Source organism: Astyanax mexicanus, chromosome 4 (genome assembly GCF_023375975.1).
Source record: "Astyanax mexicanus isolate ESR-SI-001 chromosome 4, AstMex3_surface, whole genome shotgun sequence".
Taxonomy (NCBI): Eukaryota; Metazoa; Chordata; class Actinopteri; order Characiformes; family Acestrorhamphidae; genus Astyanax; species Astyanax mexicanus.
Window position 1 is genome coordinate 43610855 of NC_064411.1, and position 72089 is coordinate 43682943.

Genomic DNA, 72089 nt, shown 5'->3' on the forward strand with positions numbered 1-72089 from the left:
ATCAACAACAATACAAGAAATAAACGCTTAAATAGATCACTATGTGTGTAATACATCTATATATTATATGCGTTTCACATTTGGAACGGAATTACCTTTGAACTGAAGTAACCTTTCAATGATTTTGCAAGACCCGTGGAATAAGGATTCAATGACGTTTAAAGCCAAATTATTAGCTAAATTAATTTGAAAGACTTTTTAAGGATCTGCAGACAGCCTGGGTAAGAAACATCTGGTCTTGTAAACAAACATCCACACAATTTTTTTAATGGTACAAAAAATATTTTTATTATTTCTTTTTTTTATTTCATAAGGCATATACATTTTTGCTTTTCAGCAGTGAATACAAAAAAAAACATGCATTTACAAGTATATTTATTAACATACAGATATCAAATTACTCCTCAAAAATAATTATATAAGAACTAATACTAAATAAGGTATAAACATTATAGGGCTTCATTCATTTTCAGGCTTAGACAAAGACAGTAGGTATTTCTTCTAGTACAGAGCTCCAAATCCAGTAGTTATGCACAATAGTGTGGTAATCAGAATAAAAAAACAATGGCTTATAAAGCTTTATCATGAGTCAAGATTTCAGATATAACTGAAATTTGTTATATTTTATAAATCTGTTTAGCAAATTCAGGTAGATGCAATCCTAATGTACATGAAAAATACTGGATTTTGGCATTGGTGACCCATAATCCCACATCATAGGTGCATCCCTACATTCCAGTCACAGACAACATCCAGATAACCTTAAATAAACTTAGATATAAAGGTTTTGTGCTACTTCTCCTCGTGGAATATTCATTCATAATTCATAATTCATAACTCCTCATAACTCTTAATAAATATTTCAGATCAGTGTCTTGAAAAAGGATTGAGCCTGGTTCGGATGTTATTTTCCTGTAAATTCAAAATGTTGCGTAGTCCAGAATGATTTAGGAAATTTCATACCGTTTTAATGTATTTAATTACATAGTGTGATAAAATATTTCTACAAAATTCTACAAACAAACTGAACAACACAACACTACAACTTGGCACAAAAATACTGAAACATGTAGGTATTTCATTATGACAAGAGTCCCAAACATCATACACATCTAAATGATGGATGTGGGTCATAAATCTATAGTGTTTTTGTTCTATTATATGCTTTAATACCATCAACTCAATTTGAGTTATTTAGCAGTAAACTGGATAAAAGTGAAACTAGGGCTGGGCAAATATGACAACATTTTATAGCAGTTGTTGCAATAAAAGTATTGTGTTATCGTGATACACAGACTTTTCTAAATGTATATTGGGGATATAGTCAATGCCTAAAAAACACAGATCAATTGATCAAACCATTTTAATTCATAGAGTGTAGTTATTGTAATTATTTTTGGATTAGTGTTGTATATTTTAATTTTTAGGAATCTGCTCTTAATCTATAATGTATTCTCCCAGTTTGTCCAAATATTGTAAAAAATATGTTGTATTGTAAAATACAAAATTTCTTTAATTGAATCATGATGCAGTATTTCTATCATATTGCCCACCCCTAATTAAAACAACTGCAATAAAAACTAAATTCATTTCCAGAATGCTTCCTCTTAAGGAAGTACCTGTTTTAGATATTAACAATGTGTGGAAACTATATTATAATGTATCTCTTTATTTAAACATTTTACTCTTAATGTGTTTCAACAAGTGAGCAGTGAACAACTGAATAAATAAAATGAATGAATGAATAAATCTACAAACTGGTAAGCATATTTGATCGAAGTGCTCTTAGTTTGAATCGGCCCACAGAATCAGGCTTAAATTCGGTGGTTCTATGGAGCCGTGTATTTGATCTTGCTGGTGAATTAAGCTGAATCTACAATATCAGTCTTTGTCCGTGGAGACTGGATTACACAGGTGATTCTGGTGATATTGGTGTTAGAAGCACGCTGGTCTTCACTATGGCTTTCTTTCATCTCTTCTCTATGTCGAGTGTCCGACCCTCTTGGTCTCAGAGCGGTGCAGGTCAGCCGGTCAGCACTGCTGTCTGTGCAGCTGATGCTTGTCCATTCCAAGTGCTGTGTAAAAGCTGTGAAATTATTTGCCCAGTTTGAGCCAGTCTTTCCATGGCGAGTGGTTGGGTGCTGAGGTGATCTCTGGTACGCAGGGCGGCGAGACGGATGGTTTTCTGGACTTGCGGAGGAAAGAAATGCGTCCGACTCCGGGCCTCTTCTTTTCAGACTGCTGCTCGGTCTGATGCTGGCTCTTCAGCTGCTGGTTTATGATGATCTGGATGTCATCCTTTAGAAGTGACACACACAAACAAACAAACATTAGATTAGATTTCAAAGAGATTAAAAGACTAGATTAGTATGTGTTTTGTATTTTAGGCTAGAGCTATAAAACAACACAGATAACTAGAGAAGTTAAAAATGAAGGGTTCCCACTGGTTGATATGGTTTTACTAAGTGGTTGCTAGGTGTTAGTTGGGCATGGTGAAAACTGAACGGGAGTGAACAATATTTGTAATGCACAATCGTAAAAAAAAGACTTTCAAAGCACTATGCACACCTTCTACATACAGCTCTGGAAAAAAAAAAATTAAGAGACCACTTCAGTTTCAGAATTTTTTTTTCTGATTTTGCTATTGATAGGTATGTATATGTTTGAGTAAAATGAACATTGCTGTTTTATTCTATAAACTACGGACAACATTTCTCCCAAATTCAAAATAAAAATATTGTAATTTACAGCATTTATTTGCAAAAAAAAAGAAATGGCTGAAATAAAAAAACTTAAATAATACAAAGAAAACAAGTTCATATTCATAAAGTTTTAATAGTTCAGAAATCAATATTTGGTGGAATAACCCTAGTTTTAATCACAGTTTTCATGCATCTTGGCATGTTCTCCTCCACCAGTCTTACACACTGCTTTTGGATAACTTTATGCCTTTACTTATGGTGCAAAAATTCAAGCAGTTCAGTTTGGTTTAATGGCTTGTGGTCATCCATCCTACTTTTGATTATATTCCAGAGGTTTTCAATTTGATAAAATCAAAGAAAATCTTATTTCTTTTCAGAGCTGTATTTATTCATTCTACAATTCTCCTAAGCTTCTCATGGCCTGTGCAGTGATCTGTACTTATATTGTATATATTTTCTTACATCCTCTGTGTTATAGTTTTTCTTTAATTCTTGTTATTCACTGTACGTCTTAAGCACTTGGGATTGCTGCTCAATTTCGTTGTACACTCTACAATGACAAAATTATCTCATCTTAATCATCACAATTAACTGAAGTATTAGCAGCAACAGCTTTGCCTTATACAGTTTTAACTGCATTGTTTACTAACAGGGAGAAGGAATCTGTCCATCACTAATAAACCAATTACTTTCTCAATACAATTTACAAAACAGTCAAAGCTTAATAATATTTAGATTAAAGCATAAAATAAAATTAAATATGTAACAATTTTGAAAATAACCATATAGCAAACAACTACTGTGTATATGTAAGAAACTTTGATGTGGAATCTTTGAGATGTTTGTAATGCAGCCACTTGGGGGAGACAGCAGAGCACATTTTAGTACCTTAATGCCATATTGGAACAATGGAGAGAAAGATCATCAACTATCAACCCATCAAAACTGTTATATAAATAACTACCCAAATATACAAGATAATGAAGGCAGCAGATAAAGCAGTTTGAGGTTTGTAATAATTAATAAAATACAAATTAGATGATAATGATTATGTAGTGATTATGCAGTTTGTGATATATATATATATATATATATATATATTTTTTTTTCAACTGATATATTTAGAAATCAATAATTCAGCACATCATGACGTTAATAATGTCTTAAAAGATTAGATTAAATAAATTATATCGGGCCATAGAATCTTCCTCTGGTAGAAAAAAAACAACATGCAGAATGAGAACAGTGCAAACTTTTTGTTTAAGAGCTTATGAGTTTCTTTGATTTTACCAATTTGAAAACCTCTGGAATATAATCAAGAGGAAGATAAATGATCACAAGCCATCAAACCAAACTGAACTGCTTGAATTTTTACACCAGGAGTGGCATAAAGCAAAAGCAGTGTGTAAGACTGGTGGAGGAGAACATGCTAAGATGCATGAAAACTGTGATTAAACACCAGCAAATTTATTTATTATTCCAGCAAATATTGATTAGTGAACTCTTAAAACTTTATAAATATGAACTTGTTTTCTTTGCACTATTTCAGGTCTGTAAGCTCTGCATCTTGTTTTCTTTTGTTATTTCAGCCATTTCTCATTTTCTACAAATAAATGCTCTAAATGACTATATTTATATTTGGAATTTGGAAGAAATGCTGTCAGTAGTTTATAGAATAAAACAACAATGTTCATTTTACTCAAACACATACCTATAAATAGCAAAATCAGAGAAACTGATACAGAAACTGAAGTGGTCTTAATTTTTTTCCAGAGCTGTATTTGTACATTTGGTAACTGGAAATATCTGAGTTTCAAAACTGACAATATAACATAAAACACAAAGTCTTGCAAGAAAATGATGTCCTAGAAGTAGGTCTGAATGGGTTAAAACTGAAAAGTCTTAAGTTTAGTTCATGATCCTACAGGAAACATGACGTTCTAGTGTGAAATTGACCTTGACCCCACACTTTGAACTTAAGTATGTGAACAAACGTGGAGGGGCTTATTACCCTCCCCCTAAAAGATCCCCCAGTGTGACTCACCTGCCAGGCCTCCAGTTCCTGGGACAGCTCCAGTTTGCGCTGGATGGCCTCCAGCAGCTGGTTGTTCAGACACATTATATCATTTTTACTTCTCACCAATTCTGCCTCCACCGCTGTTTTCCTGTGAAGAACAGAATAAAAACACAAAAATCACAAACAAAGCTCCCTTTACATTTTCAAGTAGAAAAACAATACTTAAGCAGATATCTTAAAATGTGTACCATACTGTGCACAAGTTTTAGGCACCGAATTACATTATACATGCCTAAATTGATCATTCATTGATTAATGATCATAAATCATGTCTCTCAGCAATAAGAGTAGTGTACTGTAAAACACACATTAAAACAGAAGCAATAAAAAGAATCAAGAATTTTAAAAAGAAAGAACTAGCGCATTTCCTTCCAAAAGAACTATGGTTCTTGAACCTGTTCCGTTTGGGCTTATTACAACCGTGGTTCCAGTTTAGTAGCTCTCCAGCCCAGAGGGTTGTTGAACCCAATAGCAGAACAGTTGATCTTAAATCATGTAAACCCAAGCAGAAAGGAAAAATAAAAAATAAATAAACACACCGCTCCTCATGTGGGATCAAACCCGTGTCGTAAGGGTTGCGGTCCAATACACTACCGCTGCCCCGGCTAGTGAATTGGGACACGACTGGGAAAAAAACACCCTTATAACGAGAAAGGGAGGCCAAGAACGGGTGGAAAAACGAGAACAGGCGGAAACCAAGCGCGACAGAGAGACAGGGAAGGTGTGTAAACAAAAGCTCACCAGAGAAGCATTTTATTTTATTTTATTTTTTTTTCAATATGGTTCATTATAGTTCAAACAACCTCACGGGCCAGATGTTTAATGCTTGTGGGCCGCATCTGGACCGCAGGCAGCCTATTGCCGACCCCTGTCATTCGTCATCGACGGAGGACATTTCACAGCAGCGGTGCTCGAGAAAGGGAATGTTGTCACAGTTTGCGCTGAACGACCTAGCCCACCTGATTTAACATCACTGACTAACCAAACCAGGTGTTGGATAGTTACTATTAATAGTATTAGACTTCCATGAGGAGAACTTTGGAGATGTTTCACTCACTAGCAATGCTCTTGACATTAGGAGAGTAAGGACAAGTGTATGCCTCTTCCTATACATGACTTCACTAGGCACTCAGAAGAAAGCTCCAGATCCCCAGTTCTGATACATCAGCTCACAGATCCCTGTGCCTGCCACCATCACTGCCACTGGGAGAGATGGGGGGAGGAGATAGCACCATTGATCCATTGATGACCCTGATAGAACAAGGTCAACTATCCTCTTTCTTGGGCTCTAATGGCTGCTGATGACGAAACAGCACGACCCAGGGTTCCAACTTGTGATCCTCAGGCCGTGGTGTCAGTATCTTAACCCAATAAAGCACTCAGTGCCAAGGAGTTTTAATGTTTTATACAGTAGATCAGGCTTCTATCTGCTTAAATAAACAGACTGCCTTTGGTCTGCCATGTCAGAGTGTGAGTCTGATACGTACTTCGCTATTGCATCGTCTCTGTCCTTTATAGCCCGCTGGACAATCTCTTCATCCAGCCTGCTGTCTGCTTTCAGTCTGAGTTCAGCAATCTCTTCTAGAAGCCGTTCATTCTGAGACAGAAAGGGGAGGAAGGAAATCTGTTATTGTAATTGCACCAACAGCAACACATGGAAAGCAGTTTAATAGATCAGGATGCAGCAGGTTAACTATGTGAACAAATGAGATGTCAACAAACTCAACCCAAGGCTTTTCTGGTGTGTAAAACCTGTGAAATTAAAAGACTTTTATGATTTTTACAGATGTGTCCACAAGGTGGCACCTTATAATGATCAATTTGGTCACAAACTACAGTATTTTTATGTTGTTTTTTTTATAGCTATTGTTACTTTATTAAACTAAGTAGTGAAACCAGATTATCTACAGTATTAGGGTTAGATGTAGGGTAAATTTAAAACAGAAATGTGTCCAGGATAAGCTCAAGACAAAACAAGACAAAATAAAATGCTATTTTCAACTGGTTACTTTTCCCCTTTTTTCTATCAAGTGTTTATCAAGTATATCATAACTGATACATATTTGAGACCTCTGAAATGTGTAATCTGTAAATTGATGACATTAATAACAATAATTAAATGAATAAATAAGAATGAAATACATAAATAAAATTTTCAAATCCACTAGAACTGGAATTTGATGGTTCAGGCTCGAAAGGGTTAATAAATGTAAATATAAGGGACAAAACATTTGTACATGGGGATTAGGGATGCACAGATGTAGGAATTCTAGGCTGATGACTATATTCGATGTAACAAATGTATAATTTACAGAGAGACTAGACAGCCGGCATAGCTTTATAGCTTAAAAACTAATAAAAATAAATACAAACTAGCACAAATGAATAGATTTAACAGTAGCTTGGCCAGTATTATGGGAATTGTAGCAGTGCTGCCAGTGTCACTTGTTTGTTTTTCCGCATACAATAAATATATCAGCAAGAACAAGTTTGAAAATCGCCAAATTGACAGATGCTGCTAAATGATTAAAAAAATTATGAGCCAATATCAATTTAATTCCAATATCATCACGCACCCCTAAATGGGATAAACTATTTTGTTTACAGTGTTTTTGTTTGTTTAAATATCTAATGACATCCATATAAATAAAAAAATACAATGCATTTTAAATTTTTTCATTGAATTTTTCTCTTATTCTTATTCTCTTTTGGATTTTTTTTATGTCTTTGTTTTAATTTTACAGATTTTTCTTTAGGACTGCTTTCATGTGATGTTAAAAAAAACTTGTGCAAAAATTGTGCCAGATACTTCTCAATCTCATTCCTAATCTCAGTCCTGAAATTCACCTGGTTTAAATATAGGGATTCAATTTGTGTTCTTTATTTAAGTTTGTTTAATACAGGGCCTAATGTAATCCATTTTATTTTCTCCCAAATTATGCTTTATTTTTCCTTATTTACAATTTTTTTGCATTTCTTTTAGATTTCGATTTTTTTAAATTCTATTCATTTATACTTTAGAACTGCATAAATTAAATATCTTGTTAAAAACACTGTGCAAACTTTATTTTGCAAATGTGGCTTCTCAATTTTGACTGCAATCTCAGTCCCGGAATTTTTGCAGTGTTCCCATTGCATCTCTGGGATTTTTGTAAAGTAAAAAAAAAAGCCTCTGTCAAAAGCCACCAGCCAAAGTGTCACACAAGCCATCGTCACCTGATCACGCAGCTCCAGTATCCAGCTCGTCTTCTCACACTGCGCGCTCTCTTCTCCTACAATGGGCTTCTTCAGCTCCTGGAGACACAGAGAAACACAGATACCTGCCGTTAGTATCACAGGGACCGGGGCGATGTGAGGTGGACCCTTTGTTTGGGGGCACAGGGAGGGGTCTGATGTGTGCGGGTTTGAGCTCAGGTAACACAGATATGAATGAATGGCTTTCTATCCTCTCTCCCTCCCTCTTTCCCTCACTCGCTCTCATTAAGCTAGTTTTCCAGCCCGCTGCCTGTAAGCCATGCTTTTGGCAAGTGTGTGGAACATGAACAGAGCAAACAGCAACAGAGAATGCTGACGCATGTCCCACTTATTATATGCGCAACATGTCCAAGTGTTCTAATGAATGCATTCAGCTACTTCAGCTAAGTTGCACCCACTGCTGACACAGATGTGCAAATGCATACACTTAACTTGCCTAATCCCTGTACTGAGACAGCGAAGTATTGCCAACAGCATAGGACCCTGTGGAGCAGATGAATATGAACCTATTTGCACCAAGCCTAATACCATGCTCTATCCATATACTTTTGGGTTAGGGATAAGGTGGTGTTCATCCAGGACCCTGACCTAACTAAAGCTTTTGTTGCTGAAGGCAATCAAACCCTCATATAACTGCTAAACATTCTAGCAGAAAGCCTTCTTCCCTGAACAGTAAAAACATGATATAAAATGCTGAACTGGAATGATTAGGTGTCCCAATACTTTTGTCCATATAGTGTACATTAAAGCCCTATCTGGACGGGATTCGTTTCTCAGGGGGACGTCTGTGAAAAATATTTCACACTTCTACCTAGTGATAAAACTTTTGCATCCGGACTGCAATTGAAAAAAACAGGAGGAACAGTAAGTTTTTAGGCTTTCTCGGTCACATGACATCAAGTTCAGTAGCTCCTCCATTTCCACTCGTGTGTGTTTACAAGGATCTCCGTGGAAACGTGCACCAAAAGTGTAATTACGGTGCATAGCAGTGGACAAATAGTTATTTAATTAAACATAAGGTAACAAAACTCAGAGATGTGCTTCTGGACAGGAATAAAATTACCGGAGGACCACAGAGTTCAGAAAAACAAAAAACAAACAAACAAAAAAACAGCAGGTAATTCAGCCTGTAATTTTCTCAGAGGACGTCTAATAATTAAACACATACATCATTGTCCTGGATGGGAATAAAATCACAGAAAAGAGAAAATCACCCCAGGAACCCCTGAGAAACTAATCTTGTCTGGATAGGGCTTATGAAACTGTGAAACTGAAATTACAGACAATTATTTCATAGGAACTTGAGATTGTGATTTAGCCTATTGTTGCTGTCTGACAAAAACTTTAAAGAGAAGAAAAAGAGAATTAAAAAAAATAATAAAATCAATGTAAGAGACTCAGCATAAAGAAAAGAAAGAAATGTAAAGAAAAAACTGTCAGATTAAAATTCGGGAAAATCAGTAAATCAATCAGGATACAATAAAAGCTTTTTCTTTCCGAAAAGTATGAACCAAGACTATCTTTTACTGTCTCTAAAATTTGGGGTCATTCGAGAAAAGCTCATTAAATATCAAAAACAATAATTTAAGAGTTTTTTGTCTGCTGTTAAACATAGTGCTGGGTAATTTTCAACCCACCCATAACAAACAGAGCAAGGATTAAAGACAATACAGAGATGTTTTATGCAGCAAATCCCTGCTGCACTGTATCCATCCAGCTGCAATGTGAGAAGGTGGTACAGTAAATGTCCTGCAGGCGGGGAGTCAGGTTTCCGACATTTAGTGAAAGGGCAGTAGGGAAAAGGGGTCAGTCATTGTTCACGTTGTTGTTTGAATACGTGTGTGCGTATGTGTGTGTGTGTGTGTGTGTGCATGGTTCAGCCACAAAGCCCACCTGTAGTGTCTGCCCCTGCGCTATACTTTCCACCACACTCTTCAGCTGTCCCAGCATGCCTTTCAGACTGTCCTCTTGATTGCAGAGAGAGCCTGAACTGAGGGACCCAGGAAGCAGCATGTCCAGGATGGTGCTCACGTCCTGTGTGACCTGCACACAAGTTTAGATGTCTGACATAAATAGTTGTATATTTATAATTAGGGACGCACTGAAGTGAGAGTTCTGGGCCGATGCTTATATCTGATATCACACGAGTGTAAATGCTGATGCCGATATTAAAACATACAGAGAGACTAGAAGCCCAGATATAACTTTACAATTATACCAATTATACCACAATTAGTTCAGACCCTGCAATATAATTGGCTGAGAGGTGTTCTATGAGTGCCATTATCAGCTGGTAATGCACTGTAACCGAAGCTCTTCATGTATTTCTCCGCAACATAACAGGTAAACTAGCAACGATGCAGCACTTACAAGCCAAACAGCGCAGCTACAAATAGAGCAGCAATGGAACTTTTTAACTCGTTTCTATAACCAAACAGATTTTCTAGTATTTTCTCGTTCTTTTTAACTCAAAATCTTTCAATAAACATCGATAATAGAACTGTGGTATAATCCGTTTAATAAATCTATTGTTTAATAAATCGGTTTGAATACATTTTTAATACTTCTGTTTAATAAATCTATTGTTGTTGTATAGTCAGTTTCATAAATCTATTGTTTTATTCACTCTGTTTATTTAAAAAAAAGAGGGTTTAAAGCTGTGAATCTATGTAAGGACCACTCAGCTAAATAAATGTGAAAGCATATGTGAAACCAAACAAACAAACATTCAATTACAAATAAACATCACATTTAGGCAATAATACGTGACAGGGAGTGCTATAACGTGTAATATTGGCACGGCAGTAGGTTTTACATTTTTTTTCATGTTTGTTTGGTTTTACATTTGCTTTCACATATATTTAGCTGACTGGTACTTACATTGACTGTTCCCAGCTTTAAACACTTTTTTTTTTAATTAACAGATTAAATGAAATAGATTTATTCAAATGAGCTTAAACCAATGCATTTTTAAGTAGTGAGGCTACTTGCAAAAGTAGTGTCAGCCGATTGCAATAACACGGCCAGCACCATTTGGTCCTTTTCCGATATACATTTCCCAAGAACTGTAAAATGTGAACTCTGTGTTCCCCCAAAAGCTTGTGTGACCGCTAGGTTGAGTTGAGATTTTGATTCTATTCTAGTGTTAAGTACTTGTATAAATTCAGGAATGCAATTTTACCACTAAAATATGTTGTTTTTTATGTATTGCTTAGTGTAACTGTGTGTAATGTGTGTAGTCACAGTTATGTACAACAAATAGTAAGTGCATTTCCTCCCAAAAAGAAGAAACTAGCAACTGCTGTCTGTCAACTTCAGCAACACATTTTCTGTGGTAAAAGCCACAACACTATACATAGTTCACGATGACTCACGGCCACATGCAGTTTGAGGTAGGCACGAGTTGCTAAACAGATTGTTGTAAAAGTCCCTCATGACTCAAGTGTTGAGGAAGGACCTTATTTTTTTTTCCATTAAAAGGCTTAAGTACTCCCTGCTTCAGTTAGACATTAATCGAAACGCAACACAAGGCGATAGCCTTATCAAAAAGGGCTCGGCAAAAACAATAAACTCACGTTACTGAAATGCTCCCAGCAACGGAAACATTGCTCAAGCCACTGAATAAATAATAAGGTGAGAATGATTAAGCTGTTGATTGTGGGCGTTTCTGTTTATTATCCATAAGATGAGAACGCTTTTTTTTTGTCATTACAATAAACAGAGCTGTTTTCAAGGCGAGGCATGACATCATCTCTTAGCCCATAGTCATAAGCCATAGCAAGTGTTTTTCCTGAACAACTGTCTGAAAATGAGGACAGATACAGAATGTTCCACAGCAAAAATATATAGATCACAGCCTTTTAAGTCTACGACAGAGATTCTATCAGTTCATTTCACAAATTATTGTCACTTTTTCGATAAATTATGTCTGCTATATGACATTTTATCCTGCTTTTGTTTATTATTAGTATTTACTGTCCAGAGAAGGCGTTCTACTGGACTTTAGGTTTAGAGCAGTTTGGTTTTTTTGCTGTGAGGATTTGATTGCACTTAGCAACCACCCCTCAGGCCTGTCACAATAAGAATTCTTTGTGGACGATATATATTGTCCCAGAAATTATTGCAATACACAATATTTTTAAATTTTTAAGACTATTAAATGTCACTGATAAATGATAACAGAATGGCATAAAAAAGCAATTACACTTTTTAAAGACAGCAAAAATTTTAATAAACATTTATTCTAATTACCTAGGAAATCATATACTTATTTCCTCACCTACTTTAGTCTACACCGTGTGTATGGAGTCACAGTTATTAAAGGATGACTAGCTAAAATACTGTTCACTGTTATATATGTGAACAAACATACAAATAAACACAATATACAATACCACGATTATCAAAAATTATCAAAAAAAGTTCATTTACTGTACAATAAATCGATATTGTAATTATTGTGAGAGGCCTACCACCACTGAAATAATAATACTGACAACAACAATCCTATATACTGATACTGACCAATCATAACTGGGATTGAGGTGAGTTGCAACTGATGGGCAGTGTTTAAATGTATATACCAATAGAGTGGACCTATACACTAACATAGGTTAGTGTATGTTTATAGTTTATTGTAGATTATTTATATATATATATATATATTTTTTTTTTTCCTAAATATTTTTTTTTTATCCCATTTTCTTCCCAATTTACAAGGCCAATTACCCAACCCACCCATTAGGACTCCACCTGTCACTAGTGATGCCCCAACACCAGGAGGGTGAAGACTAGCACATGTAAAGTCAGCCACTGCCTCTTTTTGAACTGCTGCTGATGCAGCATTAGAGAGTAGCATCACAGTGCACTCGGAGGAAAGTACAGGGACTCGGTTTCAATACATCAGGTCACAGATGCCTTGTGCTAAGCGACATCACCCTTTGAGAGAGAGCGCCATCTACCCACCCAGAGAGAGCAAGGCCAATTGTGCTCACTCAGGGCTCCGGCAGTTGATGGCAAGCTACATGAACAGGATTCGAACCAGCGATCTCCCGATCATAGTGGCAGCGTCTTAGACCACATAGATTATTATAGAATATTAGATTATATATTATAGATTATTAACTATTTAACAGGCACTGTAACAATACAGTAAACATTTGACGAAAACTAAGCAAAACCCAAATTCAGCTTTGGAGTATAAAATGAATGCTTTTATGTATGTTTTATCATGCCCCCATCTCATAACTCCTCAACTCATCCCAATAGTACTCAATGGAGCTCCATCATTCCAGAAGACTAGTCTAGGAACCTGTCTAAGAACTAGTCATGTTTCATGTTTCACTTCAAAAAACTGCAAAGTTGAAGGAGAAATCTAAACAATACATTATTTTATTAAATAAAAAGGGTATCTATAGTATTATACCGAAGTCCAGGCAAAGCTAACTGACACAGCCAGTGTGAATAAATAGACTTTAATGCACAACATTCTCTCAGCCTGCTCTTCTCAGGTTACTAAGAGAGAGAGTGATGGGCTGCTGTATCCAGGTCACTCACCTGCTCCTTTTCTTGGCTCCAGCCCATGGCATCCAGACTGTGCTCCATTTCAGACAGCAGTGACGTGTCCCCGTGGTCACTGTGCTGGAGGGACACCTCCTCCTGCAGCTCCTCCATCTGAGCCTGAAGCTCCTGAGATCTACACCGTGCCGTCTCAACCTCCTGCCATGCCTCTGTCAACTACTCACACACATGTACACACAAATGTACATACATGAGCACAGACAACTTAAAAAAAAGTTGTGTACCATTACACTGGATCTCAGTATTTTACAGATATAATTTAACACCTTTGTAATGAGTGCAGCATGTAGTTTTGCATTGCCTCCCAGGAGAATATGTGAAAAAAATTAGAGACCACTTAAAAATTACGATTTTCGTTGATTTTACCAAACTGGATACCTCTGGAATATAATCAAGAGGAAGATGGATGATCACAAGCCATCAAATCAAACTGAACTGCATTAATTTTTGCACCAGGAGTGGGATAAAGTTATCCAAAAGCAATTTGTAAGACTGGTGGAGGAGAAAATGCCAAGATGCATGAAAACTGTAATTAAAAACCGGGGTTTCTAAACTCCTAAGACTTAATTAATATGACAGTGTTTTCTTAGCATTATTTGTGGTCTGAAAGCTCTGTATCTTTTTTGTCATTTTAGTCATTTCTTATTTTATGCAAATAAATGCTCTAAATGACAATATTTTAGTTGGAATTTGGGAGAAATGTTGTTTGTAGTTTATAAAATAAAGGACATTGTTTATTTTCATTTTTTACACATATACCCATAAATCTCTCTCTTTTTTTCCAGAGCTACACATTTCTATCTTAATACTGCCAATAAGGAAGTTTACTGATACAACTGATACAACTTGCTGCTGATAACAGTCTGGATGGTTCTATTTTTCCTTGGTACAGGCACACATCACCTATTTCTTTCAAAAAAAGTCCTGGAACATTGACTTGTCTGACCATAGTACATGTTTCCATTGAGTGATGGTCCATCTCAGATGCCTCCAAGCACAGAGAAGTCAACTCTGGTTCTGGACGTGTTAACTGTTCTGCACAGTAAAGTTTTAAGTTGTGTTTGTAAGTGTAACTCTGTATTGTAGTGCTTGACAAAGGTCAAAAACTTGTTAAAATCCTTTTAAAACATGTTTTTTTCATCATTGAGTTAATTTTGGGTATCACTGAAAGTGTGCAAGGAGCAGAAATCTTGAAGTACCAGATTCCAAACCAACAAAGCACACAGAAACCCTTACATAGCTCCACATGGAGGCATGGAATCCTGCATTTCAAGTCTCAGAGTGCAGAGCACGCAAGTGCGGGAAACTACATCTGTGTTATTTATTCGAAACCAAATAATTGGTAAGTGTAAGCAGCTGAGCCACATTCAAAAACAAACAGTACTACTGTGACTGGAAGGGTGTGTGTGTGTGTGTGTGTGTGTGTGTGTGTGTTGATAAGACCAGAAAACTGTACCTGCTGGGTCTGTGTGCGACTCTGCTGTTCCTGCAGGGCCAGGCGTGTGTGTAGCGAGGACACGCGGTCCCTCAGCTCAGTGTTCTCCTCACACACTGTCTCTAGGCGCTGAGTTAGAGCCTGCTCCCGCTGTGTTAGTCTCGCAACCTGCACACACACACACACACACGTATTAAAGGTACTGAACTCCCTGTAGAGCACACTGTGTTCGAGGCCCAGCAGCTGCTTGAGTTATTAACCCTACCCCTTAGATTAGTTAGTGCAGTGATGCATCAGCTACACTTATTTATTATTATGCTACCATAATACTATCCTTACTGCTAATACTGCAAATTCATCTTATTTTTTCTGTTATTATTGACATTTCACAAAATTATCACTTGTATAACATCTTTCTAGAAGCTAAAAAGCCTTTACACTCTCTTCCACCAGAAGGACTGCAGTGGACAATAGGAGAATACACTCAGGATAGAGTGAGAGCCAAGACATATTGGAGCACACACATATATACACAGATTTATCAATTCATCTGATCTCCAATTTTTTAGTTTGGAGAACATTGAAGCTCCATACAGATTGGGACTTGAACCTAGAACCCTAGTACCTTAGTTTGAGGCTCCCACCTTAAACAATATTGGGAAAAGAACTAAACTGCTCACGATTTAAAGAAATACAAATAACCAAAACCTTAAAAATATTGAAGATTCTAGATTTTTTTGTTTTTATGTTTTATTGTATTTCAATAAATTTATTTTATTCATGGAACATGTCATCGATTTAAAACTAGTGATTCTGCATTGGCTGACTTGTGTTACAGTGTTACAAAGATTTTCTGTGCACTGATTTGTACTTGCGAAAGCAACAGTGCGTGTGTGTGTGTGTGTGTGTGTGTGTGTGGGTTGGTTGTGAGAAGATGTGTGAAGATAAGTTTCTCACCTGTTCTTTAAGAGCACTGAGCAGTTCCTCGTCCTGTGGTCGGGGATGGCCTCGCTCTCTCAGCTCCTGCTTCAGGTTGTGGAGCTCAGCTGTGACCGTCCTCTCCACATCCATAGCCTACACACACACACACACACACACACACACACATAGAAGATTGAAGCAGTTAATTATAAAGAATTATGGCTTTTAATTATTGCTTTCTTTTATTAATCAGTTACGAATTCAATTCAAAGAATCTTATCAAAACTTTGGCTCAATCTCATTTCATCCCTTTGCCCTGCCACTTAGCCCTAGCCCTCTGTTTTGCAAGTGCTGGTTGGAGGGGTAGGGTGTTAGGGCTACATGGCCCATCAAACTAAGATTTGTCAGAGGCATACTCCAAACAGAGGGGTATGAGAATCACTGGCAAGATCACAGAACAAGCGACCAAAGAAAACCAAAGATCTGAGTATTTTTCTTGTTAAAAATTACAATCATCACTATATAACCATAGTTTAATGTGTAGTTTCAACGCTTTATGGCCATTTTCTTCATGGCAAACAAAGTAAAACACTGGTAGCTAGCTAACTTCCCTGTTGCACCTTGAATGTCATTTAAGGTGGAACGGAAAAATAAGATTTTTTAATTTAATGAAAGCTCATTTCAGCTCCCCATCACAGAGAATTTAAAGAATGGACATTAATAATGAATTGCTGCACCACCTACCCAAAAGTTAAAAAACTATTTAACCAGCAGCTACGTTGCTGGACTTCAGCGATCTACTGCTATAGCTCTATCTGTATTGAGTGCATGAAGGGTTGTCCCAATTCTTAGGGGAAGGATTTCACCCCTTTACATTTGAAAACAAGGGGTAGGGGTAGAAAAGGGAAATGGGATTGGGCCTATGTTCACATAAAACATATATTCCAGAAATTGCCTACATTGTTCAAACAGTGGCACCATTGACTGGTGAAGTGAATTATATCTGGCTATATTAGGCAGCAAGTGATCAATCAGGTCTTAAAGTTGATGTGTTGAAAATGGTCAACTGGGTAAGCCTAATTTCTGTATTTAAAACTAGCTATACATTTTAATATTGTATATATTTTAAAAACAATCAATTTAAAAAATATTCCTAAATTGATGCACGTACGTCTCCACTTTTAGATCAATCACCATTTTTTTTTTGGACAAACATTTTTTCTTTCCTTCGCACTGAACAAGCAATGAATGGGAGTTATGCGCGCTCGTCAACACCAAAACAAAAGCACCTCATTAGGACTCTGGTGGTCCGGCGATGGGTCCATGGCCTGATTCAGCAGTTTGCGGGACCTCGCGTCAGGTCCCATCAAACACGCTTGGTGGAGGATCAAAGGCAGGCCCAGCAGATGGAGCGTGGCATCTTGGTCTTGGCAGTGACACATCATCACGCTGCATTAGGCACAGTTTGGGGCGTGGAGGGGTCATGTGGTGGTTGGGGTGGAGGCCAGGGGGTCAGTTTGTGGTAGGGGTGGACAGTGGACCAAACACTCAAACAGTAACCAAGGCTGGTGACTCTCCAGAGCCTCGTCAGTCATTCAGTCAATACGAGTGTTAAAGTAAGCACGCTGTGGGGTCCCAAAGGAGCACGCTACAACTGACACCCCCAGCCACGGACGCCCCCAGGGAGGCAGAGAAAAAATAAAAGGAGGAGATGATGGGGGATTGGATTCGGGGAGGGGGGGGGGGGGCTGGTTTGGTTGCAGACTTTATGAATGAAGCCTGTGCCTCTGATTTACTTGTGCAACTCTCTTAATGGGATTATGGGAGGGTTAATTAAGATATAAGACACCTTATTCTTTCATAAATGTGACCATAATGTGAAAAAAATATTGTTAAATTGATGTTAAATGGGGTTCTTAGTATTAAGTCTGCTGCATAAAGAGTTACAATGTATTCATGTTCACAGGGTTGCGTTCTTGTTGGATGCACTGTGTTTTTTTCCTCCTAAATGTTAACTAATTTAAAGTGCAGTCTGAATTGGTAGGTGTCCATTACTGATTTCTTTTTTATATATACAGCTGGAAACATTAGCTTTCAGACCTCAAATAATGCAAAGAAAACAAGTTAATTTTTTATAAAGTTTTAAGAGTTCAGAAATCTATATTTGGTGGAGTAACCCTGGTTTTTAATAACGGTTTTCATGCATTCTGGCATGTTCTCCTCCACCAGTCTTACACACTGCTTTTGGATAACTTTATGTCACTCCTGGTGGAAAAATTCAAGCAGTTCAGCTCGGTTTAATGGCTTGTGATCATCCGTCTTCCTCTTTATTATAATCCAGAGGTTTTCAATTTGGTAAAATCAAAGAAACTCATAATTTTAAAGTGGTCTATTTTTTTTCCAGAGCTGCATATTTGAGGAAATATAAATATAGTGGGATAGTGGAAACTACAGGTACAGTGGAAAGCTTAAGGCAGATTAAAGTTTTGCAGCAAGTTAAAACATAAAATATTTGTAAAAGCATAAAAGTACAATTTCTGGTCCTTTAGATCAATTATTCTATAAAAAGAAACATTTAAATAAATTAAATGTTAACGTGAGGAACTCAAGTTTATAATGTAATCTGCTGCTTAGTGTAAATGCATCAATATACCAGGTAAAGTTTTTAGATTTCAAAAAAAAAAACAAGGAGTGAGAGAAGGAGGCCATGCCCAATGAAAATTAAACAAACGTACAGAGAGCAATAATAAATGATGATGGAATCTTTGACGAATGGGGAGTATTAGGGAGTTCAGCCATCTTACACAATTTATCATATCAAATATTTTAGTGGATTTCATGAAAAACTGTATTAGGATTCGTTTACATTTGGTTTAAATCACAGTACAGGAGTTCAGCTCTGCTTGTTGCTTATATAAACCAAATGATTGAAAGCTCAACTCTCTATTTAATCCCTAGATATGTGTATGTGGTATTATTTACAGAAATGTTTAGATAAAATGCATTAATAAATGTGGAAAAAGAACTGACATCTTTAAAAGCATATGTAATGTAGATACTGGTATACAATAATAGTGAGCAGTGTTTTAGCTACATACTGGACATGCTGCCACTGCAAGCCTGAAATAATGAATAAGGTTATACTTGTATAGTGCCTTTCTAGACATCCAATACTTTGCTTTGCAATCAAGTTTAACACACAACTCAGGACTCATCTACATATAGTCAATCAGAAACATGACTATATGGACACATCCATTCACCTACTGCTACTGCTGCTGTTGATATGATATCAAACATCTTGGATTCTGAAGTCAAGGTTGATGAGGCGCTCCTGGCGGAAACACTTGTTATAAAACTATGGTAAAACTGTCTCTTGGGCATCAGGCAGCTTATTCGTAACCATTTCAGGAAATAACTGTGAACAATAAAGACTCTACAAGTTTCTCTAGAAAGGACCATTTCACATCAAACCACATAAAATCTTAATGATTCAATTACACCGCAATTCTGAAACCACTGGTTAAATTCCCCCTAAAAATGCACACAGAATCAGCTTCACAGACATCTTTGCTAAACTTTAGTGTGTTCAGTGTTCAATGTTCTTGAACATCCGTTGATGAAAGCGGTACAAAGCGGTACCAAATGATGAGCAGTGCCCCAGAATTAAACAGTCTGGAGACCTCCCGCTGTGGTTTAATCTACAGCAACAGAAGCAGCTTATATGCTTGCTTTAAATCCGCAGTTAGACAGGAGCCCGTCATCATGCAGTCATTTTACGCTTAAGAGCTTTCTTCCCAAAGCTGCATTATTACGCACGCTAGATGAATATTGACAGTTCCCACAGAAAAGCACACACAAGTGTCTCAGTTCAAGCTAACGGTGCACTGGGAGGAAATGAATGAAGAGTTAAAAGTGATCTGACTGCATGGAATAGCTTCTTCATGCAGTATTCATTTACAGACTGACTCAGTTAACGACACACTAGTGAATAATTCACTGTGACTAGCACCAGTTCTCCAATTTAACTCCTCCAGTCTGATTTAATGCAACACATTTTACTCTTAGCTTCCGCACTGAATTCCCTTAAACAACCATTACTGTGCTAAATGCCTGGAAAGCTGTTTGTACAAAAATTTCTTAGAAATTGACGTAGTGAGGAAATGTGCTATTGTAAAATCACTGCCTTCTTCCTTGATAATAAAACTGTAAACACTGTAAAAGTTTTATAGTTCATAATTTAGAATTATTCTAAACAGCATTTTGAATGCCTATAGTTAAATAGCCATGTAATGTACTGTTCTGTAGTATGGCATTGCATCTTTCAGCCTACTTCTACACAAACCCTAATTCAGGTTCTGTCTATAGCCCTATCCGGGTGGGATTAGTTTCTCAGGGGGACGTCTGTGAAAATTTCATACTATTTCACACTTCAGTGATAAAACTCTTGCATCCGGGCTGCAATTGAAAAAACAGGAGGACCAGTGAGTTTTTTGGCTTTCTCTGTCTTGTGACATCGCTTTCAGTAGCTCCTCCATTTCCACTCACTTTTGTGTTTACATGGATCTTTGTGGAAAGGCTTGCCTGAAGTGTAACTACGGTGCGTGGCAGTGGACAAATAGCTATTTTATTCAAAATGAGGAGACGAAATTCAGAGAATTGTGTCCGGACGGGAATAAAATTACTGGATGGTCAAGGAGTTCAAAGAAAAAAACAACAGGTAATTCAACCTGTAATTTTCTCAGAGGACGTCTGAGAAAAACACATACATGGTTGTTCCAAACAGGAATAAAATCATAAAGGACCCCCATAAAAGAGTAAAATTACCCCAGGAACGCCTGGGAAACTAATCCCATCCAGATAGGGCTTAATACTGATTGAAAATATCTCAGTTTTCTGTCTAAATTTAACAGAAAGTATTTCCCAAATCTCTCTATTCCTAAGTTCAAATTTTCAAATACAGTGTACATAAGAGTGTGGATCCTTTCAATCCTTACAATAGCGACAATATTCTAACATCTCTTGTTTTGACATGCAAATATGTTCCATCAAATCAGCCAATTGTGGCCATGTTGACCTGCTATCAAGCATGCATATTGACACAAGCTGCCAATAACACCTTTCATTTCCTTTCCCACAAAATCAAAACAGCCTGACCCCAACAGTGCGACAGAAAAGCTCCGGCATGCAAACGTCCTGACATGAGCTGGACCAGAGGCCAACGAAAGCACCAACAGATCCTCTGGGGCCTGAGCTTGCTGGTACAGGCCAGCACGGCTTTCCTGGCACTGCGGCTGCTTGTTTTCAGGGCTCTTCTCTCTCCCACGCTCCCTGACTCCACGCACCCTCATCCTCCCTCACACTGCTGCCCCAGATAAGGAGTACGGCCGCTGCTGCCAAGCCTCTGTTGAACCATACATGAATACATGCCAAAACCAAACACTGAGGAACATCCTAACTCACCGTCTGAGGCACGGTGGGCTTAGAAACCGAGGAGCTGTCGTTCACCACATCTGGTAAAGGCACGTCTGCGACCCAGTGCATCTCAAAACCTGCTTTGTCTGTAGTGTCTGTAGCTTCCTTTACTCCGCCCAAGCTCAAGAGCAGCGACTCATCCATGGTGAAGGGAAGAAGCTGATTGAGGCACTTCCTTCTCCTCGCAAGTAGAGATGGACTGATATCTCTTGTAAACACGTGTTTTTTTTCTCTTTTCTTTCTTCCTTGAACTTTGATTTCTGGAAAAAGCTGGTCATAGGGCCGGTAGCCACCGCCGCCTCTACTGTTGCTGCAGTCCACGGCCGGACGGTGGGGAGTTAGAGGGTGGGGGCTGAGTTAGATATTACACCAGACCAGGAGCACAACAATGCGAGGCTGCTGCCAGAGCGGAAAGCACAGCCTTGACACTCGTCACGTTTGACATTGCATATCTAATCCGGGTGCGCATAATAAAACTGATAAGAGGAGAAGTTCTCCTCAGCTTGAGCAGTTCGAGAAGTTTTTGGTCGCTAACTCCGTGTTCAGAAGAACTGACCTTGTGAAGGAGCAAACTTTATAGAGAGATTAGATTAGAGGCAGACAGAGAGAACAGCATGACTGGCAATGCAGTTTTCACAGTGTCTGCTTTAAAATCTGTGGCGTTCAGTTCTGACCTGAATGTTCTCTACTGTAACACATCAACAAAGAGGTTCCAGATTTGGGCTGTGTGCTGGCAAGAAACTAGTGATATGATATCATATCACATATCATGACATCAGGGTTTTGATTCAGTTTATTATTGTGATACATTATGATTTTATATTGTGTTTTTAAAGCAAATTTAAAGAAAACTCAAAATACAAAAACAGGGATGCACTGAATATCTAGAAACCCCATTAATTTGGCCAAAAAAAAAAAAAACACAAAGTTTAATGCTCGTCCCACATCATGAATTTTCTAAAGCAGACAAAAAAATAAAATAATATTTCAATAGTGGAAATTGAAAGAAAACCTCAGTTTTGGCCATTTTTTCCCTAAAAACAAACATCATATCTAGCAGTCTGGGTTTAAACAGCACAAAATGAACCACTGTCTTTACATGAATCCTATTTTAAAAAAACTATTCTGAATAATAGTTCTATACTTTAAACACTGATATGGTATGGCAATGGCAAAGGTACTAGTGATCAAAACTGACTTAGATGCAGAGGTCCATATTTCCATATTTGTCATTTGACAGTTTAACTCTGTACCACATAAAACCCACATACATCCTATCAGATGAATTGTGCAACATTTCTATTTTGATCCAAGTTATTGTTGTCATTCCAAGCAAGTATGTGGGCTGGAAGGAAGTATTAAAATGTGGGTCATCTGTGAGTCATTTGATATCTGGTTAAATGATTTGCTAAAAATATATTATTGCTGTCGGACAAAAACTTCGCATCTTCAAAATAGCAACTTTGCAGGATACAACCTTAAATGGAAGTCAATGATTTAATTATTTATAAAGGTACTCACTAACAGTAAAGAAAATAAAAGATTTCTCCCAAAAGGGAAATATGGTCAGCCTCACACTAATAAACAGACATTAATTGACTATAGAACGTGATTTTAATGAGTCTATCAAAATATAGATGTTAATTTAGACACTAGAGAACATTTTCATACTGCCCCCAATTCCCCCACTCTCATTTTTCACTGTTTTTGCTAATTGTTTTCATTGTTGTTAATGTTTTTTCTATCCTCAGGCACTGATTAACCTAAATGACCATTCAATTCAGATTATATTTAATTGAAATTCATATCCTGTACAGTGGCTCTAAAGTATGCAGGGAAACAATCTTCAGGAAGTCTCTTCCTTCCCCTAAGGCACAAGCTTGTATGTTTTATGTCTGGAGTCATTTACGGTACGCGCTAAAATGTAAGACGATATCAACAGGTAATAGATAGTGCTGAGAAAGTGTTTGACTTGTAACAGTAGCAGAACACTACAGGTAACCAATCTTCAAAACTATTGTTGCAAAAAACATATACAACATGTTTTCAATCACAAAGTAAAGTAACATATGCTCACATACTTACATTACACACAGGGCATTTTACTCAATGTTCTGAATTTACAATTACTATTTTTATCTCCTGATCTTCATGCACATCATCAAGTTTGCACATTTTGCACAACAACTGCTTATTTCTGCAGTATTTCCTTCTATATTATGTATATTTTAAGTGTATTTACTGATATTAATATTGGAATGATATGGCCCTAAAAGTATATCACAATGTTTTAGTGTTTAATGTATTTTTGCTGTAACAATATTCTTGAAAATATGAAATTTCATTTTTATTTGATATTTTGATTTTTGATTTGATATTTGATTACTTTTATATAATCTAATTTAATTAACAAAATAAATGTTATTTTTTATTTAAACATAAGTTTTAAACACACAAAGTCCACAAAATGTAAACTTTTGTTTATTTTGTATTTTGTTAGCAACAGCCAACACTCATTTTGTACAAAAGAATAACAGTATAACAAAACAAATAATGTAATAAATGCAATGTAATGTAAAAAAAAAACTACCACAATACTTGCATATAAGCTTTAAACATTTAAATAAATCAATTATACAAAAAAAAATACCCTTAAAGCTTCAGTATATAGTAAATACAAAATAGACTGCTTTTAAGACTGTTATCGTAAGAAGGAAGTATGAGGATATTATTGAATATGATATGATGTGGCACACTCTTATCTTATAATTTCTGAATATGGTTCCTGTTGTGATTGATAGATCAATTATTTTTTATATATTTAAATTTGATATATATCCTTATTATCCTGATCTTTTCCTATTGTTTCATCAGACCAGACAGACATCAAAGCATTTCACCTAGGCCTGGACAATAATTCGATATCGGTATTTATCGCGATAAGAAATGTTTCAATAACGGTGATATCAGTTTTGTGGTATGTCGATATGTATTAGAATCACGGACAGGCGTTTTTTACTGGCGTCAGCTCGCCCCAGAGCTCAACACATTCAGCCCCCGTAGCTGGGCTACGTCAGTGCGTGATGACGTAACCACACAGGCACGTAGCCAAATAGGCTAGGCAAGGCTAGGTTAAAATGGCTAGGCTCGGGTCCGCTTCGCTACTCAGCACATATGTCTCGCGCTGGAGCCAAACAGAGCCGGGACGAGCGGATCCAAGGCTAAGGTAGACTCGATTCGGTCGGCCCCGGATCCTCGAAGCCGGCCGCGGGTCCGCTCGCTCGGCCGCGGGTCCTCGAGGCCGGCCGCGGGTCCGCTCCCTTGCCGCTTTGCTGCAAATTGTGCCGGAGAGTGCAGCCGACCAGCAGCGGTAATGTTAATACATCTAATCTGTTCCACCACTTCAAGCAACTCCACTACATACAATATTTTTCTTATACTGACTGAAGCACTTTTATAGCTTATGTTGTAACTAAGTTATTCATAGTTGATAGAGCCTGTAGGTTTGTTTATTTGACGGGAAAATCTTGTTGCTTTTACGTATATAAAGGCTTATTGTATTCTATATCCTAGTTGAAACACTTTTGTTTTAATCTGTTAAATTTGTTCACAAAGAATAAGAAGCTCTGCCTCTGTTGTAATTTTAAGTTATTTTTATTGGTAATAGTTATATAGGCTTATGTTTGACAGGGATGTCATGTTATTATTTTGCTATATGCAAATAATATTGAGTATTCATTTATTTTGACTACTTTTATTTCAAAAGTATTAAAGTTTTTGTGAAAGGAGGTTTCAAAGTCTTAAATTAAATTTTCAGACAGTAGTAGGTACAGATTTCCATTAGATAGATAGATAGATAGATAGATAGATACATAGATAGATAGATGTGCATATAATGAGGGTATCTGATGCCAGCAATACAAAAAGTGCAAATACACAGTTATATAATAATTTAAATTCGCAGTGCTGCAGGGATTGCAGGGCTTCTTAGCAGTTTTCTGAGGCCTTCAAAGTATTTATATCAATATCGAAATTATATCGTATCGACCGAAATTTAAGGAATATATCGTGATATAAATTTTGGCCATATCGTCCAGCACTAATTTCACCCATGTTTGACTGTGTATGAACATGTATGAATATCGGTGAATATGTACGAGCCAATTCAGCACTTTTTAATGTTGAATCAACTTTGATGTAATGAATCAATGTTACACTTGGTATTGATTTTAAAAAGTAAATCAATGTTGATATGGCAACATTGTTTTAAAGTCATACAATCAACTTTTAATAAACCATAGCTCACATTCGGGATGCCCACAATTAAAAATAAACGTACATCTACTTTACTGTAGTAAAGCTGAGTATAAAGAATGTTAACCATTACTACCAACCTGATTCAAAATCTGATCTCACAACAGTGAAACAAACAGAACATGAACACACCCCCAGATATGGTTTAAGAATTGGTGCCAGATTAAAAAGCAATAATTGCTAATGGAAGTAAAAACACTTTTTCATCCCTCCATCCAAATGTTTTTTGCATTTGTATGATTATGAAATGTAAAATCCAAATTAAAAAGGCAGAGGGTTGAGGACATTCTGTTGATTCAATGATAACATTTCAGTGTTTGCACTAGGGGTGTATCGTACATGATAATATCGTCAAAATTATATATTGTGAACGATATTATACCCTAAATTATCGTTCCATATCACCCATCCCATTTCCCATTATCTATCTACTAGAGACAGATTATATCTGTCCAGTATCATTTATTTTACTTTAATCCTGGATTTGTGGATATATTTGGGGTGCATTATTATTATTATCATGACTAATAATTCTGGATCATTGACTTCTGTTACAAATCTGATAAAATTCTTGTATTTTGTTTTAATATCTCACTTAGGGCTGTGCAGTATTATATTGTATGTCATAATAAAATATATTTTTTGAATTTTCTTGCAGTGTATAGTGTATCTTTGAAATAATTTTTTTTTTTAAATGTTTTGTCATATCGCCAAGAGAATCGTTATCGCGAAAATACCATGAAATATCGTGATATTATTTTAGGGCCATATCGCCCAGCCCTAGTTTGCACAACCATTTAACATTAACCCTTGTGTGGTGTGTGACCCGTTTTCATTTTTCATCAAATGATACTAAAAAAATATTTTTTCTAAATCAAACTCATTGGCATTGGCTCATTTTTTGTAAAAAACATATGTCAAAACATGTGTCAAAGTAACAAAGTAAACGAGTAACAAAAATATGAACACCACACATGGTTAAATGTTGTTTCAACACTCAACATTGTTTTAACTTTGAAACCACAGCAGATCAACCATATTTCAACCACATGTTAAAGGTTGGGTAGGAAATAAACATACTTTTTTTCACTCTGTATGTTGTTGCTCGTGCTGAACTGCTCTACTTCTGTTTAATCAAAGTGAGCTCCACCTATTCAGTATTTAGGTGTTGTTTTCCTGTGTGGGTCACGTGCTGCTCTCGCTCTGCTAATGCTTTCTCACTCAGGAAGGAAGAAGGAAAAAAGAGGAGCGACAGTACTGACAGTAACGTGACCCACACTGCCAGCCAATTCAGGCTTGTTTTTTTTTTAATAATACACTAGCTGTGTATTCAGAAACGCATGACATTTTCTACAATTGTATCCATAATAATCGTCTGTGGGCTCTAAATAAAAGTAATAAAAACACTGCTGATGTGGATATGGGGGGATTCAACAGCCACTGTCAATTATTACTCTACAGCAGTTAAAAGAGAGTACAGCTAGTATCACTGTTGTGTAACGCCACTCCTTCTGTATTATCTGCTTCAGTTTTGGTGCAATTGAAAAAAAAAAGGCTGGGTGTAAGCTAGGGGTGTGCCATGGGACTTATATGTGGTTATAAACACTCCACGAGGTAAAATAGTTCCATTGCTGCTCTGTTTGTAGCTGTGCTGTTTGGTTTGTAAGCGCTGCATCGTTGCTAGGGTACCTGTATGTGGCGGAGTAATACATGGAGCGCTTCGGTTACAGTGCATTACCGGCTGATAACGGCACTCATAGAAGGTCTCTTAGCCAATCACATTGTAGGGTCGGAACTAACTGTGGTATAATCTGCATTTTAGTATTTTGTTATTTTTCTTTACATTAATTATTCATTAATTATTAATTTTGTGACATTATTATTATTTACTATTATTTAATACAAAATCAGAACCATGTTAAGTTTACAAAATAAACAAACATATTTTTTGTTTCAAGTAAATGTTTAAAATGTTATATTTACACAAAATAACTTCCGACTTAATGTTTTTGTAACGTTTTTGTTTCAATAGTTATTACAATATTTTTTAGTGTTTTAAAAATATATATATTGTTACTACAAAAACACCCTAAAAAGCATGGTATTATATTAGGCCATATTGCCCACCCCTGGTGTAAGCTAGGAGTTAAGCTGGAAGTAAGTCTGGGAGTAAAGCTCCAGTAATCAGACCAGAAGTTTTGCTTATTCTGAAATGCCTAATCAGCAAAAGACTGAGAACACCTGTGTTGTTATCCAGTCCTGAATGTACACACACATCACTGTTTGCACAGCATGCCAACACTTCTGCTGAATTTCTGCATGGTGTAATTTCACAGGAAGAGAGAGAGAGAGAGAGAGAGTAAGATAGCGAGAGAGAAATTACAAATTACGGGAAAGCCAAGAGAAAGAGAGAAAAACACACATTTCTACCAACAAAATAACGAACCCAAAAATCCTGCAAAACTTGGATTGCAATTATATCTCAGGCAGATATTAAGATAATTATACGATTATATGGTCTGATGGGTGTAAAAGTGCTTTTTCTAAGAAGCTTTTTCTTAGATGCTACTTTAGGTAGTGTACCTCTTGGTGAGAGATAAATGACCCTAGGTGTGCAAGAAAATATAGATATATTGTAGCACAATATTTTATTTTGCAATACTGTTTCGATTTTCAAATCACAGTATTGATATTTAATTATTAGTTTAGAGGTAAAGATTGGTATCAGGCAGTGGCTCATTTTGTGTTGTGATTAATTCCTGCCCTCTAGATAGCAGTATTATACTGTCATTAGATTCCATTGTTGTGATTACATACAAACTTAGATTAAAATTTCATAAATATATGTTTTTTATTCAATAAAAGTTTCTTTGTTTATTCTGATTAAAATTGAAACATTTACAATGTATTGTGTTGACTCTCATTGTAAAGCTTTCAACTGGCATTTTTCAGTTTCCCAGGAATGTTTATATATGTTTCTTATAAAGATGCAACATGCATGAAAACTGAGATTAAACCAGAGTTATTCCACCAAATATTGATTTCTGAACTCTTAAAACTTTATAAATATGAATTTGTTTTCTCTGCATTTTTTGAGGTCTAAAAGCTCTTCTTCTCGTCTTTTTTGTTATTTCAGCCATTTCTCATTTTCTGCAAATAAATGCTCTAAATTACAATAATTTTTGTATATGTGATATACACTGATAATTTGTATAGTTTTTGCTTGAAAGAGAGAGTATAATAGACACCACTGATCACTTACTGCTTGCAGTTGTTCTCTGAGCTGTTGGCTGATCTCTGCATGTTGTTGTTTATCACGGCTCTTCTCTTTCTCCGTCTCGCTCAAGGCCCTCGTCAGACCCTCCACCTGACCCCTCAGCTCTCGCACGTCTCGCTCCAGCTCTGCCACCTGGCTCTCCCACTGAGCCTGGCAATCCTGCAGCTTCAGCCGCAGCTCGTGCCTGCCCTGCTCCAGCTCCTGCATCAGAGAACCCACAGTCATGACATGCCTCAGTGTCTTATTTCAGAGACACAGGGTTGAATTATAACTGACTGCTGTGGATAATTCATCAAACTGTCTTAAAAAACAAAGGCTTTTATACAACACTCACCCAGCAGAGGCAGAAATTCAGTTTTTTATCTTTTATTAAACAGTCTGTAAAAATATATATATATTTAGTTTTCAATTTGTAGAGATATTCTCCTGTAGTTTAGCACACCTAAAGTGGTTCCCACATCCTGGCAGTTGCAAGGCTGCAATGGTATCCCAGGTGATTGCTTTGGTGTTTCAGATGGTTGATATGGTGTTAAGAAGTAATTGCTATAAAGGTTCTATAAAGCTGCCTGGTGGTTGCTATGATATTGCTTAGCGGTTGCTAAGGTGTTGCTTAGAAGTTGCATTCTATTAATTTATATGAGATTTTTTTAAATCATATATATATAAAGAGATATATATATATATATATATATATATATATATATATATATATATATATATATATATATTTTTTTTTTTTTTTTTTTGCAATAAAATGTGCTCTTAATTGTAGTTTGCACACCTCTTAAACTTCACATTTTAAGATTACTGATGTAATATTTTAAGGTTAATTAACTATTTTCTAACTTATTTCTACTTCTTATTGTAAAAGAGTTTATCTGTTATTCTGTTGCAATTACAGAGTAAAACCATGTGCCTACAAGACAATAAATAGTAAAAATATGATTTATAATGTTCTAAAAACAATAAAAATGTAAATGATTGTGTACTCAGACAACATTTTACTTTACTTTTATGATTTTCTTTTTCCAGTGGTAATTCTCTACTCATTAACAGTTCATAGGCTTGCAGCCATGTGACCTCACAGACATAATGACGTGAAGCACTGCAGTGAAGCCCATGAAAGCTGTGTCCAAAGTCCCTGAGACTGGAGGCCATGAATCTGGAGTGCTAGACTGGGAGTCATGTCTTGTGTAATGTGTCTCTAAAGCATGCCTGGTATTTGTTTAAAAGAAAGAATTTGTTTTAAAGAATTTAGTGAGATTTTTAAAAACATCCATTCTTTCACCAATATCTGTTAAGGCAGACTGCATGTTTCGATACTTGATTTTATACACCTGTTGCAATGGGACTGAATAACATATACCTGAATTCAATGATTAAATTGGTGCATCCCAATACTTTTTGTTTTGACACAAATCAATTAACAAAAATCACAAAATACAGGATTGTGATATTCCTTGTCCCATTATACCGCTCTGGAAAAAAGAGACCACTTCAGTTTCTGAATCAGTTTCTCTGATTTAGCTATTTATAGGAATAAGTTAAAGTAAAATGAACACTGTTGTTTAATTATATAAACTACAGACAACATTTATCCCAAATTCCAAATAAAAATAGTTATTTAGGGCATTTATTTGCAGAAATGGCAATATATGAGAAATGGCTGAAATAACAAAAAAGATGCAGAGCTTTCAGACCTCAAATAATGCAAAGAAAACAGGTTCAAAAATATTTGTTGGAATAATCCTGGTTTTTAATCACAGTTTTCATGTATCTTGGTATGTTCTCCTCCACCAGTCTTACACACTGTTTTTGGATACATTTATGCCACTCCTGGTCCAAAAATTCAAGCACTTCAGTTTGGTTTGATGGCTTTTGATCATCCATCTTCCTCTTGATTATATTCCAGAGGTTTTTCTTATTTTTTTCAATAACTGTATATAACCATGTACTCCCTAAAACGAGGCAAATATAAACTGGTTTTAAATTGAGGTATCAATAGAACACCATATAATAAATGTGAACAGATCTTTTCTAAGGCTGCTTCAAAATATGTAAAATGGCCAAAACTAAATGTGATGAAATGCCAACAGTATCAGATATGCTTAGGCAACCACTTCCCTGCACACTGCAGCCTTAATTATTATATATTTTATATTGTTAATTTGGGTCTTGCTGACACCAGACTTGCTTCAGCATAATGATAATTATGTAACTCTGACGTCTTCAAGATCGTCAACCTAAGATAATCACATCATATAAAATATAAATGACAGAACAAAAGCAGCACTACTCAAGCAAATTAAGATATTAAGATATGATGGTATGATCTGGTTATAGATTGACAAGCAGTGCGTTGATAGATATTGATAAAACAGGTCGATTTAACCTTTGTTCAGTGAGCCGTGTTAATTATTTCTTGTTCTTAAAGCCAATAAACCACTACTTAAACTGCTTAACAGTATCAGTATCTTAACATTTGTCTTAAATTTGTTTTTTTATAGGCTTGCTTATGGTTAACTACTCTACTTGGTAATGTAAATTAGACATTAGCTAGGTTAAGAAACAGTGAAAATATATTTGTTGGTTATATTGGTTGACAACCAATGAGAAGACAAATTAACCTCTCATAATCTGAGTGGGAGGGTCTAACCGCTTTTGACATCACAACACCAATGAAATCAAAACAGGTTCTTTTGTAGCTTTGCTTCAATAAATGACATTCTGAGAGGAGAAATATCATATTTAACCATTTTTACACAGTACACCATATAGCTATTTAAAAAAAATACAAAAGACATTGTTTTTACCTGATACAGGTCTTTGTCAATGTCAGAATTAATGGTGTAAAATAGTGATTCCTTGGCGTGCTAAATGCTATGCCCCATTTACTAGCATTATAAGCCTGTTGGGCGCATGAGCTAAAAGCGATGTACTTCGGAATTCTGGGGGTGAATGGAGGTGGGCTATTTGACAAAAGTTCGTACTCATTATCATGTTTCACTAATACCCAAGTCCATTTCCTACCAGAGTTCTCCTTTAATTTGTTAATTAATTGTTAGCTAGGGTTGGCAAGATGTTGCATATTTAGCTGTTGATTGTGAAAATATGGTCCAATTAGAAGAAAAGACTAAGAGAAAGTTAACCAACAGCAACCAAACAACAATCATTAACATCAACAAATAATTTAGGTTAGCTAATAATATTGAGTAATGAGCATGTGTATAAATATAACCTATTGTTATAAAAAAATAAGAGACCACTTAAAAATGATGTGTTTCTTTGATTTTTGCACCAGGAGTGGCATAAAGTTATCCAAAAGCAGTGTGTAAGACTGGTGGAGGAGAACATGTCAAAATGCATGAAAACTGTGATTAAAAACCAGGGTTATTCTACACAATATATTAATTTCTGAACTCTTAAAACTTTATGGATTTGAACTTGTTTTCTTTGCATTATTTGAGAAAGTCTGAAAGCTCTGCATCTTTTTTGTTATTTTAGCCTATTTACTGTAAATAAACGCTCTAAATAACAATATTTTATTTTGAATTTGGGAGAAATGTTGTCTGTAGTTTATAGAATAAAACAACAATGAACAATGTTCATTTTACTCAAACATATACCTATAAATAGCAAAATCAGAGAAACTAATTCAGAAACTGAAGTGGTCTCAGAGCTGTATATTAATGAACTCTGCTGTTGTACCGCTGTGTTACTGAACCCCTCCCCCCGCCTCACCTCCACCTTGTCCGCGTACTGTTCATGGAGTTTTCCCCGCTCCTCTTTCAGCTGTCGGTTCTCCAGCAGCAGAGCTTTTCCGAGCTGAGCGGCCAGAAGAACCTCTTCTTCTTTCTGCCGGAGAGCGGCCAGAAGATCCTCTCCGTCCCCGTAAGCGGGCAGCTCTTCCTCAGGGTCGAACTCGTACGGGTAGAAGTCCTCCTCCTCCTCCAGCTCCTTTCTGTGAGCCTCAAAACAAAGTTCCTCCACTCGGTTCATGGTTTACCCTGCTCAGACCTGTGTTAGTGTACGTGAGTGTGTGTTCAGTCAATGAGTTTTATGAAGTGTGGAGCTGCTCCTGTGTCTCGGGCTACATGTTCCTCTGATAGCTCTGCGGGGAATGAACCTGCTGCTCGGCGGAACTCTCCATCAGTCACAGAAACAGAGGGAGGGAGGGAAGGGCTGTCACCTGCAGCCTGCTGTACCCAACAGCAGGAGGAGGAGGAGGAGGAGGAGGGCCTGTAACCACAGCCAGAGAGTCTACAGAGATACTTGAAGGCAGGTAGATAAGACTCAATTAAATACACAGGGATACATGTAGGTTGGTGGGTATATAGATTGATAACTAAATAGATACACAGAGAGACAGACAGAGAAACAGACAGACAGACAAGGCTTTGCCCAATTAAATAGAAAGGGATATCTGTAAGTTGGTGGGTATATAGATTGATAACTAAATAGACAGACAGACAGGCAGGCAGACAGAAAAGGTTTTGCCCAATTAAATAGACACGGATACCTATAGATTGGTGGGTATATAGATTGATAACTAAATAGACATGGATACATGTAGGTTTGTGGGTATATATATTGATAACTAAATACATACACAGAGAGACAGACAGATAAACAGACAGACAGACAAGGCTTAGCCCAATTAAATAGACAGGGATACCTTTAAGTTGGTGGGTATATAGATTGATAACTAAATAGACACACAGAGAGACAGACAGAGAAACAGACAGACAGACAGAAAAGGCTTTGCCCAATTAAATAGAGAGGGATAACTGTACGTTGGTGGGTATATAGATTGATAACTAAATAGACATGGATACATGTAGCTTGGTGGGTATTTAGATTGATAACTAAATAGATACACATAGAGACAGACAGAGAAACAGACAGACAGACAAGGCTTTGCCCAGTTAAATTAGACAGGGATATTTGTAAGTTGGTGGGTATATAGGTTGATAACTAAACAGACAGACAGGCAGGCAGGCAGACAGAAAAGGCTTTGCCCAAATAAATAGACAGGGATACCTGTAGGTTGGTGGGTAAATGTTGATAACTTAATAGACAGGCAGTCAGATGAGGATTTGTCCAATTAAATATACAGGGATACCTGTAGGCTGGTGGGTATATAGGTTAATAATAGACAGATAGACAAGGCGTGCCCAATTTGCCCAAAAATACACTTGTAGCTAGGTGCCTAGACAGACAGATAGATAAATAGATCTGTGTAGGTTGGTAGGTTGTTGCATAGACAGAGAAAGAGAGATAGAAGGCACATATATACATTTACAGACAGACAGACAGACAGATATAAGACTTAGCTTAAATAGCTTCGATAGATTCATAGCTAAATTAACAGACAGAGCAGGCTTAGCCCATTTAAATAGACACCCATGTAGGGTAGGTGCACAGACAGCCAGATTTGTTGGTAGATAGTTTAATAGATAAATAGGTGGGCAGCCAGGTTAACAAACAGTTAAACAGAAAGACAGACCAGGCTTTGCCCAATTAAATAAACAGAGACACCTGTAGGATAGTAGGGATGTGCATAGATAGATAAATATGCAGGATGCGGTTTGTGCTCCACTGAATGTTAATGTGGTTTCTGCCAGAACAACCAATTCCATAATTCAGCCTGATATTGATGCAAAATTTCATGCACTCTGTAATATATACATGATATATTTGTATACATATCAAAATATGTATAAATTTTAAAATGCCATTGTATCATATTGACTCAAATTATGAATGTTGTGAATTGTTACAATAAGAAGCCCATAAATGGATATTAGAACAGCTTTTATTGCTTGTTCAATCCTGTCCAATCTGATGCTCATTTAATTGCCTTGAGGATAAAAAAAAAAACGGGTAAAGAAAATAAGAGGATTTGCCAATTCTAATCATTAGATCAAGAAAAGAGGCTTAAATCTTTATTTTGAGGATCAATTAGTCTCTCCCCCTCTTTAATTAAACCTGCATCTGGTTCTGGTTGTCTTTTAAGTGACAATGGCCCGGCCTGGCTCAGCCTGATCCTCTTCTGTGAGCGGTTTGGGACTTGTTTAGGGGGGTATGTAAATGTGCTGTGGGTGTTTTGAACAGGTCAGGGGTCAGTGCATAAAAAGCTGTTTAGGAGAAGAAGCATTGGCGTGTGAATAAAGGAGGCGGCATCCCGACGCATGGTACTCTCATTGTTTCCAGACGACCCACGCGTCTGGAAACGTCTGCATATGGCACGGGGTAAGAAAACCCAGAGTGAAAGCGTGTACATCAAGAGCTGTCCACCCAGCCGCGAGGGGCCTATTGTAGTGGGACAGTTTACAACCTTCTAATGAAAGGATGAAGTCTGAGTGAGGGAGGAGAGGAAAGGACCCTTATTGAATTAGTTGATTGGGCTGAACAGAACAAGGGGGGACAAAATTAAGAGTAATTTGGCAAAAAAATTCAAAAGTAAACTTTTTCCCCCCACCTCATTTCAAACATGTTTTATTGTCTTAAATGTGCTTGTTCAATTTTGCACCGGTGCTAAGAGGCTAGGAACTAAGCAAAATATTTAGCCTATATTTTCCTTTTAATAAAAAATCTCAAAAATTCCAGGTGCCATGTATTCTATGACTCTGTCTGGGAAACTTTACATTTATATAGATGCAATGAATGTAATCAAATCCTCACAGCAATGCTCCTACACCTTCCCTGGATGTAAGAAGCAGTTATTCCAACAAAACAATGAATAAACTATTTTCTAAATATCTTTAATTTTATTAGAAACAGTTAAGTTAAGTTTGTTTATTAATTTTGTTTTGGAATAATGAGGCTAACATAGCTAATTGGTTAACTGAGCATCATACACACCATCCATATGCAGATTTTATTTTGGCCAATATACTGGAATTGTAGGCCGATGTTGGTATATTTCAAGTACATCTCTATCAACGTCTATGGTAATGCCGAAATTGAGACTCAGTTAACCAAAATTAGCATTATAAAGGAATAGAATATTTATTTGTAGAGAGTACACATGCACTAAAATGAAGAGAGACAAATTGGTTTAAACTGTCATTTTTATTGCTTGTAAACAGTAGGACTATAGTCATGGTGTTATAATGACAGTTGGCATAATGCACACTCAAATTCTGCATTTATTATTTTCTATGCCTTTTTATTCTCCAAGACTTCCACCCTGTTTCACTGCTGTTGAATATGACCAGTGACTAAAGAAAGCCACAGGTTCAGAGTTATTAGAGGAGTTCTAGCCACCCTCTTGTGGATAAATTCAGACAGTGCATAGTTTCAGCTCACAGTTGGTGTTAACACCTTTAGACTGCCTGTACCGGTGTTATCTAATCTTATTTATTCTTAACTTTTATTTTTTAATTCTTTATTTTCTTTTTATTTCTTTTTTTAATAGTTGTGTACTATTGTTTAACTTATTTAGATTTTCTTTTATTATTACTATTACTTTTATTATTTTTATTTTTTATTTATTTATTGTATTTTTCAATGTATTATGTAAAAGTTAGTTTTAGCTTAATTTTAACAGTTTTTTGTTGTATTAATCTTATCATCTTTTGACCTTCATTTTCAATTAAAACAAGTTTTATTATTATTTTTTAATTCTATTTTTATTTTTAATCTATTTTTATATTTTGTTTACTGTTATTTTAAGATTACATTTTGTTATTATTTTCTTTGTCATGTCAATCCCTGCTTTTGTAAATGCTCGGCTACATAGAAGTTGGGTGTTGCCTTTCATGTACTTCTGAGTCAAATAAAGGTTGGTTGATTGATTATTGAAAAAGTTATTTGCAAAAGTTTAAAAACCCCTCATTAATATAAATGCTATTCTTATTTTTAATATGGAGTTTTCAGCTCTACCAGCACTAAGTAGTTATTGAGTCAGCAGAGCATTAGACACTCTGTTCCTGTGCACAGTCTGCCATCTTGTGGCTGAATTACCCAAACGCTTCCACTTTTTAATAATTCAATAATACTCAGTTGATGGTGGAATAAATAAAAAAGGAGAAAAATTGCAACAGTGGCATCCCATCACAGTATCACACCAGGCTTTTTAGAAGCATACCTTTTTTAAACATTCGACTGCATGGGTACTAGTTTGATTTTATACAACTGTGGCAATGGCACTGATTGAAACACTTGAAATTCAATGATCAACAGCGTTAAAAGTATTTACAGTCATTACTCGGGTAGATGTATATATACACTAATGTTTAAAATACTTCTGTAGAAGTTGAAATATCAACTCAAGCTTTTCACTCAAGTAAAATAATAATTACTGCTTTCAAAACTACTTCGTATAAAAGTATAAGTATAAAGGTAAAAGTAATGTAAGAGGAAAAAATGCAATTAAATGCAATTATTACTACAGTAAAGTACAGTACAAGGTAACAAAGTATTTGTACTTAATTACTTGACACTTATGTCAATGATTAGGAGGGGTTTTCTAACACTAAGGCCATATACACAAATGTGAAAAGAGGGAATTCAATCCTAATTTCTATACCAATTTCCTTCCACTGCAACATTTATTTTGGAAAATTACAAAAAAAGGTTGTAAATAAAAAAATATATATATGTAAAAAATGCCTTTAAAGTTATTTTGCCCTCTCTTCTTTAGCTCTTAAAAAAAAAAAAAAAAAAAAACAATACCGTGCAGAACTGAACTGGATTTTTTTTTATTCAATAACTTTTTTTTTTCCAAACATGTACACAGGGATTTTTTTTAATGTTACAGTATATACTGTATATACATACACAATTGTGTATAACATTTTCTAAAAAGTCAAGGGCATGGGGGGTATGGCTGCTGTGCGTTTTTAAGAGAGAGGAAAATGGGTTTCTGAACATCTGCCATGATCTGTCACAAATCCACACATGGGGGAGGGTACGGGGAGCTAAACGAATTAACGAAGGAACGAATGTACAGTGGGGACCACAGACATCTCCAGTGCATTTCAGTCAAGCGAGTTGGGAGAGAAACATGTGCGTGGGAGCTGGAATTTCAACGGAATGGAGTGCGATTGACACTTACTGAGCTTTACAATACTGATCTGTCCCCATGTTTAAAAAAACGTAGGAGGGGAAGAGCTGAAGAGCTGAAACGGTGATGTAAGTGTAAGTGCTGGGAATAGAGTAGAAGTTACAGTGGCATGTAATCTGTACAGTTGTCTGGTGAGTTTTTCTTTCTTTTTTTTCTTTTTTTTTTGTAATCACACATATGACGGACAACAGTCTGGCTACTAGACGTTAAGAGTGAAGTCTCCCGAGACGGTTCCAGAACCTCACTCAATGTGACTCTGCTATCTAAGACGGATGACGTACGGAGTACAGATCGAGGTGACTAGTTACGAAACTAAGCAGCACAGGATGATTTCACTGCTACAGTATCACAGGAACACACTGTTGTCCCTCCCAACAAAGCTTTTTTTAAGGGGGCAGGGATTGGGGCAGGGGTATGGTTTGACAAATGCAAATTGGTTTTGGAGGAAGGGTGGGGCAGGGGGTGGACATTTCTAAATCGGTTCAATTTCAGGACCTTTTATGCATCAACCAACCAAGAGTCATTCATTCTAACAGGTAGACCAAAGAAAAGAAAAAAAAGCGTGGTCAGTCAGGAATCTAACCCACTCGCCTCCCACCCAAGTCGTTTGATACACAGGGTCCCAGGTCTTTGGTACAATCCAGCTCCTCGTGTCCCGCAGCTGAAAAAAAATCAACCACTTCTATTTAATTAAAAACCTAGCAGCTCTACAGACATGAGAAAGAAAAGAAAAAAAAAGAAAAGAAAAAACAAAGGAAGAAGAGACACGTCTGTTTTTAACCCATGACTATCACACTTGGGGGAAACTGGATTACGAACAGGAAATTCCCCACTTTGCTTTTGTATTTTTTTCGTAGCTTTTGATTCTAGTTCTCTCCCGCTACACCTTGCGAACTCCGAATACTGTGAGCGCCTGCCTGTGAGAGACTAATCGCTTGTGCGGAACAGGAATGAGACGAGTGTGTGACGTGTCTGGAGGGATTGGTGTGGACTTGAGATAGGAACAGCTGCTGAGAGACGGATGGACAACCCAGTGCCTCTACATCATTCCCAACTGCAACAGAGAGTTGGCATAAGCCATGGGCTTAACATTCGGATGAGGCTGTGGAGAGAGAGAAACAGAGAGAGAAAGAGCATTTAGTTTTACTCATTTAATTGGTCATTCAAAATAAATGAACTGAAATGCCAGTTATTTAATTGTTTTATGGTTTATTTTTTATTACCAGAATATTATTAGTATATTATTGGCCAGATCATATCTGCATTTCATAGGATGACAATTATGCCAAACTCTACCTCACCCATCAACAGAAAAAGATCACAGTGATTTGCCCCAGCTAGGCCTGTCACAATAATTACATTATCGTCATTATCGTCCAATAAACGAACACTACCTCAATAATATTTGATCATCGTGATATACTTGTTTATTGTGTTTATTTGACTGTGTGTAACATATATAACAGAGAAAGGTATATTAGCATGTGATACCAGATGAATGCTTTAATAACTGCAACTCCATATACACAGTGTGCAGTGACTGCAGTAGGTAAAGAAGAGTATACATTTTACAAAATATATTTAGGATTTTATTGTATTTAAATGAGTATAACTGATTTGTTATGCTTTTCTATTATAATTAAGTCAGTGACATTTAAATGGTGTTAAGATGACAATACTATCATTTATCGCAATAATTTCTGAGATGATATATCATCCACAAAAAAAATGCTATCGTGACAGGCCTAGCCCCAGCTCTACCAAATATACAGAAATTCTTAAGCCAAAACAACTGATAATTATCACCATATTGTGAGCAATAGAGTTCTAAACCTTAAAAACAAATACATTTTATGGATTAATTAGAATGCTTTACACTGTCTCAAACAGATATTTTACATTGCTTTATACAGTGTAGTTAAAATAAAATGATAAATTGCTTTCAGCAAGGCACATAATGGCTCTTAAACCCCATTAGAGTTCAATAGAAATTGTGCAGCAGAGGGCGCTGTGGCAACTTGACACAGCTGCTGATTACAATCATTCCACTGGAATTTATTCATTAATTGGGCGATGCTCTTAGATCAGCAATGACACTGAGGTGTTAGAGACAGTACTGCTGTGTCCAAAACTGCCTGGTACTGCCTATACCCCCATCAAATTGTAAAAAATAGCTATTTCAGTGTGATTATACTGACCACAGCAGTGAACTGGTGGAATTCAGGCTTGAGGTCAGATCCCCTGAGGTGAATGTAGGCTCCTTTGTTACCCATCTGGTCACTGCAGGCAAAAGAGAGAAAACAGATCATGCTCAGATCACATTCAGTGCAATAAATGATAAATGCAGGGTTCATACACTTTTTAACCAATGAATTTCCATGATTTTTAAAACTATATTAGTTATATAAAAGGCATAATTATAAAGTTATATACTGATTATAGTAGACCTAAAATGAATGACAATTTTTAATATTGTGCTTCAGATCAGAGAGAACCATTGTGTAGGGCTAAATTACTGTATTAATTATTATAATTATAAATAATTATTTTCTTCATAGATAAATAGAAACACAATGATTTCCAAACACCTTTTGGAAACCTGACTTTTCCAAAACTTATCCAAGCCTGGAAATTTTCAGGTTTTTCATTACTGTACAAACCCTGTAAATCCCTTTTATTAAAGCTAAAGTAAATATTTATTGATAAAGTAAAATTAAGACATTATTTTCAATAATGATATGTTAATTGCAAATACATTCATTCACTGATTTGTTATAGGGAACAGAAAAAGAAAAATCATTTGGAATAAAATGTCTTCACAATAAAGAACATTACATTAAGAAGCCCTCATTTTTCATTTCAGAGATACAAAGTTTTATGTAGGGATGCACCGAATATTCAGCAATTGCGGAGAAGACTTTAAAACGGCTTATTTAGAGTATTTAAGGTATTTAGAGTGAGGATTGATGTGATTTTTTTTTTTGTGTGTCATTAAGTCAGCAGAATGAGTGAACAGCAGGACGTACCAGTAATTGGGCGCTGAGAACACTGTGATGCACTTCCCTGAGTGAGTGACCTCATAGCCCTCGGCCTTCACCTCATGGCTGCGCACGATGTACTGCAGCTTGTTCTGTTCCAGGAAGCGCTGGGTGACATCGGGCCCAAACTGACAGCTCACACCACGCTTACTGATGGACCGCCCGTTCTGAGAGAAACAGATCAGACAGTTTTTACCGAAATACAGTTTTAGCGATTTGCATGAATATATTAGTACAGAAATCTAGAAAGACTGACCTGAGGTTGAGGATCTGACCACAAGAGATCGCACATAGGACCTGAGAGACAGATAGGGAGTCACAGCAGGAGGAAATGAAGAGGAATGAACTCAGATTTAGTTAGCGATACATTTAAAGTCACAACAGGTTTGCAGATATCTTACTCACTGGAGAAAGCCTCAAACAAATCAAGATTTCTTATTCTACTGCAAGTTCATGACCTTCTTTTACATGATTGCGAAAGCAGCTGTGTCTAATTAATGATGGATGATTTCCTACCCGAGTCTGGAGGCTGTCTGTTTCTGTCAATCTTTCTGAGGTCATCTAAGGTCACGCCATCTTCACTGAACAGTCCACCGTGCATCACCTGAAAAAAAAAAGATCATATAACAAACACACTATTTAACTATGAATAACTTTACCTTTAACATTATTGATCAGACTGAATAAATAAACCAACAGTAATATATACAATGTACTGTACATGTACAGTAAGCTCAGTACCAGTCAAAGACCTTCTCATTCAATGTTTTTCTTTATTTGTTTTCTACATTGTACATGAATATTATATACGCTAAAACAATTAAGAGAAGGGTTTGGCCTCCACAATCCCCTAATCTAAACTTGATCAGCTAAGATGGTGGTTTGGGATAAGCTGAAGCTTCACAGCATAAAGGAAAGGCAGCAAGTATTGTTCAGCACCTTCAGGAACTCCTTTAAGATGCTGAGAAACACTTTTAGTTTGAAGAGTAATTCTGCATGTATTCCTGTATAGCTTTAATGTCCTCATTGATAAAGTTCATAAAAAAAATATGAAAAAATATTTTGTCTTTCAGTATTTTACAGTTTGTTTGACATCACTAAGTCACATTGAGAAATTTTAACATTTGTTCTCATTTCTTGTTTTATCAGGTATGACTGACCGTGTTGCTATGTTAACAGTAGGGGGGGCTGTGTTGACAGTATACACAAAGTATGTATATTAGTGATTATATTTTCTATAATCATATTAAAGCTAAATTGAGAAAAATACTGCGGTTTGTCGTTTTTCACCGCTTGAAAATTTGGACTGTTGACTAAACTTGCTTCTTAGTCATGTATTTACATGTCAGAAATTGACCGGTATCCCTCTTTTTTGCCAACCATTAGAACTAACGTCCTCAATCCCCGAAAACTTCAGTCATCCTATTGTTAACAGCTTGAGCAGCAAAATTGCTGTTTCTTTTTTCTGCAGGGAAATTACGTCAAAAGCCCATAAATAAAAGTGATTGCATCGTACTTGCATCATGGGAAGGTCATGAAAAGTTTGATGATGCATGCTTACGAAAAAAAATTAAACCGCATTTTCGGATTGCAAAACATGCCTAGAGGATCAGTCTGAAACCTGGACTGGAAACTGTTGCTCACCAGCACTTTGCTGTTGATGCACTGAGCGAGTGGAAGCCACTGGAAGACCTCGCTGAACAGCTGGAACATCTGCGCCGTGTACTTGGCCTTGGCCTCGCCCTCAAAGCCATACATTTGATTCATGTTGTCTGTCTCGTGGTTACCTGGGGAATACAGTGAGATTACTCTCAGTTAGGCAAGTCAATCAGGGTTAACAAGTACATAAATTATATGGACAAAAGTATTGGGACATCCATTTATTCATTGTTTCTTCCAAAATCAAGGGTATTAAAGAAAGAGTTTATCCTGCTTGTGTTGAATAACTGTCTCTTCTGTGCAGGAAAGCCTTTCTACTAAATTTTGGAACATTGCTGTCTCAATGCTCCACAGGTCAATACTAAGGGGCAAGACCGGCAACACTTCTCTACACAGACTAGACAAGATGTGTGAGTGCATTTGTACATATTTGTGTATATTTGTCAGCAATGGATGCAACTTAAAAGTAGCTAAATAAATTAATTAACAGGGGTGTCCACAACATTTGGACAAATTATAATTTTTATGTAATAATTGGTATAACTTTTACGTCTAATGTCAGTTCAGTTTTAAAAGTTAGTATTCTAATCCTTAGTCTACAACTTTTTTAGACATTTAAAGAATAATTTAAAGCCCTTTTACCTCTCCACCCACCACTGACTGTGGTGTCTATAGGACAGTGGCACAGTATTGTCACACACCTAAAGTAGTAAAGCAGCACTATGCATGAATCGCACATTGTAGCTACTGGGCTCCCCTACAGTAAAGAAGTGTAATCTGTGATTTGAGACACTCCAAATAGACATGATTTACACATGCATTTCTGGACAAGCTGACTGAAACAGGACAGTCACTGACAGTAAAAGAAGCATGTGGAAGCATTTTAAACATATATGTCACTTAATGTTTAACCCTTAATGATGGTTAATCAGCGTTTTACAGTTCTGGAAAACACTTTACTGCCTCTATCACCAAAGTAACAGAGCAGTTAACAGCATTCTGAGCCTGGAGTAACAATAACAGTTATTTAAAGTGGCAGTCAGTATTATTTTGTTTCTAAACTGAAAGGAGAAGCATTTTTGAGTGGAGAAGGGATAAAATATTTTGTTTAATGGTACCAGTGTGCTGGAGCAACCATTCCTGCTAAGCCTAATATATTAATTCTAAAAACTGGGATGTCGGGTCGCTTTTCTTGGAGTTCTTCTGGCCACGTCACACGTCTTTACGTACTTACAACACATGTACAGCCTCTAAAAAAGGATTCGGCTCAGTTTTACTGAATGCGAGCGGCTGGTGGAGCAATGGAGACTTCAGAAGGCTAAACTCAGATCTCAGTAGCTCATTTACTCATAGTAACATAGTTCACTCAAGGGTATGGTTGAAGTGAAGGTTCTGACTGAGTGTGACTGTCTGACTGAACATAACCTGGAATCGGATTCATCCTCTCTGAAAGGAGGCCGCATCACACCCATTCAGTTTAAAATGATTCTGCCGCATGCTCAGTGAAATTACCCACTTTTCCCAGAGAGGGCCCTAAATTTAAAAACTTACGGACATCAGCTTTAATGGAGCTAATGGAGCATTAATATGATTCTAAAACTGATATTCTAAGGTAAAAAGTTGCTTTATATATATATATATATATATATATATATAATATTTTTCTAATATAGTCATAACAAGGATACAAGTGTTTTCAGTAGCTGCTCATAGATAATGCTGAAGACATGACTTACCCCTCAGTAGATGGAAATGATCTGGGTAAAGCAGCTTGAAACCGAACAGTGTGAGAATAACTTCCATTGAGAAAGAGCCGCGGTCCACAAAGTCACCGTTGAACAGCTGCAAACTGGGGTCAAGGATAATGTACAACTCACCAAGGAGGCTATAAATCAACACCATACAGGATGGGAATGAATAGACAAAGATGTGATTAATAGCTAAGTACATCTGTGAGATCATGATTCTAAATGTCAGGTTTCATGATTTGATTAGCTTAGTATTTTACAAAACTGATTTAAAACATACAATGTACAAAATAATTTACAAAATATAGGAATATAGGGAATAAATATAAAAACTATATTTCTTTAGGGCTACAATTTACCACTATTTTTAGGAAAACACCTTACCAGTGCTACAATGTATCACTCTTTTTAGGAAAACACCTTTTCAGGGCTAAAATATACCACTCTTTTTAGGAACACACATTTTCAAGGCTACAATATACCACTCTTTTTTTAGAAAAACACCTTTTCAGGGCTACAATATACCACTCTTTTTAGGAACACACATTTTCAGGGCTACAATATACCACTCTTTTCAGGAAAAAAACAAACATCTTTTCAGGGCTAAAATATACCACTCTTTTTAGGAACACACATTTTCAAGGCTACAATATACCATTCTTTTTAGGAAAAAACCTTTTTAGGGCTACAATTTTCTACTTCTTTTCTGGACATTTTACAGTTCTATACATATGTGACAACATATATACAATATGAATCAGCAGCTAGAATTTACAATCACAGTGGTTCACTAATCCAAAAACTTAAGATTATATAAAATATACTATATTATTAAATAGCATTATTTACATTATATTATTATATCATATTTTAGTTTATTCATTTTTTTAAGGATTTGAGCCACAACACTATTTTCAACATTAAACAGTAAAATCTTCAGTTTCACAGAATCTGCCACAGACTTTGCCTGTTAGTCTTGATTTTGAACTTCCATGTTTCAACTTGCCGATCGTATAAGTACTGCATACAGATTAACTGACAAACATTCCACAGAAGCGTCTGAATCAAGCAGGTTTTCCAAAGCCACAAAAATTCCCTTTAAAGGGAAGGCTTTTTATTTATTTTCTCTACAATGTATATATGATTATACAAGTTCACCTAGACAGGGCTGGTCTTCAGGTGTCACAACTATTCTGTACCAGAGTTTAAACCTTACCTTTATCCTCATATCCTCATACACCCAAACTGCTATAATCAAATGTGAAAAGGATACATAAGGATTTGTCGGAGATGGTAAACCATTCAACTCGAAGATGTTTAGAAGATCGTAGTACTGGCCATGCGTGTCCCCACAAATAGTTATTTTCTCTGTCTAAAAAGCGAGTACAAAAGAAGGAGAGAGAAAAGAACAGAGTTTCTATAATCAAGAGGAAATTGTAAGTCTGGGAAAAAGAAACAGGACAACGATTCAAATTTGATCAAACTGTAGAAAAGAAATCTTAATATAAAATGTGGCCATGTGGTCTCAGGCTGGTGCCTTACCTCTTTTAATGTGATTTCAACAAGGCTTGGGAGTTTGGATAAAACTTCTTTTACTTGAACCAGCATCTGAAAAACAGAGTTTAAAAATTATCTAAAAAGGAACAATAATATAAATACTGGGGTTAATACAGTTTAAAGAGCACAGCTAATTCCAAACCCAAAATTGTGTTAATTTTGATCTTACCTGGTAAGCACACTTTCTGTGTAGTTTCTTCTGATCTTTGAACCAGTCCATCATCTCCTTCATGAACTTCAACGTAACTTTCCCATCTTCGAGTTTAGGACCCGCATACTCGTCCTCAATCGCTAATGAATGGTGAAGACATTCCATGAATACATTTATCAACACCCATATTGTTGTTATTTCTTTCATAAGATTTTTTTTTATTCACTATGTAACAATGAGGATGATGGGATGTGAACAGTGAACATGCATTTCAGTAATATTGTTGGAATTTGTTTATATTAATGTGTTTGGAAGAAAAAAACCCAACACTGTTTTCACAAGAGTGTGGGGATTCTTTTGAATCTTTTAATTCATACAGACAAACTGCATGCTTTGAATTGCACTCACTCATGTTCTCAATGTCTAAGGAGTCCACCACTGATCTCTTGAGCTCATCACTGGCAATGGCTCGCTCAAAGGCCTTCTGCTTTACAATCTTGTTACACTCCTGGTATTTCATCTTGGCATCTTTGTCGTTGGGACGCACCCTCACTACCTGTTCACAGCAAGAGAGCAGGGAAAAGTTCAAAGCATTTTATTGGACACGCACAATTTAAAGTTAAGCAATTTCACAATTGTTGCAGGGCTGTGCATTCATAAGAACCAGGTGATACAATACTTATCAGGATACAGAAGTTAATATTTAATTGGGATACATTGGGATAATTGGGATACATTACAATAATGTAAGCAAGGTGATGTGATGTGACCTTTAAAATGGAATTTTAGGAAAACTCAACATAAAAAAATGTAAAATTAAGTAAAAAGGAAGACTTTTCCCCCCCAATCAGAACAGTGAGATCTAAAAGATCTGACTACATCACTAAAAACATGTGGTCAGGGTTTAAATGCAACACAAAATGAACCACTGTCTGCCACATATATGTATATGTAAACATTTAATTTAAAATCTTAACAGTTTATAAGAATCAAGAAATTGAAACATTTAAAATTTATATCCAAATGGACATTAATGAGCATTTTAACAGTTTTTTATTTTAATTACTTTAAACTAAATAACAGATCCAGCTGAGCTCAAAATAGAAATTCACCATTTCTATGAGCCACAAGTCTGTGAAAAGAAAAAAGGGAGAACATTATGTCCTCCTCCACACCAGAGCATTTACTATCCCCAGGGAAAGAACGACTAAATTAGCTCTGGAACGCCCTCACGGTGAATCCAAGTGGCATTATCAACAGCTTACTCGCTAATCCATGTTCTGATCTTTTGAATGAAGCACTAATGGAACACTCTTCCAGTTGAGAAAAACTGAATGCTTGCACAAACGATAGAAAATTCATCATAAACTTGAAGTCTTGAAGTGAAGACCATTGACAACCAAAACTAGTTTGGTGACATCAAATCAGTCATGGACTCAATGCAACATTACACATCCACCATCTACCAGTCATTAAAACTATGATAGATTTCTGAGTGCATTCCATATACAAACAGTGAATACTTTATTGGAAACCCCTTTTCTCTTAGAACAGACAACATTTTTCACACCATGGATTCAACAGGATGTCTAAACATTCCTTTGAGATTTTGGTCCAGACAGATTCACAGAACTTCATGCTGTGAGGATCACGTACTACCACTTCCCAAAAGCAGAAATCTGGTTTCAGATCCGGCGACAGGAAAGAACCAGCACTGAAGAACACTGAACTCACTGGGATGCTCATGAAACCCGTTTAAGACTATGTTTGTTTTGTAAAATATGGATACTGCAATATATTGTATAGTTATGATCGTATTGTCTTGATTTATAGCGTCAACTATCGATACTTGTTTTGAAACATAGGCTCTCTAAATTCCTTAAGACTAACGCTATTTTGTTGTCAAATGCTGTGAATCTGACACCAATAAATCCATAATTCCTGGTATTTACTTATTTAGGAGTATTTTACCCTTTTCAGTAACATAGTGACATCACCATAATCATGGCCATTGTATTGTATGATGCCCTGTGATTCCCACCCCTAGGCAATCACAATGAAAGTAACTGTTAGTAGATGGTTTACTGGGGTCATGAAGGGATACACATGGTCAGCAATAATAATCAAAATGTCTGTGGCATTAGAGCAATAGTTAAAGGGTATTAAAGGCCCAAAGTATGCCGGGAAGACATCCCCCATCCCATTACACCACCTCCATCAGCCTAAACTGCTGACCCAATGCAAGTTAGGTTCATTGATTCATCTTGCTAGTGCCAAAATCTGACCACACCTTCTGTGAGCTTAGATAAAAATCCATATTACTAAGGCCAGAATGTTGGAAAATTCCTTTGACATTCAGGTCCATGCTGATGTGACTGTTTTTCAAATATCCATGCTGTGAAGATCACCTTCTACCACATCCCAAAAGCACTGTATTGATTTCAGATCCACTGACAGGACAGTACCAGCAAAGAACACTGAACTCACTGCAATCATTAAAACAGCTTCTTCAGGTTTAGCTGTCCACTGTTGGTGAGCCTGTGCCTCAGCTTTCTGTTCTCAGCTGAGAAAAATGGAACCTAATGTTCCCCCTCCTCCAGGCTGGATGAGTTGTTAATTTTAAATTGAGATGTTTTTCAGAATTTTACCACAGTTATATGAAGTACCTGTAGCCTTTTTGTCAGCTCCAACCAATCTGACCATTTTCTGTTGACATAGCTAATCAACAAAGTGTTCTGAAACTCAGTTCTAGAAATATTTTAAAGTACAATCAGACCACTCTCAAAATCAATTAGATCACAAAAATCTGATTGTGATTGTGAAAGAATGGTCATTAAACCTACCGTCTCATAATCTTTAAGGGCAGCTTTGAACTTGCCCAGGGCCATGTTAGATGTGGCCCGCCGGTAGTATCCCTTGATATAGTTCTTGTCGATCTCAAGGGCGCGAGTGGCATCTGCCAAAGCGTAGCCATAGCACTCAGTGCGCAGGTATGCCAGGCTCCGGTTACTGTAGTAGATGGCATTGGATGGGTTTAGCTCGAGAGCCTCCGTGTAATACTTGATTGCGTTCTCATAGTCTTTCTCTGAAATGAAAGCATACAACCATTAATATAGGATTAGGATTTCAACAGACTTGTGTTCTCAAATCTAGTCAAAATATACGAAAAACTCTTATTACATACTTAAATACTCTATATAAATTAACAAACTGTATCATGATACAGGGGTACAGTTCATTATACTGTGATGATTAATTTATTTAAAAAAAAAAAACTTAGATAAAGAACATAAACCCACAAAACATAATATCACAAAACTCAAGTTCATCAATATTGTCTTAAATCCCTGGAAAACTCATGACCTTGATGATCACAAATTCATCACAATAAACAAAAATCACTGTTCTGACTTACTATTTTATCCACTGTCTCTCTTATTTTTGTTCTTTAATTGACATTTTCAAATTTAATTCAATCGGCCAGTCACCTGCTCCACAAAATGATTTTGCTGCTAATGCAAATGAACATTCAGCACAGACAAAAAAAAAAAAAAAGCAAACAGCTAGGACCAGTGGGACATTTCTGATTCTCTAAACACATTTGATGTTGCTTGTCAGCAAATCCGTTGTAAATGGCAGCAACAGCAACATGACTAGAACAGCGAGTCTAAAGCAAACTGCTGCCTTATCAAATTCCTCTTCAGACAGATGACTTGTACTTTAGTGTTTAAGAAGTAAAAGTTTTAAAAGTACACTTTTGCTCTTGTAAAACTGACAAAAAAATAAACATAACCGTCTCCTAATTAAAATAATCTACCCTTCCAATTGTTTTTTTTGTTTGTTTGTTTCTATTTATTTTTGCAAATGCACACAAACACAGCTTGTATATTTCTTGTAAGACATAGTACCAATAGAAAACGTATCTCTGGAGCAGATAAACAATACTGGCATCATGCCAAATGCCAGGTGAGGTTTAGAAGGGAACAAAGCCTTCCAGTTTGGGGCCGTGGAGCAGTAAAACTGTGTTCTCTGTAATGATGGTGGGTTAACAATTCAAAAAAAAAATTAGCACAAGTTTTGCAGTTGGAAATGAGGTGGGGTGGTTATCATCCAGCATCCTGACTCACTAATGCCTAAGTCGCCAAATGCAATCAAATCCAAAAACTAGTAAAAAGACTTGCCTTAACAGTAGAGATAGCTACTTAAAAGAATAGCAGGACAAACTCTTTGTGATAGCTTTTTATAAAATGAATACAATAACCAGGCTAAAAGAGTGCAAAATAGATTAATGAGGCCATCTTCTTATATTTTTCAGTATTTTCAAGTGTCCATGTAAACCTGTTATAAATAATTTAAATAGCTATTCATGCTACAAATATACTTTGGGCTATTATGCTTTGATTTCCATTATAATATTAAGCAACTTTTCTTTTTTTTTTTTTTTTTTTTACATTTTTACATTAGACGTGTATATTATTCTTGGCACCAATTCAACTCAAAACCAAATAGTTCTAACCTAAGTATATATATCAACACTTACCTATAATTAGCTTACTTAACTACTCCAAAACCAAACAGTATTACTCAACAGTGTGTCTCTCTAATTAATAAATGTGAAAAATAAATGATAAATTCAAATTTTAAAAGCATTCAATTCATTTTGTATCGTAAAAGCTTTAAATTCTGTCCTCAGATTCTCTATACATGACTCTATAACCCACACTGCTGACAAAACACCAGCTAATCCCCACCACATAGCTACACATGCCAAAAGCTATCAATGACTTCATTTAATACAGTTAAAAACTTTATTTGACCCATTAAAACATGTTTCTACAGTCCTAAAGGCCAAAACCCACCGGGCTTTGTTATAACCTACAACTGAACACAGCAGAGAAGCGTGGGATCACAGAGAGTGAGCTCATTTCCTCATGTGCTGAATGAATGACAGGCACTCGCTGCTCACGCCGCCGGCTAAGCTAACCTAGCTCAACTCGCTAACCTAGCTAATTAGCTTCATTACGACTCCTTCAAAATGATCCACAGGATCGTTACAAGTAATCCCTAACAGCACAACCAGTATCGTTATGTTTATAAACACATTTCCAATCTCGACCTCTCACTGAAACTACTTAGCTAGCCGGCTAAACTGTAGTTAGCGACAGCGATTCAGTCAGCTGAACCGATTCTTCGAAATGAATCATCCGCACCGACTCGCACAAGACCAACGGAATCGTTACACAAGGTTTTATTTAAAAGAAAACACTATAACACATAGCTAGCTGGAGAAGTACTAGTGTACTCGTGTTATTGATTCATACTGTCTATTAGAGTTATTTCAAGGGGACATAAGTCAAGGAATATGAGCTAAGTAGGGACTTGGTAAAATGCTGAATTCGGTTTTCTGACAAGTTGTGATAACGTACCTTGTCACACCGTGCTTCAACGGTCAGTGTAACGTTTATTCGTTCAATTTTCTGAGCGTTTGAGGTTAAATGCAAAACTAGAAAATTCATATAACTTATTTACATCTAGTGTTGTTTAGAAGAAATTAGTTTACGACCCTTTTTCTAGTTTTTCACAATCACGATTATTTAACTGAAGGAAGATTTATTAAACTGAGGGAATAATTTATTAAACTGAACCAATTTTTAAAATAAGGAAACAAATTACTAAACTGAGTGAACAGATTTATAAACCAAGGGAAAAACTTTATTGAACTGAGTGAGCCTTGGAAACGTATTAAATCAATGTATTAAATCACAGAGAACCATTTAATAAACTGAAGAAAAAAATATTAAATATCACAAGAGTACAGGTGTAAGTTACAGATGAGTGAAAAATATTTGTTCCCACTTGCTCACAAGTTTTTTTTTGTAATTAAACTGATTTAATGAATCAGGGGATTAGTGAATCATTTATAACACTGAGGGAACGCATTATTAAACCAAAAGCGTCACCAATTTGTTGATTAGTTTTACTGGTCAATACAAACACGAGTTTTCGTTTGATTTAACAGATTGTATGATATTTAATGATATCCAAGCAAAAACATAACTCGTCCCACACCGGTTAGATTGAACGTTTGCTTCGCTAAACAGGACCGTTCTAAAGAATCGGTTCAGTGAACTGAATCAAACTTCCAGGTGCTTCTAGCTGGCTAAGCTAGCTAGCTAGCTAACCCACGGACCAGCATGACGTAGTTAGCCTATTAGCTAACACCACCACAGAGTAAAATACTGAATTATCCACCGACAGTACAGACCGGTCAGTGGGTTAAACTGTCCGCTGCGGGTCTGACCGCGGTGATTAGGAAGCTCTGGCCGCTGAACAGAGTCAGCGCTGCGGGCGGATCAGTGCAGGAGCTCCTCTGCGCTGCCGGCTGTGCTGCTACAGCTAGCTAACCACTCCGCCGCCTAACAGACCCTCCACAGCCGCCGCGCTGCACTACACCGCCACTCCCCGCCCGCAGAGCACAGGACGAGGGTTAACCTGCTGCCCAGCTCGGTGTAAGCCCCAGCTCCGCTTTACCTTTAAAGTAATTGTTGGCTTTCTCCTTCAGTTCCTCAGCCCTGCCGCTCCTCTCCTCCTCCGCCATCTTCTCGCTGCCGTAATCCGCTCCGCCGGTCATCACACCTCAGTCAGCCGTCGCAAAGATTCCCCCAACAGCCCCACAGCTCTACTCTGAGAATTTACCAGAATAAACCCAGTCAATAACCTGAGTACCATATATCATGCTTTTTTTTAAAGTTTTAAACACCTATACATTTTTTTATATTCTCTCAAAGAGTCTAATTCAATACACTAAACCTATAAAAACAATTTAAATTATATAACATTAAATAAAAAAAGTAACATGAAAGCCAACTCTAACAAAAACAGCACTTTATACAATACCAGTCAAAGGTATGTACACACCTTCTCATCCAATGTTTGTATTCATTTTTTTCTACATTGTAAATGAATATTGAAGTCAACTCTTGGTATTCCTTTCCTGGAGTGGTCCTGATAAGAGCCAGTTTCATCCCAACGTTTTTGACTGTTGTTCTCACCGTAATGTGGATTAAAATAATACTCAACTCGAGCTACCGCTTCACAACACAACTAATGCTCTCAAACAAGAAGTTTGAATAATTAATTCTCAACAAGACACAGCTGTTACCACAGCTGACATAAATAAAAAGTAGGAGTTGGCGTTATGCCATTGCAGACTGTGCTCCTGTACTTTGCCACATTTCCAAATGCCACTCAACTGAGTGTCAGCTCTGAGTCACACAGTAAGTACCTGTTATGTATTTATCTTTATGTTCTCATATTTATCTGTTTCAGTTAATTTATATAATTTTTAAATCACACAATATTTGAGTAGTGAAGGCCTCTGAACAAGTCTGTTCATAACCTTTATTATTTTAAATTTTAGTGGTTTATTAACATAAAAACATAATGAATGACCTTTTATTTGCACAGTGGTTGTAATGTTTTGCTTTGGCCTCTAGAGGGCAATCTCAGCTTAATGCATGGGATGTTTTCATGGGCCTGAGTGGAGATTCTTTGAATTAACCAATCTTAAACTAGGAAAGTGACTAGGACTAGGTTGGCCTGTGTTATGTCTGGTCAACTGACCATCTATTACCATTTGGCTTATAATTACTTTATATTGCACTTTTAACGATTTGTTTTTAGTTTCTATCTTATTAACACTACATGTATCAAACTATGCAGACACGACCATTATTGTTTATAGACAATTTGCCTACTTTTCAGAGCAGTATGAGCTTAATGCAATAATTTTCCACACCAACAGGGGTATAAACCCCCCATCTCCTCTCTTTAGGGCGTACAGAGCAGTGGAACTGTGTTCTCAAAACGAATCATCCAACATCGCTATCAGGCCTAACTATTGTTCTTATGACTGCTTGCAATCAAACCTTCACAGCAATGATTTAACATCTGGTGTAAAACCTTCCCAGAAGTCTACAGGTTGTTGCTGCAGCAAAAGGGGAACAACCTCCCTAATAAAGCCCTTGTTTCAATACTAGTTTTAACAAGCCCTTGTCCACTTGGCCTTGCCGTTTCCCCTCAGGGAATCCCAGACTCCACAAGGGCTGTTATTAGCCAAAGTGAAGTTTACATCAGCTTGCTTAGAGGTGAGAGGTCGAGTGAACACAAGAATCAACTTCTTCAGAAAGTCTTTATTTATAAAAGCCTAAAAACATGGCAGAGAAAATTTTAATTGGCAGAGAAAATTGCATGTTTATTAGCCATAAAAGCAAGCTACTTCAAAATGCTTTGATTGTTTCTTTTGAAATCTTTTGCTGAAGTCACCATTTCTACTGTACTAGAAAATAATTCTACTAGAGGTTGGATCATTGCTGTGAGGAGGTGATTGCATTAAGCCACGAAAAGCACTAGTAAGGTCAGGATCATTCCCAACTCCCCAACTCATCCCCTCTATCATTCCAGACAACACAGTTCTGCTGCTCCACAGTCTAATGCTTGGGAGCTTTATACTCCTCTCTAGCTCGCACCTGGCTTTAGGCATGGTGCCAGTACTACTCCAGAGTATCCTATTCTATTGGCAATACTTCTCTACAGAAACTACTCAGCTGTGTTTTTGTGCATTTGAACATATGTATCTACAATGGGTGCTTTAGAACTTAAAGAAGCTGAATGCTACATTCTTTAGAAGGGGTGTCCACAAACATTTGGGCACATGGTGTGTTTTAGATCAATTGTTGTTACTCACTACACCAATTACTGGATCGAACATATAGTCAAAATAGCATTGAAATGTGGTTTTAAAAAACAAGCAAGGGACATACTGTTCTGTGAATGAGCATATGCTCTCACGGAGAAAAAAACACAGCGCATCCAACAAGAACCAACAAGAGCATTGAACATCGTTAGTGGAAACAGAAAGATCTTACACATCATTACACATCTATGCTCGCTTTACCTGAGTTACATAGTGCAGTAAGCAGTGTTCTGAGCCCAGAGAATCAGTGATAGAGATGATATCTCTTTTACAATCAGTGAAACTGTTATTTTAAGGTAAAATGCTACATATACTCCACTTTAAGTGTATCCTAGTTGGAACTTAGTGGTAATACTACAGTATTTTATGTGAATATGACTACACAGCATTACACAGCTCTGGAGAGCATTGCCATGCTGCTTCACCAGAGTTACTTAGTGCAGTTAGCAGTGTTTTAAGCACAGAGTATCAGTGATAGAGATGATATTATCTCTATTTCAGTGAAGCATCAAAATGCTTCTAAAACTGTTATTTTAAAGTAACATCCTACATATACTCCAATTTAAGCGTACCCTAGTTAGTACCATACTGTGTAGAATGCTACTCTAACTGGTTAACCTGTATTAAAATGGGGTCTTATTTTAAGAAGGAACAGTGGGTCTCAACAAATATTGTTTAGCATGTAGCTTGACTTTCAAAACATTTCCAGTGAGACAACAAACACAAGCTAATAGCCTTCTCACATATTTTCTTTCAAAAGTAATGCTGATTTATTTACTCATGCGCTAAGCAGCCTCTTCATGTGGTCTGGGGTCTGTTTGTGCTGCGTGTAGAACTCCTCTCAGCATGTGGACTTCTTGGAAACAAGAAAGCAATACGGGATCCAGGGGAGTTAAGAGTAACGCAGGTGTGCGTAACGTTACTCACACAGGCCGGCCATCTGACGCACACACCCTGCCCTCACCTAGCGTTTGGCAAAAACAACAGACAACCTTAAATTAGAACCATGCCAGCTCACAATGGTTCAGTGAAGCCATCTTTCCTGAAGGCCAGAGTGTGTGTGTGTGTAAGTGTGTAAAACATCTGACAACAGCACAGCTCACACTGCAGAAAATAATATGTCAACTGTATCTGGACACCTACAGGAGTTTTTAATGACGTCTGATTCTAAATTCATAGGCATTTGCAGCTCTAATAGCAGGTTTGGAACTAGGCAGTTTCTGAATCAGCAGAATGTTGGTGACTTTTATAAACTATGCTTCTCTGCACTCTGTGACTTCCTGAATTCTTCCTGTCTGAGTTTTATGGAATTTTTATGGGATTTTATCTATTTTTATGATCACTCGTTGGAAGGGATTATTTGATTTTGGTGATTCTTGCGGGAGGAGGTTTTACAGTTTATTCACTTCAGGCCCTAACTTACTTTTTCTAGCCTGCATCCTGGATGTTAACTTATTTTTTTTTGTAATAAAACAGGAATAGTATCATAGTAATTGAGATCATATTTAGATTAATTCTAACGAGTTGCCTCATCGTACATTAACACTCAGAGGGTAGAGGGTAGTGTATGAGGGTATGTATCTATCATAAAAAAAATCAAGAAAAGCGAAAGAAAATTAATTTGCCAATATCTGCCAATAGATTAAGACACTTTAAAAGTATAAATCCCTTAAAAGTAGTTTATTAATAGTTTATTAATATAATATTATTACAATAATCCTAAAATGATAAATATTAGATACATTGTTCTACATGTAAAAGGTTTTATGGACATAAAAAATTTCAAAATGGGAAATTACCTTATTGTTTACCCTAGACGCCATCGCAACAAACTTTCAAGGCAAATGAAACACAAAATAAATATCTAATATTGCAAATATTTTTACAGGATTACTTAACTTGTTTAATTTTTTTACAGGATTACTCAACTTATTGTAGGTATTCAAAAAAGACTTATTCTATTATGCCAGTTACTTTTACTTAATTAAAGAATTGAAAACAAAGAAATCAGCTGCATATATCTGCCAATATAAATAAGATACTTTAAGGAGATAAAATGCCTTGAGAAAAGTCAAAATAAGTTAGATATTTGTTAATATTTTTGACACATTTTTGTTGGATTTGCCATAAAATACTAGTAAAGGATGGTCAAACCACTCATTGCAAAGTCATTTAACATTTTTTGTTATATTTTAAAATAATAGTGAAAAATAAGCTGAATGTTTAAGTGAAGACCCATCAAGTCAGATGTGACCTCATTTCTAGCTCTTAACATCCGAGGCAAATTGAATGTGACATTCTCTGACATCTGCGATTATTTATTTCTTACTTAATTTCACATTTTTAAAGGGATTTCATCTTTTAAAATGACTTGCTTCAATTACTTGATTTAATAAATAATTTAAAAATCAGCTGCCAGTCTCTGCCAATAGAATAAGACACTTTTTTATATAAAATTATTTAATCTTATAATATTACTAAATGATATAAGTCTTTTCTGTAGTACTGGATTCACTAACCACTGTGTTGACCTATTTTTAAATCCTTTTCCCAAGGTCTGACTAAATGAGACATTCCACACAGTGCTTGGAGTTCTTGGGCAGATGCTGTCAGACAGAGAAGCCCCTGGATGAAGTGGACTGATATCATGACTCAAAAGCACAACCAGTTTGAGACAGTCATCCAAACAGAGCGGCTGCTGGGGTGTGTGTGTGTATGTGTATATGGGGGGGTCGTGTCTGGTGGTCTGACTCACTCGGGATGTCCCGGCTCAGGCCAGGCAGCAGAATTGAATCACAGGCCTCATCAAACAGCTCCAGAAGCAAGCATTCGAATGAGAGTGAACTTTCACTCAGCGGCCAGCGTTTCAGCAGTGAGTCTCACTACTCTGGTGACATCACATCTCGGCTTTCACTCCCCTTGGCAGGGCAGAGAGCGAGGAGGCCTCGGTGAGGCGCAGGTGAAAAACAGGAAGAGAGAAATGAGTGGAAACAGTTCCTCACAGGAAGGTATGATGCCGACTTGATGTAAAACAGCAGAGAGGAAGGGAGTGAGTGGGACAGACAGAGTGGGTGGATGACAGTTACAGAAATAAAGAGACGGAGAGCAGGCCAGATTACTACTACTAAATATTTACCACCCCAGCTCACAATTTCTGTTAGTGTGAATAGTGTGAATAGTCAGGTGAGTAAAGGATGAACTCAAAAAAATAGAGATGAGTTAGAGACAATTCTTTTTTAATATTTTAAATAAGAATATTGTTTTATTCTTGTTTTGTACAAATTTGTACAGTGTGCTAAGGTTTAGGGACCCCAAGTTTATTATAATGTTACTGTAAATAGTTAATAAATTGAATAAAAACTGATCTACATAAAAAATGTACATACGGCTCTGAAAAAAATAAGAGACCACTTCAGTTTCTGAGTCAGTTTCTCTGATTTTGCTATTTATAGGTATATGTTTGAGTAAAATAAACATGGTTTCTTTTTATAAACTACTGACAACATTTTCCCCAAATTCCAAATAAAAACATTGTCATTTAGAGCATTTATTTTCAGAACAAGATAAATGGCTGAAATAGCAAAAAAAGATGCAGAGATTTCAGACCTCAAATAATGCAAAAGATAAAAAATAAAACAAGTTCATATTCATAAAGATTTAAGAGATCAGAATCAGAGATCAATATTTGGTGGAATAACCCTGATTTTAATCACAGTTTTCATGCATCTTGGCATCCTGTTCTCCTTCACCAGTCTTACACACTGCTTTTGAATAACTTTATGCCACTCCTGGTGCAAACATTCAAGCAGCTCAGCTTGGTTTGCTGCTTGGGCTAACACGAGAACACCAACATTTACAAATGGAAAAACTGGAAAATTCTCATGATACTCTTTTTCTTTCCCCATTATAAGTTTGCTAAGAATAGTGAGTATCTGAGGGCTGTGAAGGATACATCAGTTGCATCTTTAAATTCTGATGAATAGACCAATAAAAAATGCTCCAAAATAACTTAAAATAAAATATTTGTATGACCCCAATTCCAAAAAAGTTTGGATGCTATAAGTAATGTAAATAAAAAACAGAATTTAAAATATGCAGTCATAAACTTTGGCCGATGAGAATTTTAAATAATTGAATTCTGTTTGTATTTACATTCATTCACATTGAAAGTTAGGTTGTACATTGAACCTTCTGTAAGTTTGCTGCTTTTGAGAAATGGTTTTGTGTAACAGCGACAAAACCAAAAAAGGTCACTGTAAGATACCATCTGTTGTTCTTCATATTGGGATGTAACTGATAACCCAAAATATCTTAATCTTGGTTCCGCTGTAGATTTCTTGAGTCACCTTTGGCTGAAAACTGAAATGAGACTCCTGAGGCCCTTGATATCAGTGAGGTCAGGTACTAATGTTTTATGATTATTTATTCCCACTCACCTCGAAGGTATTTGAGCTCCATGACTACAGAGAACACAGTTCTGCGGTGTCACAGTGGGAGCTTTTACTTTTTCTGGTTCAGTTTTGAGTGAAAATGAGAGTGTTTAACTGGTGCTCTCTTCATGAAGGAAGAAAGTAGTTAATCACGCCTGCTGGTGCCTCTGTGGTTAATTGATTCACTGTGAAACAGTAGCTTTCTTTCTCCAGATGGAAAGGCTTACCTTGTATAAATAATGAAGCAGCGTTATTTATTTATTAAATGCTGGCAACAGTTTTGTCGAGCTGCTCAATGTCAGAACTGTTAACAATGGTGGAATGACCAAAAATGTTAGTTTTTATATTTTACTCTCATTTAAATATGATAAATAAGAAAGAATATCTACAAAATTACCTTATGTACATGATTATCCCCTTAAAATGCCTTGTACTGTATACAAGCTACAGGTGTAGGTGATACAATACCCTATTTTTATGCAATAAAATTAGTTATTTACACTCTGAACATTTGAGGGCTTTAAAATCTACAGGACACTTGGAGAAGCTGACTGTTTTCTCTCTACTCCACTTAATAATTTCAGATCAGTAACAGGAATCAACCCAAATTCTGCATGTTTAAAAATAGACGAAAAATTTGACAAACATAACAAAACTAAAGGTTTGGAGCACATGAACTGTTTGATTTTTTGATTTTTTATTCATTATATTTTGCCATGTGCAGATTTTGCCATGTGCAAATTACAGTTATGCTTTTTTGTAATTTTCCTTATTAAACATGAAATACTTTTATGCAGACAAAAAGACAAAAAAAATCAGGCCTGTTAAAACTAGATTTGCAAAATGTGACATACCGTAATGTCTCAGGCAGATACAATATGTAAATGATAACAGGTGTTCCTCTGAATACACTGAGTCTTACCACAAGAAGGCATAAAAAGGCTCTCAGTGGCTGCTTTTCTGTAGTGTTCCTCTTAGTGATCGATCATTGACTGCTAGATGCACTTAAAAAGATTTTGCAAAGTTGACATCTTTGGACATGATGCTCATTTCAATGTACTGGTTGATATCTATGCTGTATGTCCACCAGCAACCATTGCTTTTTATTTACAGTGGTATTGTGAATGAAAAACCTAAAATGCTACAGACTTTGCTGTGGAAAAACACACTGCCCTAACTGTTGGTATGATGATCTGGGAGCCATTGCAGAGAAGAGTCAGTCGCCCCTAGTAGTGATACGAGGGACCATAACAGCTCAGCGATTTTGTATGTGCAGGACATCCTGTTTTGCCTCTTTTGGAATGGGGTCCCACTGATATTTTTTAGTAGGATAATGCTTTTCCACCAGATTGTAACCCTTTTTTGGTCTGCCCAGTCGCCAGATTGTGCATGAGTGTGCAGGATCTACAGGTCTGGCTGCAAGATGCCATACATAAGCTGCGTACCCAACCATATCTTATCTTGTATTCATACATCTAAATACATCATTGTTATATTAACGCATAAAAACTCCTTCTAGGTACAGTATTTTTTGTCTATAGCAATAGCAGCTCATCCCTATCTATTCACATTGAAGTTATAACATGTGTTTCAGCCCATATCATTCCTATAATCACTGGTCATAACCTTCCAAACTTGAATGTATGTTTAAAAACCAAAACTTTCTCTTAGAATATCATGAAACAGTATTATAGGCATTATGTAACACATTCATAAGCACATTTAGTTTCTGTTATTTAGCTTTTAGAGGTATAGGGTGTCTGTTTCTTTTCACCACTGCTGTAAACTATACTCCCGTATCTGAACAGTGTTTAGGCCACCACATCAAAACACTTCACATTTGAGCAAGCTGTTTGTGGACATACTTATGTACTGGTTATTTTGGGCCCTTGTAAACACATTATCATCGCAGTGTGTGCTTTAGAATAACCGATGGAGCTTTGTAGTGGTGTGTGAAAGCAGGGGCGTGGTACTTCAGTTAGTTTCTTCCACATCTCTCTCACAGTTTCACTACCCTTTGTTCAGCTGAGGTTTAGCAGTAGGTGCTCTCAGAATGTTGGAAGTTTTATCAGAAAGACTAAAACATCTACTTTTATACTGAGTTAACAACATTGTTTTGGTCCTTTTCACGGAACACTGGGTTGTATGAATAACCTAACATGCAAGATCATAGTACTTACTTTGACCCACTTTGTTTACTTTTGATGTGTTGTTTTTTATTGTTTAGTATATAGGAGTTGTTGTAACTGAATAAAACTTTGTGTGTGAATGTAATTATAATATGTGTAAGTAATTACAATATTAGAGTTATCGGATATAATTGGGTTTATTGGGGTAAATTGTACAAAATTAAAAATGGCCACATAAATCATTGAATGCTGCTTAATCTGGCAATCGGGCAGGCCAAAGAAGTGTTGCAATCTGGGGGATTCCAGTTGGAGGCAACATATGTGGCTGCAGGATGTCCTGCACATTTTGCTGAGTGTCCCTTGTATTACATTGCTGTATGCACTCCCTCTCAATGTCTGACAACTGGGCAAAATGTTGATTGTATCATTCAGGCATGCCTAGTAGTCAACAGCCTCTCACAAAGAGGTACACTACCCAAATGTAGCCTTTCGACAGCTTTTATATAGGAGAGTGTTCATTTTGTTTAAATTACATTATTAACTAAATTGACCAATGCATGGCCAATATATAAACAAAAAGATGTGTACTTTCCTTATTATTAAGTCACACTTTTTGCTAAAAGATGTATAAAGTCAAATCATTGGCTGTATTGAAAAGCCATGAAGTGGTTAACCATGCAAACTCAGAAAGTGGGGTTCTGAACTGTCACTAAAAGGAACCTTAGCACTAGTGCTGTGTGTCAGGAGCCTAATGAAATGGATTTCAGTGGCTGAGCAGCTTCACACAAGATTAAGATTACGATTTGCAATGACAAGTGCTTGTGATGTGGTGTAAAACATGCCTTCACTGGCCTCTAAAGCTGTAGAAACTCATAGGTGAGGGATCACAGTTCACCTACTGTTCACCAGAATGCTACCTACTGTATAGTAGCAAGAAGAAAGTTTGGTGGAGGAGGCATTATAGTATAGAGCTTTGGAATCAGCCTCTTAATTTGAATGAGGGGTAAAATTAGTGCTCACAAAGACATTTTACACAAATATATGCTTCCAAACGTGTGGCAGTAGTTGGGAAAGGCCTTTTCCTGATCCAGCATGTGCACAAAGCAACATGATTTGCTGAGTTTGTTGTGGAGGAACTACAGTGGTCTGCACAGACCCCTGATCTCAGCCTCAAGGTCTTCTTGTCCAATATTAGGGCCTGACCTCACAAATGCTCTTTTAAGTGAAGAAGCACAAAGTCCCACATGACGCACTTCAAAATCTTGTGGAAAACCTTGCCAGAGGCTTTTCTCCAGTGGAAACATTTTAAAAATTGCAAAGAGAATGCGGTTCATGAGACTTGGTACATCTGGACTTGTATAAAATGTATTGTTTATTTTGTTTAAAGCAGCAAATAGTATTCAGGGGAGGCATATTACACTTAATGGTATCGGTTTCATGGCTTGTAAAATGTGTAAAATGTTGTTGGACTTGTGGTTAATTTAATAAACTTATATTATCTCGCTTTTATTAAGGGTGCCAATAATTCTAGAATTAACTGTATATTACTTTAAAATAAACATAGACTAACAAAAAAATATATAAACAGTATAAACATATTGTTGCTTTTATGCAAAAAATATTCTAATAAATATTTTTTTGCTGCTTTTCAATCTTTGACATAATGTTCATGTAACGAGGAGAGCAGACGGGAGGCAGACGTGAAAGCAGGTAAGACAGATTTTAATATGTAAATAAACAAATAAACAAGAAACAACCAGAGATAATAATAACATAGACAGGGAGGCTAATAAAACAAACTAGGAGAACAACAATGAGCTAAACTCAACAGATAATAAACTAAACTGGACTAAGGAAATTATACAAGAAAGTATAAGGAAATATATACAAGAAATAAACAAGACAAACAAACTAGAGATAGAAACACGGAATAAACAGAGAATACCTGATAAACAAAGAACTATGGAACGTGGAATAAACTATAATAAACGTAGCAAGACAAACGATTGAGAAAGGTGCAAAGACCAACGAATAAACATAGACAAAGGGGACTATTTATACTAACAGGAAACAATGAACACCTGGGGAGACAGGTAACAAGGGGCGGAGCTACAAATTACAGAAACATGACGGAAAATAACTGGGGAAACACACTGGGAAACGCAGAAAACATAGGGAAACAGAGCAGGGCATGACAGCTCCTTATGTTCTTTATACTTTGTCAGAATTTTATGATGAAAGGACCAATATAAATGCTCCAAAATTACTTTGAATAACACTATAATACTTTTAAACTGACTTACATTAAAGGTTAATAATGTTGCCATTTTGGAGCTATGAAGTTTTTGTGTGACAGCAATGATATACTGTATGTTATTATATACTGACATATTGCATTTTGTGGCTGAGAACATGCAACACCCTGCTCCTTCCTCTTCCCTGCTAATGAGAAGCTGACCACAGGGGGTCCACTGGAGATCTGGCAACGCAGCACAGAGGGCATTTATTACAACCACATGTGTTTTTGGACCGCTGGAGGGGGTAGGCAGGAATGGGCACTTCAAAAAGAATTGAGATAAGTCATTGTTTGAGTAAATACATGCCGATTCGTCCGGTCACACCCTTCCTCTCCTTTCATGCCCGCCACCCCCACCCCACCCCTCTCACTTTCTCTCTCTCTCTCCATTTCCTTTCCAAAAAAAGATCTGTAACAGAATGAACATCTTCTCAACAAACTGGATCTAGGCTGTTATCAAAATCTAATCTGAGTAGAATTTTTTTAAATGCTTCTTAACTCACTTTAAACAAAAATCTAAATATTTTTTTGTTATTTGTTTATCTTATAATTAAAATTTAATCCAATACAGTATATTAAATTAAAGTGAATGCATTACTGTTTTATAAGATTTCATATACACTGTTTAAAAGTATAAGTTAAAGAAAACACTTCAGTTTCTGAATCAGTTTCTATGATTTTGCTATTTCCTGTAGGTATGTGTTTGATTAAAATGAACTTTGTTGTTTTATTTTATAAACTATGGACAAAATTTCTCCCAAAATCCAAATAAATAAATAAATATTGTCATTTAGAGCATTTATTTGCAGAAAATGAGAAATGGCTGAAATAACAAAAAAGATGCAGAGATTTCAGACCTCAAATAATGAAAAGAAAACAAGTTCATATTCATAAAGTTTTAAGAGTTCAGAAATCAACATTTGGTGGAATAACCCTGTTTTTTTATTCACAGTTTTCATGCATCTTGGCATGTTCTCCTCCACCAGTCTTATACACTGCTTTTGGATAACTTTATGCCACTTTTAAGCAGTTCAGTTTGGTTTGATGCCTCGTGATCATCCATCTTCCTCTTGATTATATTCCAGAGGTTTTTAATTTGGTAAAATCAAAGAAACTCATCATATTTAAGTGGTCTCTAATTTTTTTTTCAGAGCTGTATATAAATTTAACATGGATGGAATGTGGGCTTGGTAAACTCCAGGTGGGTTCTGAATGTGTGTGTATATGTGTATTTACTGGGACACATTTGGGCTGATTTAACATTAGCTACATTTAGGCCCTGATTTTAGTGTTCAATCTAGATGGTGCTCCATCACTGACTACAAAAAAAAAGAAAAAGTAAAACATCAAACTCTAGAGTACTCAAGGCTCAATGTTAGGGGGGATTGTGATTTCTCTAGTCACTTTCCATGTCCTCATTTTATTTATAGGTGGCAAGGGTGGCATAAACGTGTAATCGGTGTAAACAAACATTCAGAATGGCTACTTTTACAAGTTCACTGAGGTTGTTTAGAGGGATGGGGAGGGGAATGGAAATTTCATGTCGTGGAAAAAACTACAGAATGCATACCTGACTGAAAACACACAGCCGCTTTACCTTTCCTTATATATGGGCCTTATTACACATACACACACACACAATAGGCTCATACACCACACACACACAATATTCAAAAAGACAGAGAGACAGAGGAAGACAGAAGACGAGAGAGGGCGAGAGAGAAAGAGAGTGTTTATAGTTTCTCGAGCGTCTGTTTACATTTCTCATGGAGCTGTTTAAGACGTAGAACAGGGTATTTACCCTCTCTGAATGCTCTGAAATCCCCTAAACCCTCTAACTCCTCATGTCCAGTGGGGTTTACACACCGATTAGGCCATTCTGGCAAATGGGCAGTGATTCGAGAGGCAGATTTGGAAGATAGACTAGCGATTAAGATATACAGGGACTAGAAACTGCTTTTTCAGTCTAATTTCGGCTCCACTGCCTCTGCTTAAACCACAGCATTTGCTGGAATTACTTGGGCATATTTGTTGCAGGCTAAAGACTGAGTTAACCTTTTAATTATATTGTGAGATAACTTAGTGAGCTTAATTTTGAAAAGAAAAAAAATCCACTTCTCTGCCTGATCAGGGAGGATTACATTCCCAGAAGTCCTGGTGTCATGGCATGGGTTACACTGTTTCAGCAGGACAACTGCTGCCATCTCATGAGCTTGCCCTGAAGACACAGATGCTATGCTATGGACAGCTGCATCACCAGAACTATCCCTGATTGACAATGTGTGAAAGCTATTGGACACACTATCAACACTCCGCAGCTTCCTCTACTAAAATCTGCAGGAACTGTGTGAATATTTAAGGAGCATGGGATGGGTTATAGCAGGACACCATTAGGAACCTCTACAATTCCATGACAAGACGACTAGAAAGTTGTTTTACCTTCATCACACACTACTTTCTGTATGTGTTGCTCAATTCACGTTGCCCATATCAGTCTAAATGTTAAATGCTTTATTGTTCCTGATTTCCTTTATCTTTGATAAGTGGATCCAGAACTAAGAGATACATAGTTAGATATTTAGAGTTAAAGGGAGGTGACAGAGTCATGGTAAGAAGGAAAACTTCAAATGTCATGGTAAAAAGGTAAAAAATAGGTACGGGATGTTATATTAAGAAGGGTATGGGTTTCAGGCACAATGAGGTATACAATAATTTAGTTATTTTATACCTTCACCTTACAACTCGTGTAGCATGAAACATATTTTCGGCATATAATGATGTGAGAAGGAGGAAACTGGGAATGAGTTTAGGTTGCTACTACTTTGAGCTAGAAGTTCACTGCCCCAAAGTTCTGGACTGAAACATCAGCAGAATAAAATCTGTCCTGTAAAAAAAGTTTGCCGATATAACAGAATGAAATAGAGGAGCCACACATTAGTCAAAAGTCATCATGCCCACTGCCATTTGATAAATAGAAGGGTATAAAATAGAGCAGTGGAACTGACTCATATACAGGCCTGTAGGTCCTTCACACTCATAGCTTCCCAGCTGGCCCCATAAATGCTTCAATGTTGATTAATATGGTGACCAAGCAGGACTAAGAAGGCATTATTCTGTTGAAAAATGCCAGTTAGAAGCGCTGCCATGAGAGGCAACATGAGGCAACATGTCTTGCACATATGACTGAGCTGTTAGTTTCCCTCAAATCACTACTAGGGGTGACCAACTATCATATGTGATCGCTCCCCGAATCATTAGGCAGCAGTTGGGGCAGTGTGTGACTTCAAAGCTCCAAAAGTGAGACTGAAGTGCAAACCACAAGGCCTCCATACTCAATGTTGGATCCCAAACAAAAGAAAATCTTAGTCGCTAAAGATATTTGCTAAGTGCGGACCACGCCTTATAGAAGTAGAAAAGGAAGAAAAAGGGGAGGGAACTCGGGGAAATTTGGGCTGGAGTTCTGAACTGCGTGCTGAAGAAGCGTGCAGTTATATCCCCCCCTTTTTATTTAAGGAGAAGTGGAAAAGTAGAAAAAAGGGGGTTGTTGGGGAGGAGGTGGGTTGCGAAGTTTTCGTCACGAGAGATAGTTAGTTAGGGGAGGTATTTATAGGACGGTTGATTGATACGGGGTGGAGTTAGAACGTAGAGTTCGGGCGTGGTCCTTCTCCCAAACTTTTGTTATTACATAACATCATATACGGTTCCAGTTAATGTAACAGTCCAGTTTTTTTGTTCACAAAAACACTGCACATGGAGGCAATGGTGGCTGGCTCTTACATGGCCTAGGTGGCAGGCAATTTGTGGTTGAGGCATGTCTCGAAGCCAAAAATCTCTCACCAAGATGTCTACAAGCTAAGAGTAGCCTCTTAATTTTTTTAATTTTTTTAGCAATACTCAGTGTCTAATCACACCACACCTGTAATTATTTACATATATGCCTGAGACTTAACTGCATGCAGAGTTTTACAGTAATCTGGGTTACATGAGGAAACTGTGGCAAAGGTTCATTATCAGTGCATCATTTCCCATGAATCTCTCTGCACAATGATATGAAGGTCCCTTCTGAACTGTAAAAAACATTTTTTTCCACCAGTAACACAGAAAAAATGCTCCCAAAGCTCTATTACTTCTGGTTCTGCAAGTCTTTCTATTCCCAACAGATGTGTAAGCTGTTCTGAATGGACTCCTGGGATGAGTGCACAACTCAACTTTTTGACCCTACAAAGTCTTCCTCTCCCTTGGGCGCACTTCTGGACTTAACATTAATTTAACCCATCATGTGAATTCAGAAAGTAATGAGCATAGTAATTCAGTAATTCAGCATTATTGGATTATGCTAGGATAGACCCCTGCCTGTCAGGTCGTCTGGCACCAGAGCCTCATTAAAGTGGATTAAGAAAATGACCGGCTAAATGTATAATAGGCGTAAATAAAACAAACAGAGTGGAAGAGAAAGTAGGGGCTGCTTCTCGACAAGACTCAGCGTGAAGGTGAGCGGGAAATAGAGCATTATTTGGGATTTGGAACTGTTTTTAAATGGTTCATCAGACTCACTGTCTAGGAATTAAGAGTTCACATGGAGAAAAGATGGGAAAATTCAGCTTTTTTCTGATCCTTGCCCCTGCTTTCTTCTCCTCTCTGTCTGTCTGTCCTCCTCCACTTGTTTCTCATCGCTCCCTCATGCATGCTTCAGTAGTTGCTGTCTGCACTGACTTTCTTCATCTCCCACCTTCCTCCAGTTTGTGACACTATCAGTGTTGGGTTGGACGCCCCCCTTTCCACGCTGTGCTCCCCTTCTTTGTAAGCTTCCTGTACTCCCTGTAATTGTAATTTCTTTCCCAAACTCCCACTTAAAACTAGGAGAAACCAATAACACCCATACTGGTGTTGGATTTAAATAACAACTGGTGTATACAACCACAAATCAGGCAAAGTTTGAGACAATAACTAAAAAAGAATCTCCAGTTTGTCAACAGCCTCTCCATTTTGTCAACTTTGCAAAAAAGAGGCATTATATGAACCATGTCCAGAAGAACTGGTGACATCTCTGGGTTGGGTAACATCTGGAACAGACCATCACACAGTGGAAATGTGAACTGTGGTCAGGCAAATCTGTATCCCAGATCTATTATCGAGAAAGTAGACAACTTTGTGTGCTTTGGACCAAAGACAAAAAAGTACCATCTAGAGTGTTACCAGCAACAAGTCCAAGTCAAGTTGTGTCATGGTGAGATATTAGCATTCTTTCCACCATTTTCCAACAAGACAATGCAAAACCCCATGTTCCACACACTAAAACATTCAAGAACACATTTTTTTAATTCTTAAACAGGTTTTACCTAACACCGACATGCCTTCAAAAGTTTGGATGTTTGGATGTGTTTCTGCAGTGTGTCCCAAGTGCAATACTCTTTTGGAACTGTAGAAAAATCCTAACATTTTGGACAGATGTACGCCAAGTTGTTATAAAAATGTTGGATAAATATGTTCGTATGTCACCATATTTGTATCTTCTGAACTATAGCCCTGATATGGTTTTAAATTAGAATAAAGCGTATCTGTTGGGAGTCTTACCATATCTAGCCAAAGAAAACATTTTACTGATGTGGATATCTCCAAATGTTCCTGCACTTAATATGTGGTTGACACAGGTATTAAACCTTCTTCCATTGGAGAAACTCACTTTTGAAATCCACAACAGACAGGAATAATTCTGTAAAATTTGGTTATCTGGTAAATACTGGACGATCTGTATTTCTTTTTATTTGTATTATATCTGTATTTCATTTTATTTTGCCCTGTCTTACTCTTATTGTTTATCTAATTATTTTTTATCTATTTCAGTTTAAGCATTATGTTAACCTTCTCTGATACTGATGTGGCAAGGGATATTAAATCTCTTCTGAGACAACTGTAATGTTTGTAAGATTCAATAAACTTATAATTACAAAAAAAAACTTTGAATTGAATTATGAAGATGCAGAACTGTGTTGTCTTTAATGAGAGTGCTCCATCCAATGCTTTTGGAAGTTGGGAATGATGAGGTGATGTAATGATCAACCAGCATTCAACCAACATTCAACATCCTCACAAACAATTTTATTACTTAAATCAATCAAATCCTCACAGCAAAGCTCACAAAAAAATAGTAGAAAGCCGTCTCACATGGACAGCAGAGACAGTTATTCCAACAAAAGCAGGATGAACTATTTTTAATAATCTTTTTATTTCAGAGAAAACAATGACATATATTACATTGTGACTTCAAATTAGATCAGAACTGCTCATCCCATCTTTCACCACTCACTTCCTCCAGCTGCCACTCATCTCTCTCTGGGTTCAACGTCCTCAATGTCGTTTCTCTCTCTAGCCAGGCATCTTTGATGTGTGTTGGGCAAAAGAACAAGGGATAGGATACACACCCCAAACAGGAAATGAGAAATTCAAGCGAATTGGCCGATGCTTGGAAGAGTGTGTGTGCTGCTTAGGGAGGGAAAGTGAAGTACAGTGCAGCACACAATAACAGCGGAAGGTCAGACTATGGACTGTGAAAAGGTCAGTGAACCAAATCTTGGCGAGTCTTGTAGAGTTTACTGTCACATTATGGTAGAATCTAAAATAACACACTTTTTGATGGTGGCCCTGAATACGAGTGGCCTTTCTAACTACCGCCTTAGATTTCCCGTTGACGTTAGCCATTGACTAGCATCCGCCGCCACACAGAGACCGCATCTGTCCACAGAAGCAGAGCGCCACACCCAGCCACCTCTCGCTTACCTTCTCCGAGACAGAGACGCTGCCATTCCAAACACGGCAGACGCTGCACTGTTTGTTTATCGTCTTTGCCGCTGGACAGTGCCTGTTTTTGTGCCGGCTCCAGTGCTACCCATATGAAAAATATACTGTATATATATGGATATGTATTTTTATACATTTAAAAAAAAATACACAAATACATGCATTTCATCCCAAGAACATTTAGCACACAAATATAGCTTAAATATATTGCCCATATAGCAAATGAACTCATTTTGAAGGAGTTGTTGGAATAGAATGAAATGGTGATACTGTATATATGTAAATGATTACAGTGTTAGAGCAAAAAATATTACAAGCCTAGACCATTTAGATCTAAATCTATTTTCCAGACTAAATAAACTAGATTAAATATGACCTAATGTGACTAAATGTAAAGTATGTGTTATTTGAAAGAATCATAGAAATAGAATGATTTTGAATATAAAAAATGAGTATAATTTTTTAAAATTAAAATGTTGAGTCCGTCTGATGTTATTTGTCAAAGCCAGAGCTATAAAAAAAATAAAATATAAAAATATATTTAAAATATATTTAATTGTTCATGTGTTTGTCAAACTCAGCTGACTTGGTACAAAAAGCAAACAAATGTATCTTACTCGTAGCACCTCCCTAGAAATGTAACTATGCGTCACGCAGACAGCAGCAGCTGTGATTGGTCCACACCTTCCTGCCATCATGGTTTAAACTGTAGAGGTGGGCACATGCAATGCAAATGTATAAATACAGAGGGCATAGTGCACTCACGCAAGCTACGTATTATGCAACGTGTTGACTTGAAACAGTACCATGCTGCTAGCAATGCAGGTAGCATAACTGTTAGCATAGCTCCTGTTCCATTAGCATAATTACCACACAGGCACTGATATTGTTACTTAGATATTAGCATCACTTTTTCACTCTTAGCCTCGACTAGTATTACACGCATCAATTTACAAGCCGTGTTTATCAGGGCCTTTTACATCTAAACACTAGTAAATACAGTCTCTGAGAGTCCTTTTTTTTAAACAGGGTCATATACAATATAGATATATAAAATAAATATTATATTTTATGCCACAGCACATTTTTCAAAAAGAGAGTATGCTGTATATATTGTTAGAAATGCAATTGATGGCTTAGAGTGGTCCAGCGGGCTAAGCCCGTTCATGTAGCTTGCCATCAGCTGCCGGAGCCCTGAGAGAGCATAATTGGCCTTGTTCTCTCTGTGGTTGGGTGAATGGTGCTCTCTTTCCCCTCATTACTCCAAAAGGGTGATGCCGATCAGCACAAGGCTGTGAGCTGATGTATTGGAACCGAGTCTCTGTGCTTTCCTCTAAGCGCTGTGATGCTACTCAGCAATGCTGCAACAACAGCAGTTTGAAAAGAAGAGTGGTGTATTGGAGGAGGCATGTGCTAGTCTTC

At 36.8% G+C, this 72089-nt stretch overlaps 2 protein-coding genes across 2 annotated transcripts; both read right to left on the bottom strand.

Moving 5' to 3' along the window:
• Positions 1–260: 260 nt before the first annotated feature.
• si:ch211-235m3.5 (BICD family-like cargo adapter 1) lies at positions 261–33191 on the bottom strand. The gene is made up of 10 exons (XM_022679075.2): positions 32778–33191; positions 29022–29237; positions 16007–16123; positions 15071–15217; positions 13591–13770; positions 9928–10077; positions 7996–8073; positions 6267–6376; positions 4747–4867; positions 261–2298 (listed from the first exon to the last, which is right to left on the bottom strand). The coding sequence occupies exons 1-10, from the start codon at positions 33033–33035 to the stop codon at positions 2095–2097; spliced, it is 1581 nt and encodes a 526-aa protein (XP_022534796.2). The 5' UTR covers positions 33036–33191; the 3' UTR covers positions 261–2094.
• Positions 33192–37725: 4534 nt separating this feature from the next.
• On the bottom strand, positions 37726–52941 carry ppp5c (protein phosphatase 5, catalytic subunit). Its single transcript, XM_049478677.1, has 13 exons — positions 52791–52941; positions 49099–49344; positions 46668–46811; positions 46278–46399; positions 46094–46159; positions 45825–45923; positions 44540–44645; positions 42789–42931; positions 41661–41748; positions 41401–41441; positions 41133–41311; positions 40305–40386; positions 37726–39208 (listed from the first exon to the last, which is right to left on the bottom strand). The coding sequence occupies exons 1-13, from the start codon at positions 52888–52890 to the stop codon at positions 39146–39148; spliced, it is 1479 nt and encodes a 492-aa protein (XP_049334634.1). The 5' UTR covers positions 52891–52941; the 3' UTR covers positions 37726–39145.
• Positions 52942–72089: the final 19148 nt, after the last annotated feature.

Bases quoted from the DNA above. Each gene is read 5' to 3' on its own strand.
- si:ch211-235m3.5 (XM_022679075.2), bottom strand. From the start codon at position 33,035: ATGAACCGAGTGGAGGAACTTTGTTTTGAGGCTCACAGAAAGGAGCTG. The intron at 29,238-32,777 runs GTGAGGCGGGGG...TCTCTGATGCAG, and splicing joins AGTACGCGGACAAGGTGGAG to GAGCTGGAGCAGGGCAGGCA. The intron at 15,218-16,006 runs GTGAGAAACTTA...GTGTGTGTGCAG, and splicing joins TCAGTGCTCTTAAAGAACAG to GTTGCGAGACTAACACAGCG.
- ppp5c (XM_049478677.1), bottom strand. From the start codon at position 52,890: ATGACCGGCGGAGCGGATTACGGCAGCGAGAAGATGGCGGAGGAGGAG. The intron at 45,924-46,093 runs GTAAGGCACCAG...CTCGCTTTTTAG, and splicing joins TTGAAATCACATTAAAAGAG to ACAGAGAAAATAACTATTTG. The intron at 39,209-40,304 runs GTCAGTATAATC...CTCTCTCCACAG, and splicing joins TCCACCAGTTCACTGCTGTG to CCTCATCCGAATGTTAAGCC.